Below are 72,089 nucleotides of genomic sequence, written 5' to 3' on the forward strand. Positions count from 1 at the left end.
CAATCCTGGTAACAAATGTTTCAGAAATTGTGAGGCTTGAAAAGATAACTAGAATACAGCTCAGATAAAGAGAGAAGAATAGTTTGCAACAATCACAGTCAACCATGAAAATGAAATTACACTATAAAACAATCTTGAATAAATAACTACTGATTGCTAAGGGACACAAATGAGGACCATTTGGCCCAGTGAACCTGTACCGGGTATCTGCGGGGGCAGTCGAGCTACTGTCACTCCCTGTCCTTTCCCTATAAGCCTACATTCCCCTCCCCCCATGTGCTTAATCACTGTGCCATTTGAAAACCTCCACTGAATTTGTCTCCATCACCTATTCAGCTGCACAATCAGGATTATAGTCACTTGCCGTAAGACCAGAGGAGGTAGAAGCAGAAGTAGGCCATTCTGCCCATCAAGTCTGCTCTGCCATTCAATGAAATCATGATTAAAGTTTATTTATTAGTCACAAGTAAGGCTTACATTAACACTGCAATGAACTTACTGTGAAATTCCCCTAGTTGCCACAGTCTGGTACCTGTTTGGGTCAATGCACCTAACCAGCACGTCTTTCAGAATGTGGGAGAAAACCGGAGCACCCGGAGGAAATCCACGGAGACACAGAGAGAATGTGCAAACTCCACAAACTGGGAATCGATCCCAGGATCCTGGCACTGTGAGGCAGCAGTGCTAATCACTGTGCCATTGTATTAATCTAATATGATAATCCTCCACTCCACTTTCCTGCCCATCCTATCCTCAGAATGCTTGGCAGGCTGATTAAAAATCTGTCTGTGTCAGCTTTGAACATACTGAATGACCCAACCTCTACAATTCCCTGTGGTAAAGAATTCCAAAGGTTCCCTTCTTCTGAGAGAGAAATAAAATCCTCCTCATCTCTATTTTGTGTAAAAGCCTTTCTCCCCGTTTCTTTATTGTCAATGACTTTGTCCCTATGTTGTCTTGGATCCAGGCCAATTGGGAACTTAATCTTTCCGTCTGCTCTTTCTCTGGCTCTCATTTCTTTTTTTGTTGAATATTATTTTCCAATCAACTGCATTTGCAGGTTTTGTACTGAGTTGGTGCAGGTTGGGAGAAGCAGATTAAATGCGTTATCAGGAAAAGCGGAGGATATTCCTGGGTTTTGCATTGCTTTCATTCAGCATGTGAACAGTAGACTGGTGCCCAGACCAAACACTTTACAATAACTCATATCCAGTGGGAACCAGTCTTTTACAACGTCAGGGTGCAGCTGAAATGCTTGATAAGACCCTGGGGAAAGTGCCAGCTCTCTACTGGGAGGTGTAACCAACAGCTAACGCTGAAATAAAAATAAAATCCACTGACTGGGGCCGAGGTGGTGAAATTACATAATATACAAACGCTAGATACTGACTCAGTGATCAGTGTAAATCGTTGCGTTTTTTTCCTTTGTCGCATTTAGTTTGTAAGAACTCCCCCCTGAAACTTTCCCAGCCTGGCATTAGTCACCGAGGTCAGTTAGATTCCCTGAGGCGGCTGTGGGGTTAGCGACAGTGGGCTGCGGTTGTGTCCACTGCCCGGTGTGCTGGTGAAGGGAGGCGGACTCGCTGCGGTACCTGTCCCCGGTGAGGGCACAGCAACTTGGCCCAGGAATATCCCACCAGCTTCAGGGGAGAGGCTGGCACTGGGAGGCAGAGGGCGGCTTCCCGGGAGCTGAAGTTTTGAACTAGTTTACTGGGACCATTAGCTCCAAACAGTTTAACCTTGGTCATGAACTCACTTCGACTTTAACCGGCTTTTAATCTCTCACCAGTTCCAGAGACTGCTCAAGAACTTCGGCAAGTTAGAAAGAAGTCGGATTTTACCCGGGATAAATCTCCAAACTGGAGGTAGATATATATTTTTGAACTGAAATCATAGTCTTTACTTTTTTGGTACAAAAATGAACGTGAAACCCAGCGTTGAAAAACAAATTATTTGATTTTATTCATTATTGTCGTAAGAATTGGTTTGTAGTGAAAGGTGTTGTTTCTTGCATGTTATACAGACAAAGCATATCGTTCATAGAGTATATATAGGGGCGAAGGAAAAGAGAGGGTGCATAATGTAGTGTTGCAGTCATAGCTAGGATACAGAGAAAGATCAACTCAACATAATGTAGGTTCATTTAAATGTCAGATGGCAGCAGGGAAGAAGCTGTTCTTGAGTTGATTGGTACGTGATCTCAGACTTCTGTGTCATTTTCCTGACAGAAGACTTGGAATTGGAAATGAATTGCACCCAGGCAGTTTACTGTGTGCTGGTGTGTGGGCTAAAGGGGGGATGTTTAGCTACAGTCCAGTAGTCAGTCCCTGCTGCAAATTGTCTTGAATTGGGAGGTTTGACTGACCAGAGTTCCCCATACCACTTCCTCATGTCCACTCTGCCCATTTGTGCCCCTTGGCGATGCACAGGCACCCTTCAGCCAAGAGGAGCTCTGCTGTGTGGCAGCGTATGGGATAGATTGACAGCAGGCTAATGCAGAGCTGGTCAGAGGACACACACATCTCAAGCAAACTCCCACCCTGAGGCACACCGTAGTGCCCACACTCAAATCACAAGGGCTGGGGATAGTGGGGCGGTGCAGAGAACACAAGACATCCAAATTCAAGTATACAATAATGAGGGTCCCTGTGACTCTACCTCATATTCCAAGGTAACTACATGAAGCATTACTGAAGACCCCGGGGGCTATTTTGCCATCAGTGAAGTTCACACTTGAACTTCAAATAGAAGCAAGTTACAGCGGATGCTAGAATCGGAAACAGGAACAGAAAATGCTGGAAAATCTCAGAGATCTCACAGCATCCGAGGAGAGAGAATAGAGCTAACGGCCACAATTTTGCCAAAAAAGGCTTGTCATAATGGTGAGAAAACTGCAGCGGCCTGCGCTGGTCCATCCAGCATATGCAGGGCCACAATGGTCCCACACTTAGTCATTTTCTGGGAGTGTGCTGAGTTGTGCACCAGTTCTGGGAGGGGCGGGGCCTAAATATTCCAGTGAGCCCAGCTGCAAAACGATCGGATGCCATTTTGAAATGGTACCCCTATCTCAGTGCACTGGGAGACCCCCTTCCCTACCTCCACGAACATCGGGACCCCCACCCCACCCACCCCTATCAGCAGCATGTTGCCTCACTCCCTCCCAAACACAGATTGCTGGCATTGGGGCCCTTCAAATGGGTCCCTATTCATGACCTCCAATATTCCCCTCTCATACGCTACCACTTCATGACCCCATTCATGCTCCACCCTTTCATCCCCCTTTCTTGCTCTGCCTCTGCGTGACACTCCCTGCACAACAGCCCCTGCACAAGCCCTCCTGCATATCACCCCCCCCCCATTGTCATAACCCCCACATCATAGTCCCCATCCAGTATCCACCCCCCCTCAGGCAGCGTCCTCCTAGCACACTGGCAGCGCTCAACTAGCATGGTCAGGTGGCCACTGCCAGTGTGCCAAGTGAGCACTGCCAGATAGGCACTGCCCAGCCACATTGCCAACCACCTGGACGCTTCAAAAGGCTCTGAGCACCCCTCCAAAATGTGCCCATCAAGCCTGGTTTCCGCTAGTGGAAACCAGTAGTGACTCCCGTCGGGCTCATAAGGACATAAGAACATAAGAACTAGGAGCAGGAGTAGGCCATCTGGCCCTTCGAGCCTGCTCTGCTATTCAATAAGATCATGGCTGACTCCTTTGTGGACTCAGTTCCACTTACCCGCCCGCTCACCATAACCCTCAATTCCTTTACTGTTCAAAAATTGATCTATCCTTGCCTTAGAAACGTCCTGAGATAGCCTCAACTGTTTCACTGGGCAGGAAATTTGACAGATTGACAACCCTTTGTGTGAATAAGTTCCTCCTCAACTCAGTCCTAAACCTGCTTCCCCTTATTTTGAGGTTATGCCCCCCAGTTCTAGTTTCACCCGCCAGTGGAAACAGCTACCCTGCTTCTATTTTATCTACTCCCTTCAAAATCTTATATGTTTCTACAAGATCTCCCCTAATTTTTCTGAATTCCAATGAGTATAGCCCCTGTCTACTCTGTCTCTCCACATAAGCCAACCCTCTCAACTCCAGAATCAACCTAGTGAATCTTCTCTGCACCCCCTCCAGTGCCAGTATATCCTTTCTCATGTAAGGAGACCAAAACTGTATACAGTACTCCAGGTGTGGCCTCACCAGCACCTTATACAGCTGCAACATCACCTTGCTGTTTTTAAACTCCATCCCTCTAACAATGAAGGACAAAATTTCATTTTCTTTCTTAATCACCGGCTGCACTTGCAAACCAACTCCTTGAGATTCCTGCACAAGGACACCCAGGTCCCTCTGCACAGCAGTGTGCTACAATTTTACCTGTTCAAATTGGCTGATGTTATAGTGATGTATTTAGGAAAAGTTGCACTGTTGGAGGGATTGTACTTTGGGTAAGATGAAAATGTTTCATCTGTCTTGTGGGATGGAAGTCAGGTGATATGGCATCAGGAAATTCTCCTTGTAAATGGGACACTGTTCTTCCCTCATTGTCAGTTGTGGCTCAGTGGGTAGTGCTCTCACCTCTGAGTCAGCATGTTCTAAAGTTTATTTATTAGTCACAAGTAGGCTTACATTAACACCGCAACAAAGTTACTGTGAAAATCCCCTAGTTGCCACACTCCGGTGCCTGTTCGGGTACACTGAGGGAGAATTTAGCGTGGCCAATTCACTTAACCTGCACCTCTTTGGAATGTGGGAGGAAACCGGAGCAGCCGGAGGAAACTCACACAGACACAGGGAGAACATGCAAACTCCACACTGACAGTGACCCAAGCCAGGAATTGGACCTGGGTCCCTGGCACTGTGAAGTAGCAGTGCTAACCACTGTGCCACCATGTGGGTTCAGTTCGCCCGCCAGGATTTGAGAGCAAGAATTAAAGCTGACATTGCAAGGCATGGTAGCTGCACTACTGATGGTGCTATCTTTTGAATGGCTCGTTGAAGTGAGTCCCTGTCTGCTGTTGCAGATGGAGAAAAGATTCCATGTGTACTATTTCGAAGAAGAACAGGGCAGTTTAATGCCAGTGATTTAACCAATACCTATCCTTAATCCACATCATAAAAATGGATTATTGGACACATCTCTGTCTGTGGTAGCTTGCTGTGCAATAATTGACTGCAGCATTTCTGATTTTATGACAGTGGCAACATTTCAAAAGCATTTAATTGGCTGTAAAATGCTTTGAGACGTTCGGAGATTTTGAAAGGTGCTATATAAATTCATGAATTTCTTCTTCCTCAGTGAACATCACTAAAGGCAGATTATATGGTCTGTTGAACAGGAAATCATATTTGGGTGTTTTTAAAATAATTTCGGAGTGACTGTAAATGGCTTTTACACAGTCTCCAAGGTATGTAGCATTAGAAATAATAGAACACAGTTTGTTGGCTCTGGATGCACTGTGTTTCTTGTAATTACACCTTGTCTGTTCCCTCAGCAGCAATCATGATAATGATGGAGGTGGGAGGATCTTGCATGCTCTTTTGTTGCAGCGTTATTAACATTATACACTGTGCTTCAAATATAATTAGAAAAGTGACAAACATCTACTCTTCACTTCAGGTGTTATCAAGGCATCTAATGTGAAGTTAGACTTCTATGTACATGTGGCTCAGATGAGCAACATGAAATTCTCAGTGCGGCAGTAAGCTCCATACATTACTAACGTACGTGTCAATCAGCCATCCTCCCTTTGTGATTACTATCTTGTCTGAAAAGGTTTGTAATTATGTTGTTTATTGCAGTTGCATTATTTTATTGCTTGCTTATTTAGTTTTAATTGTTCATTGTTATAAAACAAAATGAAGAATTGGAATAAAAGCAAATTCCTGCGAATGCTGGAATCTGAAACCAAAAGAGAAGACGCTGGAAAATCTCAGCAGGTCTGGCAGCATCTGTAAGGAGGGAAAAGTCCTGACATTTCGAGTCCAGACAACCCTTTGTCAAAGCTGACATCCACCACTGACACCTCCATCTGGCTGAACTAGTTCTGTCAAACAACAATTTCTCTTTTAACTTGTATCACTTGCTCCACGTAAAAGGTGTGGCTGTGGACTCTTAATTGTGCCTGTCTCTTTATGGATAATGTGGAGCATTCCCTGTTCCAGTCCCACTCTGGCTGCGTCCTTTATTGGTACATCGATGACTACTTCAGTGCCGCTTCATGCTCTCGTCTGGATCTGGAAAAATTTCTTAATTTTGCTTCCAATTTCCACCCCTCTATCACCTTCACACTGTCCATCTCTGACACTTGTCTTTCCTTTCTTCATCTCTCTGTCTCCATTTCTGGTGATAAACTGTCCATTAGTTTCCATTAAAAGCCCACCAACTCCCACAACTACAGCTCTTCATACTCCACAGCCTGTATGGACTCTATCCCATTCTTTCAGTTCCTTCGCCTCTGCTGCATCTGTTCCGATGATACTGCTTTCCAAAATAGCGCTGCTGATATGTCTTCTTTCTTCCTCAACTGTGGTTTTCCACCCACTGTGGTTTAAACAGGGCTCGCAGCCGCGTCCAGCCCAACCCCCAGGCCACTGCTCTCACTCCCTCCCCTCCCTCCCACAATCGGGATATGGATCCCCTTGTCCTCACTTTTCATCCCACTGGTCTGCACATTCAAAGGATCATCCTCCGCCATTTCCGCCAACTCCAGCATGGTGCCACTACCTAAAATATCTTCCCCTCACCACTCCTCTGTCAATATTCCACAAGGATCTCTCTCTCTGGGACACCCTGCTCCACTCCTGCATCACACCCAACACCTCACTCCCTGCCCATGGCACCTTCCCATGCAGTCACAGAATGTGCAACGCCTGCCCCTTTACCTCACCCCTACTCACCATCCCAGGTCCTAAACACCCCTTTCTGGTGAAGCAGTACTTCACCTGCACCTCCTTCAATCTGGTCTATTATATCCGCTGCTCCCAATGTGGTCTACTTTACATCAACAAGACCAAACGCGGACTGGGTGACCTCTTTGGTCTGTCTGCAAGCAGGACTCAGACTTTCCTGTCACTTGTCATTTCAACACACCGCCCTATTCTCCTGTCCACATTTCTGTCCTTGGCCTTTTGCAATATTCTAGCGAACTGCTGGAGGAACAGCACTTCATCTTCCGATTGGGCACTTTACGGCCTTCTGGACTGAACATTGAGTTCAACAGCTTCAGAGGATGAACTCTCCTCTCCAGCTTCACCCCATTTCCAATTATTTTATTGCATTTCGTTCCATGTCGTTCATTATTTGATCATCCTTCTTTCTCACTTCCATTTTTCCAATTTCCATGCCAGCTTTCCCACTGCCACCCCCCCTCCTTCCCTTCAGGGCAACAGCTACATTCCTCAGGCAGTCCCTTAACTATCTGTACCTCTATTCTGCCATTCACACATTCTGATCACTTAATGAACACTTACGGCAACTTCTCAGCCTTCTGTATCCTCATTTACATTCCCTTTGTCCTATTCCACCCCACCTCCCCGCCACCTTTAAGGTATAAATCTCTGCTGATTCTCTTTGCTCTTAGCTCTGATGAAGGATCATCTAGACTCAAAAGGTCAGCTCTATTCTCTCCCCGCAGATGCTGTCAGATCTGCTGAGATTTTCCAGCATTTTCTGTTTTTATTTCAGATTCCAGCATCCGCAGTATTTTGTTTTTACCTTTATGAGGATGTACATGGACGACAGCCATGTATATTTATGAGGGTGTACATTATCTACAGCCATATACATTTCTGAGGATGTATCTGGAATAGAGCCATGTATCTTTATGAGGGTGTACATTATCTACAGCCATATACATTTCTGAGGATGTATATGGAATAGAGCCATGTATCTTTATGAGGATGTACATAGACTACAGCCATGTGCCTTTATGAAGGTGTATATGGATTGGAGCCATTTATGAGGAAATCCAGTCCAATTCCTCTGCCAGATTTTGGGGAAGCATCTATAAGTCTTTTTCTTACCCTCACAACTGAAAGAAGACAATTGAAGTTGAGAGGTGGAAGAATAAAAAAATCCATTTAGCTGCTTTTTTTTGAAGAAATCAAGCTGATTCATTCACTGTAATCTTTAATTGATAGACAATGGCAACGACAGATCAGAAAAGGTTCCATATCTGCACACCACTTCACGAAAGTCTGCCACTCTCCAAGGTGGCAGGAACAAGAGTCTACATCAAGCTCGACAATGTGCAGCCAACCGGCTCCTATAAGATAAGAGGAATAGGGTACTTCTGTCAAAAGGTAAGCAGCAAGAAATATGCAAATTCATTTTGCCTTCATATTTAAAAGTATTTGGAATTTATATTCATGTTCTGGCATATGCAAAAATAAAAATCGCTACATCGCTTTTTCAGGCTGCAGAGAAAGACTGCAAACATTTTGTATGCTCTTCAGGTAAGTCATAACTTACTGGTGAGTACTTCACTCTGTGTAATTGCACAAAGGCCTGTTAACATGATCAAAGCTAAATGATGTATATTCTGATTTAAGAATGTATTTAACACTTGTGTAGATGCTGTTGATTTGCGGGATTCAAACTGAATACCAATAAGCACGTTTAATGTTTATTTAGGGTCTTGGCTCTGTAGGAGTTATAGCTTGGAATCAGCCTGCGATAATTGGAAGCATAAAGCAAAAACAGTTTACCGATTTTGCAGTACGTGATACGTATTACCTCACGGTGACGAGTATACAAAATAATAGCCTCAAAGCAGACATTAAGTAAAATCCTTATGTACCTAATTTTCCACTGTGGATAGGGAGAACATTGAATTGAATTGAATTAATCCAGAGTCACATTTACAGTGGAGGTCTGAAGTGCGATTTATCTGTGATCTACATTGATTATTGCTGGGAAAACCCTGATGGAGAAACATTCATGATGGAGTAATTTTGAGATCATATAAAACTCAGCGTACTGAATCCTAACTCATTCCAAGTCCTATTCATCCATTACTACTGTGCTCACTGACCCATATAGACTCCATGTTAAGTATAGCCTTGATTTTAAAATTCATATTCTTGATTTCAAATCTTGCCCCGTTCCACCTCTCTAATCTCCTGCACCCTCTGAGATAGCTATGATTTCTAATTCTGGCCCTTTGAGCATATCTGAGTTTAATCAATCCACCACTGGAATCATAGAATCATAGGAGCAGCACGTTGGCACAGTGGTTAGCACTGTGGCCTCACAGCACCAAGGACCCGGGTTCATTTCTGGCTTGGATCATTGTCTGTATGGAGTTTGCACGTTCTCCCTGAATCTGGGTGGGTTTCCTCTGGGTGCTCTGGTTTTCTCCCACAGTCTGAAAGACATGCTGGTTAGGTGCACTGATCTGAACAGGCGTGGAAGGTGGAGACTAGGGGAATTCCACAGTAACTTAGTTGAAGTGTTAATGTAATCCTTACTTGTGACAAATAAATAAACTTTAACTTTAACCCTACAGTGCAGAAGGAGGCCATTCGGTCCATCGAGCCTGTACTGACAACAGTTCCACTCAGGCCCTATCCCTGTAACCCCACGTATTTACCCTGCTGATCTTCCTGATTCTCCTAATGTTCAATTTAGTGTGGCCAGTCCGTCACAGTTGTATCTTCCAACTGTCTAAGTCCCAAGCTCGGAAATTCTCTCATTCAAGCTCTAACTCTCCTGGGGAGATGGTGGCATTGTATAATTTCACTGGACTAATAATCCAGAGACACAGGCCCGAGAGACATGGGTCCAAATCCCATCGTGGCTAGCTGGTGGAATTTAAATTAAATGAATAAGTTGGGAATTGAAAGTGATGATCATGTTCATAGAATCCCTACAGTACAGAAGGAGGCCATTTGGCCCATTGAGCCTACATTGATCACAATTCTACCCAGGCCCTATCTTCGTAGCCCCACGTATTAACACTGCTAGTCCCCCAACACTAAGGACAGGACTTTACAGCCTCAAATGTCAGTGGACATTTCTGTTGTCTGCCTCTTGTCTGGTGGGCAATTCCATGGTAGGCAGTAGAATTCCTGCATAAAGGTCAACTTAGCATGACCAATCCACTTAACCTGCACATCTTTGGAGTGTGGGAGGAAACCGGAGCACCCAAAGGAAACCCACGCATACACGTGGTGAAAGTGCAAACTCCACACAGACAGTGACTCAATTGAATTGAACCCAGGTCTCTGGCACTGTGAGGCAGCAGTGCTAGCTACTGTGTCACCGTGCGCCCTTATGTTGAATGTCAATTGTTTTCACCTGATTCACTAATGGCCCTCAGGGTCATCTTCACCTGGTCTGACCCACAGCCTATCGTTTGACTCTTAACTATCCTCTGAAATGGCCTAGCAAGCCACTCAATTCAAAGGCAATTATGGATATGCAATGAATGTTGCCCCATGAAAGTTTATTAACAAATCTTATCTTTCCTCCTTAAAAACTACTTTTTTTGCTCAAATGGCTCCTTATGAGGCACACTGTTAAATGTTGCTTTATAACGCTCCTGTGAAGCACCATGGGGTGTTTAATTAGGATAAAGGTGCTATATAAATACAAGTTGTCACCACAATAATGAATTAAAATTTTAATCTAGAATCAGTTCAGTGTGTAAATGAGGAAGTGAAAAATCCGATGAGTTGGATACTGCTCTGATGGCTGGTACAATGTGACCTGGTGTCTCTGTGCAGTAGATGCACTGGAGGATGAAATCTTCTTTCTTTGCATTTCAGTGGACTAATGAAAACAGCAAGATGCTTCAAGAAAATTGATCCCATTTGTTTGCTGAATTGCAAGTTTGTAAAGGAACTTCAAGTCACGGTGTTCTGGCCTTGAGATCCTGCATAAAGGAGGTTCTGTTAAGGCATTACGCCTGGACGGAAATGCAAAATTGACATCAGCAGAACAATACATCCAAAAAGCAGGATTGCTGTGAATTAAGAAATATTCTTTGACACTTTGTAATTCTGCATTTTAACACAACTATCGAAATACGCCGAGGTCTTGTAGCACAGTGTGTAGTGAGCCTGCCTCTGAGCTGGGTTTGAATCCTCGAATCCCACTCCAAAACTTGACGGTCAAAGAAAGTGCATTCGTAACGTGGTCAAACAGGTTGAGTGTCAACCTGCAGCTCCTTCCAAACATACCAATGGATGGCGGTAAGAGTGGGAGAGCCACGCTTGATGTGGAGTGGAGCTCCTCAAGCTATAAGCCCCTGGCAATAGACTAGCGATTTGTTCCAGGAATTACTAGCTATGGAAACAGTGCATTATACTAAGTCTGGGAAGAGACTTGGAAAAAATACATGTGTTTGCTCTGATAGCTTGCTTGCTAAGAGTTCAGTGCTGTATGATATTGAATCATATACTTGGCAGACTTAAGTGCTTGCTTGTTGAATAGTGGGGGAGCAGGAGGGGGTGGGTAACAGGTGGTTTCAGTCCTGTTTCCACTTAACAGCAGCGCACTTTCCAATTGGAATCACTTGACTGTGACTTGCAGTGAAAAGCCTGAGTGTTTTCTGTCTCCTCCTTAAGTGAGTGAGACAAATTACGTGCTGAGTGGCTGTTTTCCCTGGCTGGAGAGTCTCAAACTCGGGGTCATGGCCTCAGGATAAGGGATTGACCATTTAGAAATGAGGAGTGGGGACATTTTTTCACTTGGGGGCTTGTGAGTTTATGAAATTGTCTACCCCATCAGGATGTTCAGTCACTGAGTGTATTGAAGGCTGAGATCAATAAGAGTTTTGGGATGGAGTGGGAGAACGGAGTTGATGTAAAAGATCAGCCATGACCTTATTGAACAGCAAAGCAGACTCGAGAGTATGTGCTGCTAATCCTAGTTCTTCTAATGTGCAATATCCCATGCCTTTTGAACCATTATCACACAAGCTACAAGGATAAGTATGGTTGAAGGAGAACATCTGCTCACATTAAGATATAAAATAGGAGGAAAAATAGGCCATTTGACCCTTGAGATGGCTCCAAGATCTAATAAAATCCTGGCTGATCTTCAAACTTAACTTTCCTTTCGCTGTCTATATTCCCATAGCCCTTGATCTCCTTAGAGTTCAGAAATCAAAAGATTGATCTTGGGTGTGAATATACAATGCCTCAGCCTCCATAGCCCTCAAGGGTAGAGAATTTCAAAGATTCTCAAACCTGAGTAAAGAAATTTCTTCCTACCTCAGTCCTAACTGGCCAATCCCTTTTCCTGAGACAGAGAGCGGAATTTTCCCATCCTGCCCTCCATGGGAATCATAGCGAGCGGAACACGGACCATGCAAGGGCCCCTTGACCTTGGGTGGGAATTTCCGGCCTTGGGGTGGGCACGGCCAGAAAATCCCTCCCAAAATTTCCTTGTTTGAGACTCTTTGGTCACGTGAGACATTCTCTCAGAATTTTACATGTTTCAGTCAGAGCATCATATTCTTCAAAACAGAGAATGTAGGCCCGTTCTGTTTGACATCTCCACACCAGACAACATTCTCAACCCAGGAATCAATCAACTTAACCTTTGTCGTACCTCCTCTGGGGGAAGAATATTCTTCCTTTGGTACGGAGATGAAAATTTACTTCAGATGTGGTCCTCCTAAGGTCCTGCATGATTGCGGCAAGTCTTCCATACTCTTGGAGTCCAATCTCCTTGCAATAGAGGACAACATGCCTTCTCTATTTTGTTGCATGTTACATTTTCTGAGTTTTATGCATGAGGACATCTAAATCTCTTTGGGCACCAACATTTAACTCTTTTTTTATTTGTTTGTGGGACATGGGCATTGCAGACTGGCCAACATTTGTTGTCCATCCTTAGTTGTCCTTGAATGGCCATTTCAGAGGATGGTTGAGAGTCAACCACATTGTTGTGGCTCTGGAGTCACATGTAGGCCAGACCAGGTGAGAACGGTAGATTTCCTTCCCTAAAGGACATTAGTGAACTTGATGGGTTTTTCTGACAATTGTCATCAGTAGATTCGTAATTCCAGATTTTTTTTATTGGATTCAAATTCCACAGGTCCCTAGAACATTCGATAAGTTTCTGGATTAATAGTCCAGCGATAATACCACTAGGCCATCGCTTCTTCCTCACCATTTAAAAAAAAATCTGATTTTTGATTCTTCCGACTAGAGTGAATTATCTCACATTCGCAAACACTGGCTGGAATTCTCTGGCCATTCATCCTGCCTGTAAGCAAGGATGGGGAATTTGGCATTCAGCCAAATCTCTATTCACTGCAGCGGAACCAGAGAATCCCGCTGGTATGAACGGCCGGAGAAATCCAGTCACTACATTCCATCTGCCAGTTTTTGCCCATCTGTTAAGCCAGTCTATATCCTTTTGCAGACTCTTTGGGCGAGAATTTACAGCCTTGCTCGGCCCGCGACCAGAACTTCCTGTCCGAAGTCAACAGAACTTCCCGTTGTTCACCCCTTGCCCACTCCAATTCCGATGGCGGGTGGAGGCGGTAGAATTCCAGCAATTGTGACCACCTTATATCTTACTTCCCTACTTAACTCTTATGTTAAGAGCAGTGTCAGTTCCTCTCTGACTTTTTTCAGTGCCTGTTAACTGGAACTAGATTCTCTTCTATTTTCTTGTTATATATTTGGTTTTCAACCTCCACACCCGACTTACATCCCAGTGTTCCCAAAGCCAGTGTCTGGTCAATGCATGATTCACTTCTTTATTCATTCACAGGATGTGAGCGTTGCTGACTGGGCCAGCATTTATTGTCCATTCCAATTGTCCTTGAAGAGATAGTGGTGAGCAGTAGAATATCCTATCCTGGATGGATAATGGTGGAGAATGAGACCATTCAGCTCATTGAGTCTGCACTGACTGCAATCCCATAACCCCACATAGTTAGCCTACTAATCCCCTGACACTAAGGGGCAATTTAGCATGGCCAGTCAACTAACCTGCACATCTTTGGACTGTGGAAAGAAACTGGAGCACCCGAAGGAAACCCACGCAGATACAGGGAGAGTGTGCAAACTCCACACAGACAGTGACCCAAGGCTGGAATTGAATGCAGATCCCTGGCGCTGTGAGGCAGCAGAGCCAACCACAGTGCCACCATGCCATGATTTCACAGAATAGAATAACCTTTTTTATAGTTAATAGTTTTTAATAGTTTATTTAACAAAAATATGGGAAGGAGTGCAAAGTTCATACCAGTTGCAAGAAAACTGCTGATTCTTTTAAGAGATGGTGACAATTTTCTTTCCTCTCTTGAAGGTACTGACTCTTGCTGGACCACAGTGTATGTAATATGATAGAAGTGAACAATAGCCATTTTTCTGAAACTTGTTTATGAGTGCTGCTGCTGCTGCATCTTTAGTTTCCCTGAAAATGTTGTACGTTTAAGTTTGTTTATTAATGTCACAAGTAGGCTTACATTAACACTGCAATGAAGTTACTGTGAAAATCTCCTAGCTGTTGCACTCCAGCGCCTGCAGATTCACTGGGGGAGAATTTTGCAAGGCCAGTTCACCTAACCAGCACGTCTCAGACTGTGTGAGGAAACTGGAGCCTCCGGAGGAAACCCAGCCCACCCAGACACTGGGAGAACCAAGCCAGGAATTGAGCCCAGGTTCCTAGCACTGTGAGGCAGCAAGGCTAACCACTGTGCTGCTCTGAGCTGCTGTACTCCCCTGGGAATATTGCTCCCATGATGTTCTTGGATAAGAAATACCAGAGATGACAATGATAAAGAGGTGGAAACGACATAATTCCAAGTCAGGATATTGTGTGTTGCAGAAGGGAGCTTGAAGCTACTCCTATCATCTGGGGTCATTTTAGCCTCGTTCCAGCTAGCCAAACATATGGAAAAGGGCAAGAGGGTTGTGGTGGATTTCAGACTTGGTCTGTATGGTAACCATAAGGGAATCCAAATCACCTTTTTCCCATAATGGGCACATCCTACTGATTTGTTGAGCTTCAGTGAGGATAGTTTATAGTCAAAAGCCTGTTTGAACTCTACACATTAGAAGTGAAAATGTACTGTCATGAAGAAATCCCTCAGTTGCCCGTCTTGTTCTAATAGCTGGAGGTTTTTTTGATCTTACAGGAGGGAACGCAGGTCTGGCTGCTGCCTTTGCTGCTCAGAAGCTCCAGATTCCCGCCACCATTCTGGTTCCCAGCAGCACACCAGCATTTACTGTCCAGAAATTGAGAGATTACGGAGCCTGTGTGGAAGTGGTTGGGAAGGTATGTACACCATTGTCAGAACAATCCGTGACGCTCCATCCAATTGAGGGACCTTGCTGACGGCAGTTATGATGTGGGTGGGTATGGGTGGTGTGGGAGGTGGGGTGGTGGCGGGGGAGTGGGTGGTATGAGTGAGTGGTGTGGATGGTGGGTGGGTGTGTGTGTGTGGTGGTATGGGTGGGTTGGTGGAGGGGTGTGTGGGTGACTTGGTGGAGGAGTGTGTGGGTGGTGTGGGTGGGTTGGTGGAGGGGTGTGGGGATGGGTGTTGGGGGTACGGTGAGGCACCTTGGAGAAGCTGTTTTAGTTCCAATCGATTGGATTCACAACATTGGAATGGTGTGTAAACATTGTACATGGCGTAATGCTGCTGTGTTGGGCATGGCTCAGTTATGGGCACTCTTGCCATGGCATCTGAAGGCTATGGGTTCAATTTCAACTTCAGGACTTGAGCACAAACGTCAAGGCTGACACTTCAGTGCAGTGCTGAGGGAGTGCTACACTGTCAGAAATACTGACTGTCAGGTGAGATGCTAAACCCATTCTCTCAGGTGGACTGAAAAGATCCCAGAGCACATTTCAAAGAAACTCAGGAGAGTTATCCTCAGTGTCCTGGCTAACATTTATCTCTCAATCAGTATCTCACGGCTGTATGTGGGAGCTTGCACATTGCTTGCCATGTTTCCTACTTTATAATCAGGACAACACTGTAAAAATTATTCATTGGCTGGAAAGCATTTTAGAGTATTTGTCCTGAGCATGTGAAAGATGTTATGTAAGTGTAAGGTCAGGTCCTCTGGTCCCACCGCTGTCAGTGGGAATTCCCACTGAAGCCACCCACTGGGAAACCCATGGTTTTGGTGCGTCGCCAGCAGGAAAGAATCCCGCTGGTATGAATGGTTGGAGAATTCCGATGTGGATGTGCCGGCGTTGGACTGGGGTAAACACAGTAAAAAGTCTCCGAATCGGTTGGACTTAAACCTGGTGTTGTCAGACATTTTACGGAGAATTCTGGCCATAGTTCCCACAAGAAAGAAAAACAAGATTGAAAGTTGGAAGTTTATTAGCCGCAATAAGGCTTACATCAACATCACAATGAAGCTACTGTGAAAATCCCCTAGTTGCCACACTCCAGCGCCTGTTCAGGTACACTGAGGGAGAATTTAGCATGGCCAATGCACCTAACCAGCACATCTTCAGACTGTGGGAGAAAACCGGAGCACTTGGAGGAAACCCATGCAGACACAGGGAGAATGTGCAGACTCCTGACAATGACCCCAAGCCCGGGGATTGAACCCAGGTCCTTGGTGCTGTGAAGCAGCAGTGCTAACTTCCAAGTCAACAAGATACAGCATTGTGCCCAATCTTGGACTTGATCTGACTTAGTCAAAAGGCCAGGAAGCGATGTGTGTGCGGAGTTTCATACCAGAGCTGCAGTCGGTCATACTGTGTCAGATCTGGAGCAAACCTGGTGGGGAGGAATAGCTGTCCCACCCCTTGATGAGCTTGAAAAGTATTTGGCTGAGTGAAGTAGATTGTGTATTCATGAAAATATCTCCAAGTGTGACCCTCCACCCTTTGTTTTCCTAGTAATAAGAGCACTTCAGAATATTTGAATGTAAAAGTAACTAACTGAAAGATGAATGAAGTGAATGTGTAATGTTCTAATTCTCTGTGGATATTGGAACAAACGGTGTTGTATTTGTTTTGTTCCATACGTTGCTCTTGGTAGTTTAGCTTAACAGCTGTGCCAGCACTCTGAGACATTTCAAAAGCACTTGAAAGTTAGTGGCTTGAGACACCCAGCTTTGGATTCAATGAGTCTGCTGTTAAATCTGCTGAGACCTGCTGTTAGTCACAATTCCAATTCAGGCTCTGCTCAGCATTGGTTGACGGGGGCCCAGCCCACTGTAGTCATTGGCTTCCTCTGTCTTTGCCTATCCATTTGGTTAACTTTGAATTTTTCGGCTCATTGAACTGAATGAACCTTACATGTCACTCAAAGTTTTTGCCTGGTTGAGGCTGTTATTAACCATGTGCAGTTTCTATTCCCCAGATATCAGACACGAAGAATGCTGTGTGAATGAGAACTGTGACAGTAGAATGAAAATGAGTGACAAAAAAAAATGACACTTAGATAGGAATGGACACGGGGCAAGTGTCAACAAACAGAAAAAAGCCTTCTCAAAACAAACAAGAACATAGCGACTGTCACTCCTTCATTTGCTTCAATTTATTTTTAGTATTGCCCGCGAGGACACAGTACTGAGTTGTCACTGTCCATCTGTTTGCCATTGTGTTTGAAATGGTTTCAAATAGCTTGCCTATTTAGTAAGGAATTGGCTTAAGGCCTGCCTCGGTGGAGGAGGCAGAATCCCTGTCTGCCTTGATTTTGGCTGTTTTCTGTCATTGTTAGCACATTAGCTGCGAGAGCAGTGAGTAGAGGTTTTTGTGACACCCCAGTGCTGTCTGGGTTAATAAGCAGATCTGCAGGTCATCAGGATAGGCCAGATTGTATGGGAGGGGAGGGAGGGGGTGGGTGGGAGGTGGGGACAGTGCAAATGAGGGCAAGAATGGGACATCACCTCGAGCCAAGCTGTTTAATCCAGGGTTGGACTTTTGAAATATTTCCCTCCAAATTGGAAATGCATTCAATGACAGCAGATAGAAACCATCACTTACGTTTGGGATGGCATGGTGGCACAGTGATTAGCACTGCTGACTCACAGCCCCAGGTTCCTGGGTTCAATTCCTGCCTGGGTGACATTCTCCCCATGACTGCGTGGGTTTCCTCTGAGTGATCCAGTTTCCTCCCACAGTCCAAAGATGTGTGGGTTAGGTGGATTGGCCATGCTAAAATTGCTCCTTAGTGTCAGAGGGATTAACAAGGTGAATACGTGGGCTTATGGGGATGGGGCCTGTGTGGGATTGTTGTCGGTGCAGACTGGATGGACTGAATGGCCTCCTCCTGCACTGTAGAGATTCTGTTCTTTCTATTCTATTCTGAATATAATTGTTAGCATTAAGGGCCAAATGGGTGGCAAAATAAGAAAAAATTCAATAGTGTTTAATGATGGGTCCCTGTGTGGCAAATGCCCCAAATGTGCATTGCACAATCTTGGGCCAGTTGCTCACAGTTTGTTACTTCATGTATGCTATATGCGAAGATCGGCAACTCCACCCCAATATATCATCTCTAGTTTTATAAAGTTAAAACACCTTTAGGAAAACATCAACAGATCTACATTCACGCATCCAAAATACACAAATAAAAACAGAAAGTGCTGGAAAAACTCAGCAGCATCTTTGGAGAGAGAAACATTGAGAGTTAACATTCCACGTCCAGCATGACTCTTCTTCAGAACCTTTGCTGCCAAACCTGCTAAGCTTTTCCAGCACTTCTTGGATAGATGTTTTACAGCCCCGGCAGAATTTTTCATTTCCTCCGAAGTCAATGGAGTTTTGAACAGCTCGCCATATTTTATAGCCTGGCCGCTACCACAACAGGGCCATAAAATTCTTCCCTCTGTTTTCATGTCAGATCTCCAGCACCCGCATACTTGGCTTTTATCAAAATGCACAGATGTCAATCATGGTCAAATAATATTAGTTTGGAATTGCTTCTGTATTCCTGGTACTACATAATTCACAAATCACAACTTTGACCGTCATTCCTGGTTACCGGAATGATGGTCCGATGGATTGGGAAGGCCTGTACGGTGGGATTTTCTGTCTGTGCTCGCCCTAAGGCCTGAGATTCCCGCCTGAGGTCAACAGACCTTTCCATCCCTCGCCTCCCCTGTGGCAGGCGGGACGGGAAATTTCACCCATGGAGTACGAAATTTCACGAGTGGCCTGAATACATGTATCAAGGTGCCTTGCTGCTGCAGTTCTGCTGTCTTTCCAATTGCAAGCCTCTCAGCCAAGCTGCCCTTTTGACCTTCCTTCCTCTTTGACCTTGTGCTCAGTGCCACTGGAAGTGGTTACTCCACCTCATTTAATCTCCTGCGCTGCCACTGACTTTAGCAGCAGTGCCATGAAGCAGATACATTGGTGGCTTCTGCTGATTCGAGTTTCAGTTCACGGTCAAGATTTAACCCTTTCACTGTGTCTCCTTCCAGTTCCAAAAGCACAACCATCTGTGGCTTTTCTCCCTGCTGTGGTTTGTATCACCACTTTGCATGTTCAGACCAACACGACAGGCCACATATTTACATTTCAATGCACCTAATTTCCATGACAATGAACCTTATTTGCATAACGACCTTCTCATTTATTTGCAAACTGGCACATTTAGTTGCAAGTGAATTATATCCTAAGTAATGACAGCATTACAAGATGCAATAAATCATGGACTAAATGTAACTTGCGTTGCATGTAGGATGAGTATTTTTGGAGTGTTAGAAGCAATCATTTTGGCTACACGTTATTATTGACAATCATGGGTTTCGTCTGTAAAACTTCTACATGATAAAAATTTGGGGGAATGGAGAGCAGTGGGGAACAAAGCTCACCTGTTAGAGCTTTATTTATCTGTGCCATGACCATGTTTAAGAAGGGACGAAGAATCCACTTGTTCCTGAGCCATTCTGGGATTTTATGGCCTAACTCGAGTGAGACCGGAAATTCCTGCCCGAGACCAATGGATATTTCCATCGTCCGCCCCTCACCTGCTCCAATTCCATAGAATTCTGGCAACCATCTCCGAGGCAGGAAGCCATTTCCTTCATGATTCTAAGAGCTGAAGAGGCCATTGAACAATTGATTAATTGCCTTTGCATAGCTGGAATCTGCCCATGCATTCCATTATTCATAAGGCACTCCAGTCTCATAGAATCCCTACAGTGCAGAAGCAGGCTGTTCGGCCCACCAAGTCTGCACCAACTCTCTGACAGATCATCTTACCCAGATCCTTTCCCCGTAGCCCCACGTATTTATCCCACTAAACCTCCTAACCCACACTTCTTGGGACCCTAAGGGATATTTACTGTGTGGCCAATCCACCTAACCTGCACATCTTTGGAGTGTGGGAGGAAACCGGAGCACCTGGGGGAAACCCATGCAGACGTGGGGAGAACGTACATACTCTACACAACAGTGACCCAAGGCCGTAATTGAACTCGGGGCCCTGGCGCTGTGAGGCAGCAGTGCTAAGCACTGTGCCACCGTGCCGCCTCAATTTGGATGGACAGTCTAGGGAGAGGGCAATGTTTAGTTGGTTTGTTGAGTGAGAATAATTCGACTCACCAGGATTTGCAACCTAGACCTGCTTCAGAAAAAGCTGAATGGTTGGCAAAGGTGCCAGTTAAAGTGCATGCGCTGACATTCTTCCCCACCTTTCTTAAAGCTTGTTGCTTCTGCTGGGTTCCAGTTGCACGACAGTTAACAGCTTCTTGTTCTGCTGACCCAGCAGTTGTTTGGTTGTACATGAATCTGGCAAGTGTTCATCAGTATTTACCTTCCTTGCGGACATCAAAGTTGAACCTGACCTCATTCCCATTCGGCATCCTCCAATCCAAGCTTGAAAATCTGCAATGAGAAAAGCCCTTGCTGCCATGGCAGTTGGTGAATTCAGTAAAAATCTGACATTACGTAGTCTTAATGATGACCGTGAAACCATTGTCGATTGTTGTAACAACCCACCTGGTTCACTAATGTTCTTTAGGGAAGGAAAGTCTGCCAGACCATTGGTCCGGCCTAGATGTAACTCCAGACACACAGCAATGTGGTTGACTCTTAAATGCCCTCAGGGTTGGGCAATAAATGTTGGCCCAGCCAACGATCCCGTGAACGAATAAATTGAGGAAAAAAAATTTCCTTAGTGGTGCACTTGAGTGAGATTTGAATTCACAGCTTTCCAACTTCGGTGACTTAGTGTTCCCATCTTAATCTCCTCACGCAGCACAACTATTCAGCACATTTAATGTAGACAAACGCCTTGTTTCCAGGAAAAGAGTGGGGAATGTTTCTGCTCTCAGTTGCACTTGATGGCAAGTGTGGTCAGCACGGTGGTGCAGTGGGGTTAGCACTGCTGCGTCTCAGTACTCAGGAACCCAGGTTCGGTTCCGGGCTTGGTGACTGTGTGTGGAGTTTGCATGTTCTCCCCATATCTGTGTGGGTTTCCTCTGCATGCTCTGGTTTCCAGGTTAAGTTGATTGGCCATACTAAATTATCCCTTATTGTCATGGTAAATATGGGATTACTGGGATAGGGCCTGATGGGATTGTTGTCGATGCAGGCAGGCTCGATGGGCTAAATGGCCTTCTTTTGCACTGTAGGGATTCTATGATGGAATTTTGAGGGGAGGGGCAATTTATTTTGCTTTATTGAGTATTAATAACAATTTTTCCATATTGCCTCATGGGTGTTGACTGCTCCAACATAGATTGTATGGACACTCAATTTTCTTACTTAACATTAAGGAAGGGACCTTAGCTCTCAACAAACTGAAGCCTGCTAGGTTACCGAAAATAATTGGGCTCTGTCTCAAACACAATTAGACCAATAACATCATAAATCACAGCACTACGGTGCAGTAAAAGCTAAATATATGAATCTCAGTGTAATTTATTTTAATCAGATAGAGTTCATTATCACTTCTATCCCATTTGTTATTTCCAAAAACAGGCAGTCCCACCTGTCCAGTGACAGGAGTGGTTAACCAAGCCATTTACTGCATTCACACCAGGAAACATATTTCAAAACTAGCCTAGACAAAAATAATCTCCACGTGTCTCATATTCCAGGAAGTAGTTTTGAGGAAAGTTATTTTTAAAGCCACATTTTAACAGGTTATTTGCTTTATATAACTTGTTGAAGAGAAAAACCTAAATGAAATCAGCCCCAAATGTGATTCTCAGAAACCATTAACACAGCTTGAGGCCTTTCTGCCTCCAGTTTGTATACAACCATCCATTTACATTGAATATACAGCACAGACATAGGCCGTTCAACCCATCTGATCCATGCTGCAGGTTGTGCTCCATACAAACTGCTTCCCAAACTCCTTCCTCTAATCCTCACATTTCATTCTACTCCTTTTGCCCTCATGTTGATTACGAATTCCTTTTTAAATGCATCTATACCAATAACATCAATAGTGAGTTCTGTATTCTAATCACTCTCTGGGTAAAGATGTTTCTCCTGAATTTTCTATGGAATTTATTAATGACTATTTTATATTTATGAACCCTTTTTTGTCCTCCTAGAATCATAGAATCCCTACAGTGCAGAAGAAAGCAATTTGGCCCATCAAGCCTTCTCCAACCACAATCCCACCAAGCCCTATTCCCGTAACCCCACATATTTACCCTTCTAATCCCCCGACACAAAGGAGCAATTTAGCCTAGCCAACCAACTGAACCCGCACACCTCTGGAGTGTGGGAGGAAACCGGAGCACCTAGAGGAAACCCAGGCAGATATGGAGAGAATGTGCAAACTCCACACCGACAGTGACCTGAGGCCAGAATTGGACCCAGGTCCCTGGCGCAGTGAGGCAGCAGTGCTAACCACTGTGCCACCCTCTTCAGCAAGTGGAAACTAATGATCAGTGAAAACAATTGGTTCTAACACTATTCACTTCTGCCTTTCAACCCCTCTTGTTGGTTCACCTGGAGAACCTTCTATCCCAGTAAAAAAAACTATTGGGTGCAATCTTACTGCCCATGCACACCTCGCTCCCACTGCAGTGAAATTGGAGATTTTGGCAATCTCCGTTCACTGCAGTAGGATGGGAAATTCCCGCTGGCATGAATAGTCGTAAATTTCTGGCCATTGTTTTTCTTGAGATGCTGATGGGGCATTGATAAGTTAACTATCTGTGTAAAATGCTGATTGTGGTGTTCATGATAACAGAATGACAGTTGTCACTGTAGCTCAAAAGTAATTAATTGCAGGGAATGTTTTGAAGATTTTCAGTGCGATAATTAACCTTTCTGGAATGTGCTAACACTGGGTAAGAAAGTTCAACTTGCACTCTTAGTTGCTAGTCACTATTGAAGGAGAGAGCCTGCTCCTTGATTAACTTTGTGCTGTCACCGACAATACAAAGCTTTTTATAAATCTGTGGAAGCTTTAGGGAAATGAATGATTACATGTAAATAAGTGAAAAGTATTTGCATGGTTTGCAAACACTTTGCCATTCCTGTGAGGGCAATGACATTTTAATCCAAGGGCCTAGTGCCATTAATGGAAAAAGCATTACGCTAACAATAACCTATGTTATAACTCTATTGAGGGCAATTGGGACTACTTAGGGGTTTAAAAAAAGGGTGGCATGGACAAGTCAGGCCGAAGGGCCTGTTTCCATGGCTGTAAACCTCTAATACTCTATCACTCGAATTTGCTGTTTGAAGTTCAAGATTGGGTTAGGACCATAGCCTTGATTGTGTATTTCTGATACATTCTGCAAGGAATAGCTAGCTGGTGATGCAAAGCTAGCCAAAGGTGAATTGACCTCATTGTCCATAATTTTGTGGGATTAAATCATTTGAATGATGAATGGCTGTGAAGGATGTTATATAAATGCACATTCTTTCTAGGAGTAAATTACTTTCTTATTGAAGCACAACAAAAATGTTATAACATGAATGTTGTAAAGCAAGCAAATCATTCAGGAAAAGATATGTTTGGCAATGAATTACAGAAGGACAATTGAAACTGTAACAACATTGACTGATAAGGGAACTATATGGATGTAAACTTTCAAGGGCCTGAGATTTAATTCATGCCTTCAATGTGTCAGTAGCTGTTTATTTTTCTCTTAATGTGTACTGCCGTTTGTTTTTAGCCTGGACAGTATGTGTAGGCAGGTTGGTTGATTAGAGAATATGGCAACTGACTTGATTTGATTTGATTTATTACTATCACATGAAAAGTGAAAAGTATTGTTTCTTGCGTGCTTTACAGACAAAGCATACCATTCATAGAAAAGGAAAGGAGAGGGTGTGGAATGTAGGGTTACAGTCATAGCTGGGATATAGAGAAAGATCAGCTTAATAAAAGGTAGGACCTTTCAAAAGTCTGATTGCAGCAGGGAAGAAGCTGTTCTTGAGTTGGTTGGTATGTGACCTCAGAATTGATCCTGGTCTAACCAATGTCAAGTCTCATTGGATAATAATACATTAAACTATCAAAATATCTCAAAGTACCTCAACCCAAGCTCACTGAATCTTCTGAGCAAGAGGTCTAGCTGAGTCGCATCATTCCCACTCCTTAGCATGAGGACCATGAATGCAATTATGGGACTTGAACATCTTATTGATTTGCATTGTACAATTCCATACCATGTAAAATAGCTGAACCAGCAGGTAGTTCAACTGGTTTCCTTATCATTTCATTTATAAGTTCAATTCTTTACCCTTGAAGAGTGCTTGATAAAAAATAATTGCTTTGAAGCTCAACTGTTCAAACGTTTGAGTGTGACATCCAAATATTTGCCTCTCTTTTGAGACTGTTTTCTCCCAACTTCCTTTGACACCCTGGAGCTGTGCATTCTACCATGTAGAATGGTCCAGACAAGGAGCAAACATTGCTACTACTTTGACTAAAGCAGGATGTGACGATAGAGATTTCTTAAATAAAACTAATGAATCTTCTCAAAATGTTTTGCTAGGTTTGGGATGATGCTAATGAGCAAGCGTTAAAACTAGCTGAAAATGACAACTGGGTGTATGTTTCTCCCTTCAACCACCCATTGATCTGGTAAGATTCATCAAAATATCCGAGTCAATTCATTGATAAAAAATGATGATGGCAGATATCAAGATATTATTAGTTCATTTCTTTATATTGTCCTCTTAAATTACACGATACCAAAATAGTTCAACAGCTACTAAAGAAAATGTACCTGCAATTGTGGATCTGACAACATTTTTCTAATCCTGAAATTAAAGATACACACGTTAATTTTGTCAGTTTTAAATCCTTGTTACTGAGTATTTTGGAAAGTTTAGATATGATTGATAGTGTCAGAAATGTTATATCAAATGCAATGAGTGTTACATTGCAAGAAATCTTACATGGTGATAGAAACGTAGTAAAAAATTGTCTATGGAGAGAGTGACACAAATTGTTATGAATAATGTCTGGAGTTACAATGAGTGACACATAGTCATGAGGCATTTAAAAGGAATTAAGCACAGTCAGAATTCATTTACAGTCAAATTGCCTCTCAGTCTGTTCTTTTCTCGAGTATGCAGTTCACACCTTCTGAGCCCATTTGATTATTATCCTGGGAATTATTTTTGTGGCCCTCTTTGGCAAAATCTCGATCTCCCCATCAAGCGGAGAGACTAAAACTGGGCTCTGTATGTTAACCGAGACTTAAGCAAGCTGTTGATAACCAGAGTAACATATATGGTCAAGAGTTAGTTACAGGGAGTGACACTGTCAGAATGTTATAAAGGGAGAGACACTTAATTGAGAATTGGTTACAGGAAGTGGCAGGAATGGACCACAAGGAGTGACACACAATCATAATCTTAGATAGGAAATGATACTGTTTATTACTGCTCCGTGTCATAAATGTTCTATTTTATTTCCAGCCCATTTAAATTTTGTGTGTGATTAACAGATTACACGTCAACTCAGATGACACCATATCAAGTTGCGGCATAGCACTCATCCATGGGCAGGGTGTTTACCACTATATGGTAGACATATATGGATTAGCACAAAGAAAAGAGGCTAATTTGTCTATGCAATTCAAATTGTTTAAGGTCCTAAATTAAGACTGGTTTGTATGTAACTAATATGATTTTAATAAAGTTTACTTATTAGTCACAAGTAGGCTTACATTAACACCGCAATGAAGTTACTGTGAATGTGATATCCTGTATAGTGTATGTTTTGGAAGAGGAGCTATATGTCTGCAATAAGCACTATCTGGTTATTATAATGTGAAGGAGAATTATTTGCTAGAATCCCTACAGTTCAGAGGAGGTCATTTGGCCTATTGAGCTTACACCGACAACAATTCCAACAAGGCTGTATCCCCTTAACCCCACATATTTACCCTGATAGCTGTATTCCCGGCCTTCCCCCCCTGCCCCACTAAGGGTCAATTTAGTATGGCCAATCCACCTAACCTGCACATCTGTAGAAGGAAACCATAGCACCCGGAGGAAACAGACACAGGGGGAACGTGCAAACTACACAGAGACAGTGATCCGAGGCCGGAATTGAACTGGGGTTCCTGGCGCTGTGAGGCAGCAGTGCTAACCACTGTGTTGCACAGTGTGGAGCGCAATGTGACTTTGGTGGCCGGTTACAACATTGCTTCACCCCCTCCCCGCCTCTCGTTTAAGTGGTGCCAGGGAATCCAGAGTGAAAGTCCACTTTAAAGGTTGATAGTTTTATTTTTCCAAATAAGCTGCTGGGTGTAAATAGTGCTTTTTAAGCACCTCGAACATAACAACGCTAAAAATAAAATTGGTGGATTTATGATCTGTCATGTTGGTCACTACTAATCCTGCAGGTTAGTTAATTCCTGGACTTCTTACTTGAAAGTTAGATGCTTAAAGCAAGGGAACACTTTGAATCCCATTTGGTGTACTTGGCTGCAAAATGACACAGCTGTGATTTCAGCAAGGGATCTGTACATATTGGTTTCTCCTAATGTTTCTCACGATATTATTGTGCTGTGTAAGGTGCCCTGCTGCAACTCCTGCTGCTTGATGTAATCAATCATCCACTTGGCAGATCTTGGTCTCCAGTATTTGCTTACTCACCCAGTAAAGACAAACACCATTGATGATCGATGGCCATACATAAACTGACTGCAGTCCATTAACTTCTCTTTCCATTCAGGGTTTGATCAATTACTACCACAGTCTGCTCCGCCGTTGAATTGCAGCCATGTAGACTCCTAAGTAAACATGACAAATTCAACCTAATTGAGACCCCTCCTTTCTTAATTATTCTTACACCCAGCGTGACAGCCAGCTCACCTGATTTAATACTTGTTATTGCTGATCTTCCTTAGAAAACCTACTGGGTGGCACATCTGTGCGTTTGGCACCAAACACCTGTTCTGATTCACAAGTGTTCTTTCACCATTTCATTCTCTACTCATGAATGCAGAGAAGCTAGAATCATAGAATCCCTATAGTGCAGAAGAGGCCATTCGGCCCATTGAGTCTGCACCGACTGCCTGACAGACTATCTTGCCCAGGCTCTCTCCCCCATCCCATCCCTATAACATCACACCTTTCCCTACTGTATCTAACCTAAGGGGCAATTTAGCATGGCCAAGCCACCTAGCCTACACGTCTTTAGTCTTTGGGAGGTAACCAGAGTGCCTAGAGGAAACCCACGCAGACATGGGGAGGACGTGCAAACTCCACACGGAAGTTTTCCACAGCCAGAATTGAACCTTGGTCTCCGGTGCTATGAGGCAGCGATGCTAATCACCGTGCCACGCTACAGCTAAACTACAGCTAAAGACTTTTCAGTGTTAATTCCAAAAATTTGAGTTCAACCAAAAGTTTGCACACTGAAGTTGGTATGATAATTTTAAATTTAAAGATTAGAAGAACATTTGTTAATTGAATTGACAAGTTTTCAATTTTGAAATTCTGATATTCCTGGATTTTACAGTAAGAAGTCTCACAACACCAGGTTTAAGTCCAACCAGTTTATTTGATAGTAATCCCACAAGCTTTCAGAAACTGTGTTCCTTCGTCAGGTGGGTGGAAGGTTCTGATCAGAGAAAGGCACATAAAGACACACACAGTTTACAGAATACTGATTAGAATGCAAGTCTTTGCAGCTAACCTTTATATGCCTTTCTCTGATCAGAATCTTCCACACACCTGACGAAGGAACAGCGTTTCTGAAAGCTTGTGGGATTACTATCAAATAAACTGGTTGGACTTTAACCTGGTGTTGTGAGACTTCTTACTGTGTTTACCCCAGTTCAACGCCGGCATCTCCACATCATTCCTGGATTTTACCAGCTTGTGTTGTAATATAGGTGCTAATATCTTTATGTCATGTGTACCAAGGTGCGAGTCTTGTCTTCTTCATGCCAGGCTGGCACCAGAATGTTGTTTAGGTCAGAAATGCCCTGGAGGAGGTGGGTGGAGCAGCCAGTTATACAGTCCATTTAACTCTGGGTTGTGGTTTGGGTCCAGGCCAGTTGGATTGAACAGTCTCTGTTCAGCTACAACTGTCCTAAGTCATTTAAGTTAGGTAATCTCAACCCTGCTTCAGTGAGCAACAAAACCTCTGAAAGCCATTGAAAAGACTTACAGGATGTCTCAGTTGATTCACAAAGTTTAAGGGCAAGGGGATCGAAAAAGTCACAGACAAAACTGAACCATGGGAAAATCCCTGATGCAGATATGAATCTGCAGACAGGTGCTGGAGCTCTGTTTCAGGTGGTAATGAATGAGGTAATGACAGGGAGGGTCACACCTTATAACACCATCCCCATACCCACATTGTAGCCTATCTAGATGGATGGAAGATAGCTTTGTGGCCAGACTGTCATTGGCTGTGATGCATTTTAGATTGGACAACCGATATTAATAGTTACAGATTAAGAGTATCCCTCGTAAGTCATTCAAGAGGATAATGAACCAACTGTTGGCTCTCATGGGGGAGATGGTGGCTTCGTGGTATTGTTGCTAGACTTATAACCCAGAGACCCAGGCATTGCTTTGGGGACTGAAATCCCACCATGGTAGAATTTGAATTAATTTGTTAAAAAATCTGGAATTGAAAGTCTAATGAGCCCCATGGTTGGAATTTTACTGGCACACCCGCCCCAATTCAGGGGGCAGGCGAGGCTTGGAGAATGGCATTCTCTGTTAGCCTAGGGCGGGATTGTATGAACCTCGGGCAGATGTGCCGATGAAATTCCACCCCATGAATCCATTGTCGATTGTCACAAAAACGCAACTGGTTCGCTAAGGGAAGGAAATCTGCCATCCTAACCTGGCCTGGCCTACATGTGACTTCAGATCCACAGCAATGTGATTGACTCTTAAATACCCTCTGAACCAAGGGCAAAGGGAGATGAGCTATAAACACTGGCCTGGCCAGTGACATCCACCTCCCGTGAATGAATTTAACGAATGTCGCAAATGACTTTATGTACTCCATAGTTTTAGATTATGCAACAAAAAAAAATGCAGGAAGTAAGGATTCTGGCAACTGGAATTCTGGGGTGGAATTTCCTGGCCCCTCCCACCTGTGGGATTTTCCATTCCCATTGGTCAGTTGGGTTTTGAACAATGCATTTTATGGCCTCTTTGTGGCCTTATCCTGCCCAGCCTCGTATGCTAAGTTGGTGGATAGCATTGGAAAGTGCCAATAAAACTTTGTCCTATCTCAGGCAGGAAAGGCAGGATGGGGGAGTGGTGGGGGGCGGGGGACAGCGGGGTGACACTATGATGGGGCTGTCAAATTCTGCCCTTGGATTGTGAATAAATTCTGAATCTACAATCATAGAAACCAACTGATCTAAAACATATCAAGATAAATCACATCCCTCTCCAATTGTAAGTATGGTGATTAAAATGCTTACTGCTTAAAAAACATTGGGTAGCGTTTTGAGGATGGTGATGATTGGCACTCACCATCCTGAGAGTCAATGTGAAACGTGCAACTTCCAACTCTTGAACTCCTGCCATTAATGCTCACTTGAGCGTTGATTGGCAGTGGGTGCTACTTACCCCTGCCCTTAGGATGAAGTAAGAAGTCTTACAACACCAGGTTAAAGTCCAACAGGTTTATTTGGTAGCAAAAGCCGCTAGCTTTCGGAGCGCTGGCTGCCCCTTCATCAGACTGGGTGGGATAACACTCTTAAATGGCCACGTGAGGACTTTAGGGTGGGATTCCCGCCCCAGACCCTGCCTGTCCAAGTATGAAATTGTGACTGGATTTGGGTAGACAGGTTGAATCCCATCCATTCAATTTTACACTCTTCCTCCTCCTCCCTCCCCCACACCTCAGAACCTACATTGGGGTGGGGGGGAGGAAACCCTGCCCATTACAACTTTTATTCATGGTGCAGTGTGCCAAGTGTAATCAGTAGTGCTGAGTTCAACTCCAGCTTCCGCTAATTAATGTCCTTTGGATCTTGCATGCCTTGAACCTAGGAAGCCTGACACTGGCTCCTTTGTTTAAAACCATCCTTAATTGACAAAATTGAAATTGAATTCAAGTGAGTACACAGGGTGAGTGGTGTGGAAAATAGAAAACACCACATTTGGACACAATAATGACATGAGGGTATGCTGTTCTGATTTAATGAACCTTGGTAGTTTTGAGCAGTTTATGATCTTGCGTGAGCTATGCACCAGAGTACTTGCCATCAACATGCAAGGTACTGCTGTAAGGTGCTTATTTCAGCCTCGCTGCTCATAAATCTGACACATCAAATGAGCTGACAGCTTCAATAAAGAAGTTTAAAACATGATTTATAAAATGATCGGTGGAAGCAGAAACAATCCGAGGGTTCAAAATGTCTAGCTGGAATGACTTGTGCATTTAGATTTGTGGAAGTGATCGAAAAATCAATGGGGTTGACTCTGGGCTGATGAAATTCATGTTAAATTTACTAGTAGTTACTTGATGCGTTTCTCTACAGCCACCTTTTACAGGTGGTGGCATGGTGGCACAGTGTTTAGCACTGCTGCCTCATAGTGCTCAGGGACCTAGGTTCAATTCTCGGCTTGGGTTCCTGTCTGAGTGGAGTCTGTACGTTCTCCCGTGTCTGAGTGGGTTTCCACCAGGTACTCCGGTTTCCCCCAACAGTCTGAAAGACGTGCTGGTTAAGTGCATTGGCCATGCTAAATTCTCCCTCAGTGTACCCAAATAGGCACCAGAGTGTAGTGACTAGGGGATTTTCACAGTAACTTCATTGCAGTATTAATGTAAGCCTACTTGTTATACTAATGAATAAACTTTAAAAGAAAAGCAATGGATCTGAATACTCAAATCTTACCCAACTGAAGCTTTTGTATTTTATTGAATGGTCCTTTCTATTCTTTGTGGAGAAAGTTGATGGCTTTGCTTCTGAAACTGAGGAAGATATAGAAAGTACATGGTGCCAAGAGGTGTTATGAGAAATAACACTATTTAGACTCCCAAGACCATATATGCATGTCAGCAAGACTTACAGAATAGCTTCAGCTGTACCAAGCAACATGGGTATTAGTTTCTACCACTTCTATCAAATAGATATGGTTCAAATACAATCTCGAAATATTTCTTGACAGACCAATGTTAAGAATGTAGGTAATAGGTTTGGCTGCACGTTGAAGCAGTATTACACTTTGTAATGACTTGGTTAAACTCCTCTGAGCACTTGGTGAAAATAATGAACTGTAGATAAACCTTCCGGATGTGGAGATGCCGGCGTTGGCCTGGGATAAACACAGTAAGAAGTCTCATGACACCAGGTTAAAGTCCAACAGGTTTATTTGGTAGCAAAAGCCACTAGCTTTCGGAGCGCTGGCTGCCCCTTCGTCAGGTGAGTTGGAGCTCTAATCACAAACAGGGCCCTTTATATGCTCCAGAAGATAGTGGCTTGTGCTACCAAATAAACCTGTTGGACTTTAACCTGGTGTTGCGTGACTTCTTACTGGGTAAACCTTCCCCCAGAGTTAGCACTAATGGGAAAATTAATTTCACCTTGGCATTTTCTGCATACACCAAGAGCCCTGATTAGAAAGTTGCCCACCCGCAACATGTGATTTACCAGCTGCTAAATCCAAAGTGTAAGCCAAGGAAAATCCCTCCTTAATACTTTGTCGACAGCATTTTATCTTTCCCTTTAGATTTCAATCGGTGATTGTCCGAGGTTCAGGAAATAACAGATTCCTTAGCCTTGTAACTCTTTTGCAGTGCTACATTACAGCACAACATCATTTCATTCAGAACTCGGAAGTCTGTTGGATGGGAGAGCTAACGATATTTTTGTCTTTGAAAATTGAATCCTAAGGGAAGGGCATTCCAGTATCATGAAGGAACTGTGGGAGTCGCTGCCGGACAAACCCGGGGCTATTATTCTGTCGGTTGGAGGTGGCGGCCTGCTCTGCGGAGTGGTAGAAGGCATGAAGAAAATTGGTTGGTGTGACGTGCCTATAATTGCCATGGAGACGAAAGGTGCTGAAAGTCTGAATGCAGCAGTGAAGGCTGGGAAGTTAGTCACCCTTCCCGATATCACAAGGTATAGTGAAAATATTGATAAAACTTCATACATCCGTATTTTAGTTCTTTTGCCAAAAGGACAGAGATATAATGGTAATTTTGCCAATTGTGTGGAGGTTGGGGGTGGAATGCTCACTGAGAGGGATGCAGCTTGGAGAAAATTTGCAACATTATAATGTTGACCTTCTGTCCAGTACTCCTTTCGAGAGCAGCTCCCTGTTGACACTGAGGGAATGGTGGATTTTCCCTCCAAACATAACCAAGTGATCCTCCTGACACAGAAGCCTAGTGCAAAAGTCACCACCCGGTAACAGAGTCACATTGGTGGAATCTGGTCCTACTTTTCAGGATTATTCACCTGGGACTTCTTTATATAGCTCACTGCAATAGTCTATATTAAAGTCTGCTATATCATAGTCTAATCATGGTCCCCACGTGAGGGACAAACCAGATCCAAGCTGACAAGACGTTACATCCCGTCTTGGGCTCACTCAGACAAGATCTAAGCTGACAGCCTGAGGTATTGCGCTCCCTCCCAGGCTGGATCTAACACTTTATCTTAGCCAAAAGACCGAGCTTGCTTTGAAAAATTGTATCAGGCAAAATGTCGGTTTACCCTCATCGGCTACCCTAATCCTTTACTCAACCCTAGCTGGGGCAAACCACGATCGCAGGCGTCAGCACACCCCAAGTGCAATGGGCTAGCCTCGTTCCCTGCCTGATCATGGTTTCACCCCTGCCAGGTAAAACACTCCACTACATGGGAGCTCCTTAATTGCCTTATTTACAAGCCAATTACGAACGGCCCAACAATTTCTTCTGTTAAATAATGTTTCGGCAGAAGAACTCCACATTGACTGCCACAAAAATGGTAATTCCTAATCAATCTGTAGCTGATTTGCAGATAAATATTTCCCTGGACAGCCTCCTTACCTTTGGTCCACTAACTGTTGAAATTAGTTGTATTAGTTCCTGCAGACTTGCAACAGATTTATTATTATCAAAACCTTTTGATAAGAAGTAGCTGACATGTCCTCAGAAACACAAGCCCATACTACATTAGAACCACTCTCTTGGCCTGTCAGCATTGTGAACAAAAGGTAAATGGAATAAATTATCATTGTGAACTGCATTACCTATTTTAACAAAATGTTAGCAAAAATGCATCACTGCATTTGGTATTATTATTACAAAATTGTTATTACAGAATGTTAACAGAGATGCATTAGTTGCATTAGATGCATTAGATGTTATTACAAAATTGTTATTGTTACAGAATGTTAGCTGAGGTGCATTAGGTGCATTACATGCATTAGGTGGCAGCTTACAAGGTATGCAAGCACTATTACTTAAATGCAAGGAAATCTGTTTGCATGTCACTCCAAGTAGCTGGAGGCTCATTATCCCTATATGCTGCAAGTGTCACCTGACCTTGGAAGGTGTACTAATTGTATGGGATAGATTTCCAACATACTGTCTGGCATAAAGCCACTGCTACAAATCACTGCTGCCATAGAAATGATCCCATTTTCAGTTCTAATTGTTGTCTTGATTGGTTAAAAAAAAGTACTTTTCGCAGTTAGAAAAGTTCATGGTTTTGGATCCTTTGCCCTTAACCTGCATTTGCTGTGGACAGCTCTTCTGGTCCGGTGCTGGTAGCTGAAGCAGATGAGGTTCTGGATACCCTCTGAGTAAATGTCGTTAGCGATCCAAAGACTGTGAGAATTGAACTGACTGTGAGACCACACCAACTGTAATGATGACCTTTCTGACGAAGCTCAGTGCTTCACGATATTGCCACTTGTGACACTGAGCTTGGTTAAGAGGTCATCGGTGTCCATAACTGACACCATTGGATATCAGTAATTCCTGAAAATAAGTGGAAAAGCAAATGGAGATCATACGTAGGGATTTAACAACTTCAGGTTAATCAATACTGAAGGGACATATTATGACCAGTTTTCTAATGATATATGCCAGCAACCCTTGAGTTCTGAGTGTACTATTACTCAGCGATAATATAGGATTTGAAAGAGATGTTTATGCAAATTGCAGTTTCTGCAACCTTCTCATGATTTTAATGACCTTAAATTTCTATAACTTGAAGTCAAGGAAAATGAACACCATTCAGTTGGATAATGGCTAACTGAAAATAAGAATAGGAAATGCTGAACATGGAGTGGATTAACCTTTGGGTGGTTATCCTTTTTATGAACAGCCCCAGGTGTGGTTCCTCAGAAGACCCCTCGATTTGTCAGCATCCGGCTGGGATATCCAAATACAGTGATTATTACAAACCAGAGTGAGAAAGGGTGACTGGCTCCCTCTTTATTCAACCCACCCTCTGCTGCTAGCAACAAAGGTTCAATCTAACATAGTTCCCTTTCCCGTGATTACCTTTCCCAAACTCAATAGTCAAGTTTGAAAAAGAACCAATTTAACCCAGCTTTCTTGAGTTAATATAGAGTAACTTTATTAACTATTAAAAAGCTAAGGAGAAATGGTAAAACACCTGTATCTACATGCATACGGATTAAAATCAGAATTGAGTTCAATTGTAAATAAATATAAATAAGTTCTACAGAACAGTCCTGGAGTTACGAGGAGCAGGTAATGAACATTGTGGTTGACACAGGTTGATTCCAGTCATTGACTCCTGCTGCCGAATAGTTGATTCTTCACTTCAGATGTTCTTTGGTTTGGTAGGGTGGTTTCAGTTCTTTTCCTAGCTGCGACCCTTTGGCTGCCTTGTCGACTTATGTAGTCAGTGGTTTTAGCTGATTCTGCAAAAGCTGGCTATTCAGCAGGGGCCCTGCCTCAGTTACTGTATCACCTTCAGTATGGCAAACTTCCAGCTGCTTTTTCCACAGCATAAACACAGACCGACAGACCAATAGTTCCCTCAGCTAGCTTTGAAACCCAGTCTTTGCGAATTCAAACTGGAGTTCTCTAGTCGGTCTAGGCAATTATACTCAGGTTGATATAGTCATTATGTTCCTTTGCCATTACCAGAGATGGGAATCAATCTTTGGATTCCCTTAGAATTATCTTTGTCAAGGACAAGATTAGAAACTCCAAGGTGTTTTATGAAGTTAGCCTAGATGCTAACTTTTACAATTGATTTTGGCATTAGGGTGAGCATAAGGTGTTCCACTCCAGGTATGAGTCAAATGACCCACTAGGAAGCTTTTATCAAAACAAACTTTATTTATGAACACGGAGTATAACGAAAATATTAGCACAACTTTTACCAATTAAAATACTGAAACATGTCAAAGTATAATTCTTAACATCGAGCTATCCTTGTTATTCCAAATTAGCAGTATCCCCACATGGAAATAGATCCCTTCTTTAGAATCTGTTGGCGCAGAAACCAAAGATGCTTACATGGAGATAGAGTTCTAGCCTTTTGGCACTTTTGGAGAGTGATCTAGACAGATACCTGTCTTATAATTCTCATGCAACAACTTCCAACCCAAACAGTAGGTTCTCATAGAAAAAAGCTTCCTTCTTGAAAGATTCCACTCTTCACTTCAGAAAGAGCAAGAGATATGGAGAAAATGGCCCCTTTCTCTCAAGGTCCCTCAAAGCAGAAGGCCTTGAGTTCCCTGTGAAAGCCTAGCTGTACCCAGTCATACAAATTTACCTGTCAATCAACCTAATCAAGCCCCACTCTGAAATATCCCAAGGGAAAAGACAAAATAACAGATCCCTGCATTAGTTCAGGTTGAAATAAATATGGTAGCAATTAAGATCAGTTATGCTGCTGCAGTAGCAATACAGTGCTGCTGGATCCAGACACAATGGCTCTGATAATAAAAACAAACTGCTACAACAGATCCTGCAAAAAAAAAAGACAAATACATTTCTTAAAGGCATAATGCCATCTCACCATGTCTGGAACCGTAGAGAGGGGTTCCATTGTTCATTAGAGAAAGTCATTCTTGTCGGTGGCTAATGGTACATTCTCAGCTACCTTTGAAGTCTGTGTTTGGGTTGGTGTAGCCACAATGGACCAAATGGCCACCTTTTGTGCCATTACAATTCTGTGAAAACTCAGGTCTTTTTACAGTTCAACATTCCCATGTATGATTCCAGAGTTTTTTCCCATCATCGTAACAACCCTTCACTAAAATCCATGAGTTCTGAGAAACATGTGATTAGAATAGTATTTTAAGTTTGATGATTTAAATGTATTTTTAGCAATGTGATGCCTCAGTACCTTCAAATTGTGACTATTATGCAAATAGGGATCTGGCCATGAGAAAAAAATGATTAGAGTAAATGGCAGGGTACCCCTCAGAATAGCAATCTGGGTTTTATTTCCAATACTTCCTGTGTCCTCCTGGTGCTTTCAATTTTAATTTCAGTTTTTCAGTGTTTTTGTCTGATTTTGGCCACTTGAGTGACTTGTTAAATTGCCTTTTATTGGAGGGCCTGAGAAGAATTAAATAGAACCATAGACTCCTACAGTGCAGAAAGAGGCCATTCAGCCCAACAAAGCTGCACTGACCACAATCCCACCCTGGCTCTATCCCCATAACCCCAAGCATTTTCCCTAACTAGTCACGAAGGAGCAATTCAGCATGGGCAAACCACCTAGTCCACACATCTTTTGACTGTGGGAGGAAACCAGAGCACCCGGAGTAAACCCATGCAGACATGGGGAGAACATGCAAACTCCACATAGACAGTGACCCAATCTGGAAATCGAACCCGTGTCCCTGGCACTGTGAGGCAGCAGTGCTAACTGCTGTGCCACCCTAAAATCGATTGTTCCCATCTGATTCAATAATGCCCGTAAGGGCTGGTGTGACCCTCAGCAATATGGTTAATTCTTAGCTGTCCTCTGAAATGGCGAAGTTGGACTTTCTCTGCACAGCATGACTTGTGTTTTGTAGACATATATTTGGTGTGTGTGTGTGTGTGTGTGTGTATGTATATACCATGTGTAACCCCACTTCTTCTGTCCTACCATCAGCAAGTGTTCGTCCACAGTTCAGGGAATGTCATCCATCGACCTTAAATCTGATGACTTTTGCTCTTAATATCTGCTCTTTTTTGGTATAGTGTCTGTGTATGTCTTTATGCGTAGCAGTGTTTGCGTGTGTGTGTGTGGAATGAACTGTTTCTTCTAACCCGCTGTTCTCTTTATTACAGTGTAGCTAAAACCCTGGGAGCTAAAACAGTGTGTGAGATGGCACTCCGGAATGCACTGGAGCACAATGTTCTGTCTGAGGTAATCAGTGACCAGGAGGCTGTGCAAGCAGTGGAAAGATTCCTAGGTAAGATATTTAACTTTCACATAGACACATTGTTGAGAATCAGGCTTTGTTCCAATTGCAGATAAAGCTACTGAATATTATGTTTTTTAATTTGGAAAGTAAGAATTCTGCTCTGCGCTACGATCGATGACAGATTAAGATTTGAATTGTCTCCTTCCACATCCCACTTTGAAACAAAAGCCCACTGCAGCACATTCTGTTTAAATGAATGTAAAATTAAATCAGTTTCTCTTCCCAGAAGCTGGTGAATTGGTCCTGAGAGGTTTTTTTACCGCAAAGGCCAGAATTGCTTTTGTGGGAATTTGGTGCAATTTCCTTTAAACAAAATACTGCTTTTGCTATAAATGTCAGTTACATTAAAAAGATTTAGACTTTTTTTGGGGGGGTGGGATATTAAGCAGAACAAATACTTGACAGCCAATCTAAATTAGCGCTTATGCCAGGTTTTATACCTCACTTAAATGGCTAAATCATTTTCACAGTGCTTTATTGTAAAATCGGGTGGGCTTCTGTTGCTCCTCTGTGAATAAGATTTACTTTGCCATCCAGCTGTGCATTTATTCGCAATGTGAAAATGTAGCATCATAAAGGGCACAGTTATGGAGACACATGTCCCACAGTTAATTCTGACCATGCGAATCTAAAAGTTTTGAATGAGTTGCAGTATGATACCTATTCATTACTTGATCCATTGCAAGAATCAGGGTCTTTTTTGGTCACATGGTTATCACAAACGAAATGCAGGATCCCACAACTAAAGATTTCACAAAGCTTTTGTGAATTTTAAGGAAGGGCTTGCTATCCCTCTTTCACCCTGGAATGATAGTGTTGGTTTATTTTGTTCTTTAAGATGTCTTTCAATAATTTTATCATAAAGGCTGGTGGCCATCTTTTTGGTTTTGGCAAGGTTGTGTGAGTTTGTTGTTTGGGGGAACAGTAATGAATAATTTTTTTTTATTCATTCATTGGGACATTGGCGTCACTGGCTGGTCAGCTTTATTGTCCATCCCTAGTTGCCCAAAGGCAGTTGAGTCAATCATATTGCTTTTGATAGTATCCATTGTGGCTCTATTAAACCTTTGTAGCCTTTGAATCAGTTTCGCAGACACACAACAGCCAGGGTTCACTAATCTATCCTTACAGACATCTTGTTTCTGTGTTTTGCGATCATCACCACCCAAAGCAATGAGTGAAATCCGGGTCAGGAAAGAGAGTGAGAAAGAGGCATGAAAAAAAGCGTTGGTAGGAATGAGAGGGAGGCAAGTAGAGAGTGATAGTGGATGAGAGATCATAAAATCATAGAATCCCTACAGTGCAGAAGCAGGCCATCCAGCCCATCAAGCCAGCACTGACAATAATCCCACCCAGGCCCTTGCGCCGTAACTAAACGTAATTACCCTGCTCGCTGCCCTGACACTAAGAGGCAATTTAACACGGCTAATCCACTTACCCTGCGCATTTTTGGAAGGAAACTGGAGCACCCAGAGGAAAACGGTGCAGACATGTGGAGAATGTGCAAACTGCCCACAGCCAGTCATCTAAAGCTGAAATCAAACCCAGGTCCCTGGTGCTGTGAGGCAGTATTGCTAAATACTGTGCCACCATGGGGTGGCATGGTGTCATAGTGGTTAACACTGCCCTCACAGAGCCAGGGACCCGGCTTGGGTCACTGTCTGTGTGGAGTCACATTCTCCATATGTCTATGTGGGTTTCCTCCAGGTACTCTGACTTCCCCCCACAGTGCAAAGATATTTTGATTTGGTGCATTGGCCATGCTAAATTCTCCCTTAGTGTACCCGAACAGCTGCCAGAGTGTGGTGATGAAGGGTTTTTCACAGTAACTTCCTCGCAGAAGTAAGCCTAATTGTGACTAATAAATAAACTTTAGAGAAGGAAGATGAGGGTCAAAGGGAAGAAAGACAATTGGCTGGGGTTTTTTAGCCCTGATATGGCAGGACCTGCCACGGGGGTTGTGGGAGGCCACCAAAAGTTTGACATCCGGTGGGACTGGAAGATCTTGGTGGCCAGTGGGACTGGAAAATCCTGAGTGAAAGAATGAAAGATATTGAGGCAAGGAGTAATGGGGATAAACAGTTACGAGAGAGGGTAAATGAATGAGAGTGGAGATGAGCAGGGCTTTACTGGAAAGTAAGAATTAGAAAATAGATTTTAAAAGTAACAAAGCAGAGCCAAAGTTATGATGGTGGATCACATTTCATAATTTTATATATAGTATGCTTGATAATTGGAAATACCAGTGCGCAGTGCTCATGAATTCAAGATGACACTGGAGAGTGGCAACCTTTTGCGAGCTGTACCCAGGATACCCTCTAATTCTATATTTTACTCTCGTTCTATGCTTCTAAAACTCTATTCTAATTCTTTTAAACTCTATAACTACACCCTAGCTATGACTGTAATGATACATTCTGCACTCTCTCCTTTCCGTCTCTTTGAATGGTATGCTTTCTGGCAATACTTTTCACTGTACACTAATACGTGTTACAATAATAAATCAAATCAAAAGCATACCGGTACACTTCTGACTCTTTGGTCAGTGTACTGTCTCTCTATTTGCATACTGAACTTGAATACATTCGTCACCCCCATTGTAAGTACTGTGTGCTCTCTGGATTGCAGGCTGTTTGCTGCCTTCTGCCAAGTCTACAACCAGACAAGAGACATAATAGCGGCAGTGAACGGGAACACAGTTTGCATTTTAATGCCTGTTCACTGATGCTGCAAGTCCTTTGGCCGCTTGTGAAATTCGAGGAGCTGTGCTTCATGCTATGTGCCAGCACCAAGTGGATTTTTGGTTTAAAAATCACACAGTTTTGATATTGGTTTAAAGGTACATATGTTTTGCTTTTAGAAAATTCGGGACGTTACTCAATAGCCAGAAGGTCCACTTTGAATGTGATGCATAGAGCTAGGTCTTAGGCTAGGCCAGTGTGCTGAGATGATCATTAAAGCAGGCCTTGTGACCTGATTGTGAACAATTGGTTCTTTTTTTGCAGATGATGAAAGGTTCTTGGTTGAACCAGCCTGCGGTGCATCACTAGCTGCCATTTACAGCGAAGTAATCCAACGCCTGCAGAAGGAGGGACGGTTGGCACAGGACCTACGGTCAATAGTAGTCATTGTCTGTGGTGGAAGCAGCATCACAATGGCACAGCTTAATGAATATAAAATACAACTGGGGAAATGCTAAATAAGCAGTTTATCTGAATGTGACATTTTACTTATAAGCTATTTCTATCTGCTAGGCAGTAATCACGTGAAATCATATGACTGGAATTGTTGGCACCCTGGGTACTTGGTGAATTGACTGCATGACAAGTTTCCCACGTCCTAGTTTTCATCCCATGCTCTAATTTTCATCCACTCTCTTCTCACCTACGTTTCAACACTCTCTGTCACTTTTAACAATTTCCACTTTCCTAGCCCTGACTGTCTCCTTTTCACTCTGGATATTCAATCTCTCCAAACTTACAACAACTGTCCCCCCTCTCCCCCACCCACACTTCCAGGATTGTCTCCACTTTATCCTTGAACGGAGACCTAACCAGTCTTCATCCACCACCACCTTTATCCGCCTGGCTGGATTCGTTCTCACATTGAACAACATTTCCTTTGACTTCACTCACTTCCATCAAATAATAGATATCACTGTGGGAGCCTGTATGGGTTCTAACTATACCTGCGTATGTGGGCTATGTGGAATATTCCAGTCCTCCTCCTCCTCCTTCACCTCTTTTTCTGGTATATTGACTGTATCGGTGCTATTTCCAGCTCTTATCCCGAAATGGAAAGCTTTATTGACTTTGCTTCCAATTTTCATACTTCCCTCCCCTTCACATGGACCATTGCTGACTTTGCCCTTCCCTTCCCCAACTTCTCTGTTTTGTTTCTGAGGATAGATATTGACCAATATTCACTATAACCTACTGAATCTCACAACTTCCTTGACTACATTCTATCCCACTTGCTTCCTGCAGTAACACCATTCTATTCCCCTGGTTAATCCGTTGTGTCTGTTCTAACAGTGCCACCTACCATTTCAGTGCTTCCCTTTGCCTTTTTCCTCAACTGAAGATTTCCATCCACCATGGTTGACCATGTCTTTTCCATTTCCCACATTTCTGGTCTTGCCACTTCTCCCCTTCCAGAACCATGATGGAGTTACCCTTGTCCTCACTTCCATCCCATCAGCCTCCATGCTGAACACACCATCCTCTCCAATTTTGGCCAGCTCCAGTATAATGTCACCAGCAAATATATCTTCCTCTCCCATGTTTTTTAGGTAATTTAGTAGTGTCACAAGTAGGCTTACGTTAACACTGCAATTAAGTTACTGTGAAAATCCCCTAGTTGCCACACTCCGGCACCTGTTTGGGTACACTGAGGGAGAATTTTTTGGCATGGCCAATGCATCTAATCAGCACATCTTTTGGACTGTGAGAGAAAACCACAGCACGGAGAAAACCCACGCAGACAAGGGGAGAACATGCAGACTCCTCATAGACAGTGACCCAAGACAGGAATTGAACCTGGGCCCCTGTGAGGCAGTGGTGGTAAAACCTGTGCCACTGTGCCATTCAGCATTCCAATGGGACCATTCTGTTCTTGATATCCTGGTATACTGCTCAATCACTCTCAACATCCCCTCTGCATCCAAAGGCACACTCTTTTCAAGTGCAGGAGATGATACAGCTTTCCTTGTACCTCCTCTCTTCCTATTGCTTGAGCTCCAACCACTTCTTCCAGAAAAACAGGGATTTACTGAGCACTTTGTTTAATTTATATCCAGTATTTGCTGCTCACAATCTGGTCTCCTCTACGTTGTCGAGCCCAAATGCCAGTGGGTGAAAGCTTTGTGGAACACCCCCCATCAACCCGCAACCATTCACTCAAGCAGCGAATTAAAAAAGCTGCCTGCCTTTTTAATTCTCTGCTCCACTCTCACTTTAAATACGCTATCCTTGACCTCTTGTAGTGTTCCATTGGGTAGGATTTTCCAGCCTTTCCACTGGTGGGATCTTCCAGTCCTGCTGAATACAATTAACCGATGTCCACTGGAGGGCTGCCTTCACCACTGCAAGAAATGCGGCAGGGGAGGGGTTGTGGTGGGGGGGAGGGAGTGGTGGATGGGGGGGGGGAGTGAAGCTGGAAAACCCCACCCAATGATGTTTAGCGTAAGCACTATTCAGCCTGTTTCAGACAGCAGCTGTTGGTAATGATGCTGTTTGACACATTCAAACCTCGTTTAGACCCATCTTTTATTTCTTATTCCATTGAGGTGGCACAGTGGTTAGCACTGCTGACTCATAGTGCACTGGACCCGCATTCATTTCTTGGTTTGGGTCACTGTCTGTGTGGAGTCTGCGTGTTCTCCCTGTGTCTGTGGGGGTTTCCTCCCACAGTTCAAAAGATGTGCTGGTTAGGTGAATTGGTCATGCTAAATTCTCCCTCAGTGTAACTGATCAGGTGCCAGAGTGTGGTGACCAGGGGATTTTCACAGTAATTTTCTCAGCGTTAACATAAGCCTACTTGTGATTAATAAATAAACTTTACTTTTTCTATTCCCATCTCCTTTAGCCTTGCACCAATGTCCTGTGTCATTTAATCTCTCACCGTCTATCCTATCACTGACCTTTCCTTTTGTTCTTTTTCTTTCTTACCCTGTTTCCTGCATCTGTACTTGTCTAAAACTTGTTGCCTTCCTAAAGGTATTGTAACAAAACATGAACTATTCTTTTCTCTCCGCAGATGCTGCCTTGACATGTTGATGAGCATTTCTGGCATTTTTCTGCTTTTCTCCCATATCCCAGTTGGGGTTTTATTCCTCAGTGCTACCATGCAGCTTTTAAAGATTTCAAGTATTATCAAACCCATCCTTGGCAATGTGCCAGTGAAGTTCTTCCTCATCATTCTCGAGCCCCTTTCTCTCTTTTTCACTGTGAGTCATCTCATCCCCTATCCTCAACTATGATCCCATCCAGACTATCTGTTTTGGAGTAAACAGGGGGTGGGGGGGCGTTGGGAGATGGTGGCATAATGTCACTACACTGGTCATCCAGAGGCTCAGCTCAACACCCTGGGGATGTTGGTTTAAATCCCACCATAGTGGCTTGTGAATTTTAATCTAATTTTTTTTTAAACTGGAATTTAAAGTAGTTGTAGAACTGACACTTGTGTCATAAAAATCCATCTGGTTCATTTAGTGCCCTTTAAGGAAGGAATTCAGGCCTACACATGACTCTTTAACTGCCCTCTGAAAAGAATGCACTCTTTTCTCTTAAATATTAATCAGAATAGGAAGACACTTTTGTTTTGACTCTGCAGCCATTTTTGAATGAAATGAGTGTCAACGTACATAAATTGGAAAAGCTGTAGATAAAATGCCTTCTGTGGTATCCCAGCTGTTTGGTCAGAATTTTAGCAGTACACCTGCCCTGATTCTGGGGTGGGCGAGACTCAGAGAACAGCGTTCTCCATTGGGATCGTACGAACCTCGGAAGGAAGTGCCGGTAAAATTCCACCCTTTATCTCTGCTTCTGATCAATGCTTCATGAAGGTCTGGTCTCCCCTGTTTTATCAGCCAAGAAGTCATTGTTCTGTGGCAGGTGGAACTCTGATGGCACCACTGTCATAGTTTCCACTTGTGAGAAGGAGTGCAATATTAGCATTGTGGCAAGTTAGTGGTTTTAATGGAGCAATTGGATTGAATGAGGAGGGACAAGTGGGAGTGTAGGAACCAGTCATCGAGTCATTGCATGGTTAAAGGTGAGGGAAAGGGCAGAGGGTAGAAAGGAAAGGACAGGTGTAAAGGCATGGGAAAGTTCACATTAAAGCTTCAACTAGGGAGTTGTTTATCATTGAACATTTATGGAACCATTGTATTGGGAAAAACAATTAGCAGCATAAAAATCATTATAATCATCTTTTTCTTGGAGAAATTTGATTGCTTTGCTTCTGTCTGATGTTGCGGTTGTTGTGGGAGACCTAGCATTGCAGCTGAATCCATTTCAGCATTGAAAGCTGTTAATTACTCTGTAATCAAGATAGGTATCCAGGTGATGATATTAGTGACAATGAAAATACCTGGAAATGTTGAAAGGCTGCATGGTGGCACAGCAGTTAGTATTACAACCTCATAGTGCCAGAGACCTGGGTTCAGTTCCAGCCTCGGTCTGTATGTTCTCCCCTTGTCTATCTGGGTTTACTCTGGGTGCTCTGATTTCCTCCCACACTCCAATGAGTGCAGGTTAGGTGGATTAGCCATTGTAAATGCACAGGGTTACGGGGAGGGGTCCTGGGTGAGATACTCTTTTGAAGAAGCAGTGAAAACTCAATAGGTGGGATTTTATGGCATTGCCTGTCCCAAAACCGTAGAATCCTGCCTAGGGTCAACAGACCTTTCCATTGTCCACCCCTCACCTGCTCCGTTTCCCGTGGCAGACAGGCCGGTAAAATTACAGCCATCGGGTCGAATGGTCTCTTTCTGTACTGTTGGGATTCTATGGTTCTGCCTTGGTCTCTGCACTAAGTGATGTAATGCTTTCAATCTTTTTCATCTGGACCAGAGGTTGGGTTCTAATCTCATCCAATACAACACAGTAGATGAACGTCACTTCATCCTGATGGCCGCAAAGAGAAGTAAATATTGGCATTTCCTATCATAATGTTCTGGAAACAAAGTTGGTTGATAATGAACTTCTTTCTGTCTTTTGAAATCACTATCGGACAAAATGTTATCTAATTTCCTTCTAAAGAACAGCTCTACAAGAAAATGTTTGGCATTTTTTTGTTGAAGAAAGAACAGAAAAGGTGTAGCATATCCTTATTATGTACCACACCAGCAATCATGCATTATCTGTATTTATGACATCTGTTTCAAGCAGATGAAGGAAACATTTGCCAATGCTTTGTCATGAGGATTGTGTGGAAACTCCTGCACTGAATCTGGAGGAAATCTTTTAGCAGCAAATTTGATTTCGGACAAGGAGAGGAATTCACTAAGGGTGGAATTTTATAGTCCCGTTGTGGTGGCGGAGGGGCAGGAAAGTGTGGCAAGTCATTCAAGACTCCATTGACTTCGGCGGGAATGGAAAATCCCACTAGCGAGAGGGGGGCCGTGCAATTTCTTTATGTTTGGTTTAACGATGTTCTGAAGACATCTTGAGAAATTGGTGATAATGTAAGGTGTCTTGTGTTAATGTACAGATCACTGTTGGCACGTTAAAACTGTGAAGCACATTGGGTTAAAGGCTGTATTGACTGAGGTTATTGCTAATGCTTTATCTTGTCTGGTACTGTAACTCTGTGCAGCCAGTTCCTGTTAAAGGTGATCTGTACTTAATATCCCAGTTGATCTGAACTCATCTCTCAGGAGAATGTTGAAGGGTTGCTTTATATTGTCTTATACCATCTGCATTATATGGTCAGTGTTCTTAAAAATATAAAGCTGGTGACTGCATCCCAGACCAATGTCATCATGATTCCCCCAAGCTGCTATTAAGTTGCTACTTACCTTGTAACGACAAGAGTTTCTGATGAGCATCAAGTGAGCAGAGAGATGGGAAAACAGCGCATTGAGGTCGTGAGGACCAAGCTCCTGGAGCAACACACTTACTCCCAGAAGACTCAGTGCATGAATTCATACAGCCCAGTGATATAAAAGCAATATACTGCAGACTCTGGAATCCAAAACAAAAACAGAAAATGCTGGAAGATCTCAGCAGGTCCATCAGCATCTGTAGAGAGAGAATAGAGCCAACGTTTCAAGTCTGGATGACCCTTTGTCCAGACTCCAAACGTTGGCTCTATTCTTGCTCCACAGATGCTGTTAAGACCTGTTGGGATTTTCCAGCCCAGCGATATTGCTTTGTCACAGACCATCTTGAACTGGGGAAAGCAAAGTAACATGCATGCAAACTGAAATGCATGTGCAGATCTCTGTTCGCCAGTCAGTGACTGCTGGTGAACTCTCTAAAGTTACAAAAGAGATGATGGGACTGGCGACTGTTTTCTGTCACCTTGAAGTCTACATTCAGTAGAGCCAGCTAAATGGTAGAATCTTGCGATGTGCAGCATTTTGGTGATGGTGTGCTATTGAAGGACACTAATGCGAAACATGCAGCACAGTTCGGGAAAATGTTAAAGTCTGAAATATATCTTCACTGTTGACATGAATAGCTTTTTATGTATAAAAAATATTTTCAATTTCCTTTCTTTACATTGAGTTATAGTAACGTTTCCCGCTTGGCTGACTGGGGGAGGACATGGGAGGAAATTCAAAAAGATTACACAGAAATTGTAGGGGAGACAATCTGCGTGATGTGTCTCAGCAATTGCTTTTTAAATGGATCACACAGTAATTCTGTGAGTCTATTATTCCCCAGGGCTGTAATTGCTCAAATGTGTGACAGTGGAAATGGGTGGAGGATGAACAACAAATGGCTTTATTAATGAAACACTTCCCCAAATATAAGGGGACATAAAACAACAAGTAGGGCACTTGGAGATTTTAAAAATGTTACTAATTTGCTGATATTCTGTGTACGATGTTAAGAGTACTCCAGAATAGTATTGTAAAACTATTAATAATCAAATTAAAATCTGTTACATTAACATATTAATAGAGAAGTTACAATATCACTATTGCAACAATACAAAGTACATTCCTTGCAGCATTTTCTGAATTCTTAATTATAATTTACTTTGGACCCCTGTTTACCCTTTAAGTACTGCAACTTGTGGTCAGTTCCTGTATGGTGGAGAACTTCAGTTTTCATGGAATAGATGTCATTTAAATCTCGTTTTTTTTGTTAATTTTTTTTAATATTTGCTTCTGTATGGATACAATAGTGCAGAACCAAACTTACTATCTTGATAACCTAGCACAGCAGCGAATAACTGATTCTAACAGAACTGTATAAATTTCAAATAAATTAACAAGCAGGCTATTTGTACCTACTTTGTATTACGTTTTCATTGTATAAATTGTGAATCGAATGTGTATTTCATTTTACCTGTGCAAATGCTGATACCATATTTGTTTATAATATAACTGGTCAGGAAAGCTATAGAGCCCAAACTTGTACGGTTCCTGCTCAGCGGGTGGAAGAATGGTAAGAGTGGAGGTGTTGACCATACAACCATAGAATCCCTGCAGTGCAGAAGGAGGCTATTCAGCCCATTGAGTCTGCACCAATTCACAGACAGAGCATCTTAGCCAGGCCGCCCACCATTTTCCTGTAACCCCATGCAGTTACCCCACTAATCCCCCTAACCTACACATCTTCGGACACTAAAGGGCAATTTACAATGGTCAATCCATCTAACCTGCACACCTTTAGACTGTGGGAGGAAACTGGAGCACCCAGAGGAAAGCCACGCTGAGATAGAGAGTGTACAAACACCACAAAGGCAGTGACCCAAGGCTGGATTCAAACCCGGGTTGCTGGTGCTGTGAGGCAGCAGTGCTAACCACTGTGCCACCATGCCACCCTCTTGTCCATCTACATGTTAGGCCTTCCGCCAACCACCGCCACACAATGCAACCCACCCACTACCACCCAAATTATGATTATTTCAATATTCAGAGCTAAACACAAGTCGTTGAAAGGGCGCTGGTTTACTCTGGTCTATCCAGACCAAACACTAATATTCAGCCATCCTCCTGTCCAAAAGGGGTCATTTTGCTTGAGTCAAGGTATGATCATGAATCTTTGATGGGATTGTTCATTTTGGCTTGGTTAAGATTTGAGATCTTTGAAAAAAACATCCATTCCACTGAGGCCTTTCAAGGACATAAAGGGCAGCTTGAGAATTGCCTCTGCCAACTAACCTTGCCAGGGGAGGTGGGTGGAAAATCTGCCCACAATTTTTCCAAACAGAACTTGACTAGAACGAAAAAGGACAGGGTAGGAGTCCAAAAACAAACCTGTTCTGCTCCATTTTTCAGTTGTCTGTCCCGAGATTGGCTCCAGTCATCTTTTAACTTGAATGGAATGTCAGGCCTATAAAAAAAATGTGAAACTCAGAACTCTCCTCAGCTTGTTACCAAATTGCATTATCCCCAGAGTGCCTTATTATAAATCACGTGATCAAATATTCTGCAGCAAAGTTGCTCTAATGAAAGGTTACCCAAAGACTGCAATTGTGAATCACTCACTTCTCCCTCACTCTTGGTCAGCAATGAGAAGTTCAAAACCAAAATATAAAATTAGGAATACTCATCTGAATTGACTTGAACTAAATTAATTTATTATTGTCACATACAATGAAAAGTATTGTTTCTTGCAAGCTGTTGTTGCAGACAAAACATATCTGGACGCCATGGTGACACTGTGCTTAGCACTGCTGCCTTACAGTGCCTGGGACCTGGGTTCACTTCTGGCCTCGGATCACTGTCCGCATGGAGTTGGCGCATTCTCTCTGTATCTGCGTGCGTTGCCTTCAGGTGCTCTGGTTTCCTCCCACAGTCCAAAGATGTGCGGGTTAGGTTGATTGGCCATGCTAAATTGTCCCTTCATGTCAATGGGATTAGAAGGGTCAATGGGTGGGGTTACGGGGATGGAATCTGGGTGGGTTATGGGGCTGGGTCCTGGGTGGGATTGTTACTGCTGCTGCAGGCGCAATGGGCCAAATGGTCTCCTTCTGCACAATAGATTCTATGATTCTATCTGATTCTTAGAGCACACTGGGGAGAAGGAAAGCTTAGGGGCCAGATAGAGTGTTGCAATTACCGATAGGGTGAAAGAGAAAGATCAGCTTAACATGTGATAGAACCATTCAAAAGTCAGATGACAGGGAAGAAGCTGCCCTTGAGTTGGTTGGTATGTCTTTTCAGACTTTTGTATCATTTTCCTAACAGAAGAAAGTGGAAGAGAGTATGTCCAGGGTGCGCGGTGTCCTTATTTACGCTGGCTGCTTTTTTGAGGCAACAGGAAGTCTTGATAGTTTCAATGAACCAGAGGTTTCTTTGCATGATGGACTGAGCTACATTCACAACTCTTTGTAATTTCTTGCATTCTTAGAGGAGGAGCTATACCAAGTTTGGATACATCCAGAAAGGTGTATCTGTTGAAATTGAAATTTTTATAAAACATCAAGGGTTTGAATGTTGTTGTGTGTCTCATCAGTTTACTGGCTACAGAGTATTACATTAAATTAGTTGGAAGTTAGATTTACACTGTCTCAAGCTAGTTCTCATTACAAAGCGATCTATAGCACAAAACTGCCATGATTTTGACATTCTTACTCGAGGAAGCAACAAGATAGCTGCTGGAGGAAATAAAGGAATGCAGCACTTGTGCAGCAGAGGGTGTGTTTCTGAGTCAGAGTAGAGAGGAAGCTTTATTAACTATCCACAGCTGACCTGGAACATGGCAGCCTACAATAGAAGGTTTGCATTTCTCACCAGCAACCTTGACGAGTGCAATCAAACAAAGACAAACAAAAGTGTCAGAGTTAGAATATGTGATAAAGTTGTAAATCAAATTACTGTAAATATCCCTAGCCTTCCTCCACTATTTCATGAAATCATCTGAACCGTTTAACAGATTTCCTGGGCAATGATCTTGCCCTTCTTTATCCCCAGGTTAATAACATTCAGAGAAAGGGAAGGCCAATACTGCACCTATCAGGCTGTCATTAATTAATAACCCTTGAATTTGGAAAATAAATTGGAAAGAAAATGCAGATTTTCCGTTTTGGTGATCATTAATTCCACTGATTGTGCACTTTCATTGTTAATATTTATTAAGAGAAATAAGTGTACAAAAGATACTTCAAGAAATCAATGTTACTATCCCATTGAAAATTTTACCAATTCCTATTGAATCTATTACTTTAAACCTAGACTATTCCCATTTCTCAGTATTTGTGTCTTCCTGTGGATGAGTACCATTTCAAAGTACTGGCAGGTTTACATATACACGTACTCAGAGTATTTTTCATGTTCTATATTATCGCACAGGATTAATTTTAAACACAAAAAGCATATGACCTTTAGGGATTTTCAAGTTTTTGTGATGGAGGCTGTTTTCATTAATGAATTGTGATATGAGGTAGCAAAATCGCCTCTGAGTGACCAAGTGAATATAAAGCTAATGATTGACCAGTGGATTATTGCAAGTGGCAACACTGTGGCTGATGGAAATATTGGACTTTTCCTTATCATATTGTGACACTTAGAAAATTCCATTAAACAGAAACCACTATTGGAGCATTAGTTTTCCATATCTGCATTCTGCTTACAAAGGATACAATTTCCTCTTGTGAAAGGAATGACTATTTTTTTAAAAATTCTGATCTTCAGTGCATGGTCTCCTGTAAACCTTTCTAAGCTTTAACATGGTCGCGTACATCAATTTTAAATAAAGCCTCAGGCACACAATATAGAAGTCAAAAATGGCACCATTTAGTAAGGAATGACCCAGTCTAATTCTTAGCGCAGTTCCTCTGTCTACCATCTATCATATTATTTGTAACAGTGCTCCCTTTTCAAAATAAGGACAGATTGAATGAGTGAGGAGGGACGTTGAAGGGATTTTTTTTGTGGAATCTCAGACGTGGTGAAATCGTAGGCACTGAATGACTTGCCCATGCTGCACAATATGAATAGCTGGGCCACCATGGAAAAATCAGTACATATTTGAAATGTAGAGCCAAAGAGAAAAGACAAACTTATATTTGTTCCACTCTTTCTGAACTCCATGTTGACAGATTGCACACTGGGCCATTTGATTGTGAGTAAACTATTCTCTGTAAAACTGGAAGAAAATATGTCCATTGAAATGTAGAAAATAGGAGCAAGAGGAGGCCATTTGGCCTTTTGAGCCTGCTCCGCCATTTGTGATGATCATAGCTGATCATCCAACTCAATAACCTGCTTTCTCCCTGTATCCTTTGATCCCCTTTGTGTCAAATGCTATATCTAATTGCCTTTTGAAAACATTCAATGTTTTGGCCTCAACTACTTTCTCTGGTAGTAAATTCCACAGGCTAACCACTCTGGGTGAAGAAATTTCTCCACATCTCTGACCTAAATCATCTACCCTGCATCCTCAGACTGTGACCCCTGGTTCTGGACACCCCCAATGATTGAGAACATCCTTCTTGTATCAACCCTCTCTAGCCCTGTTAGAATTTCATATGTTTCTATGAGATACTCCTGCTTTCTTCTGAACTCCAGCGATTACAATCCAACCAACTCAATCTCTCCTCATAGGTCAGCCCTGCCATCCCATGAATCAGTTAAGAAATCAATGTTACTGCTCCAATGAAACAATCCTGGTGGCTGTGAAAGTAATGGCCACTGGGTCCTATCAGATTGCCAGTGGGGGTCTTTGTGACATTTCCCAATCATCTGTCCACAACTGTGTTAAGAGGTCACAGATGCCCTGTACGCCTGGGCTGGCCAGTATATTAAATTTGACCAGGACCAGCCCCTGCAGGAAGCCCGGGCTGCAGGACTCGTAGCCACTGTGAGGGTATTGTTCTCAAGGCCCTGATAAAGAATCCAGGAAGATTCATGAACAGAAAGGGTCTCTATTTGATAAATGTGCAATTGGTGTGTGACCATCAGCTGACTATCATGCACATCTGCACCAGATAACCTGACGGCATACATTACAGTTTTATATTGAGGCGTTCCGATATCTCAGAGGTCTTTGAGGAAGAGTCCAGGGTGTAGGCATGGCTCATGGGGTACCCGCTTCAGACTTGGCCGATGACGCTTGTGCGGAGGACTGAGACTGATGTGGAGACCCGATATAATGAGGTCCACATTGCCACCCGGTCTGTAGTAGAGCAGTGCATAGGGCTCCTCAAAATGTGGTTCAGGTGCCTGGACTGCTCTGGTGGTGCACTCCAACATAGCCCCTTGATATTGTCCTGCATTGTGCTGGCACAGGAGCGGGGAGACCTTTTGGAGGAGGAGGATGTGCAGGCCGACCAGGTGGGCATTGCTGGGGAAGAGGCCACGGAGGAGGAGGAGGAGGAGGCCACAGAGGAGGAGGAGGCCACGGAGGAGGAGGAGGATGACAACAAGCAACACCACCCAGGCGCTGGAGGGCTGGTGTCAGCAAGGGTCAGGCATGCGAGGGCAGCAAGGGAGGCTTTGATCACCACGCGCTTTGGTCACTAGGGGCCTGTGTTGCCACACATGGGTTCCATTCCACTCCCCTACCTAGCCCACCACCCCCCCCCCCCCCCCCACCCCCAGCCCCCTCCCCCCACCTCCCCACCTTGGAGTCTGACAATCTCCTGCAACATTGTAACTCCAGAATAATGTTCCTGGATACGCTGTATTAGTGAGTTTTTGCAGCAGGCAGAAAAGGTGATGATGACTCGCTGTGTGCCATTGTAATGCAAACGAGTGACTCCTGGTGACTCCACCTAGGCTCCGCATGTACATCGGCACCTGGGCCAAGTCAGGGTGGTGGGTAAGGGATCACTTAACCCCAATGCAGGGCCTTGGGGCAGGTGGGCTGAGGGGTGAGTTAATATCTGGGATGCCATGGCAGATGCTGTGGGTCACTGTCAATGCATGCCACTCGCTGTAGCCACAGAATTTTCTCAGTAGCAATGGCCTCCCCTTACTTGAGATTTCTCCAACAAATGGAGAATTGGCAAGTGCTCATTTCTATGCTCCAGCCCGACCATGCTGTCACTAATGGTCCACATGCTCCCCCCTCCCGCAAGCTCCAGTGCCCATTCCTCAAAAGGGGAATGCCAGGCTCACCACCCCTTGTCTTCACCCTCTCTTGGTGATTATGGGCCTTCTTCTCCTGTGGGGACAGAAGGGGTCATGTAAAATCTGATAACATGATTCCTGCAGGGCAAGGGTTACTCTTGGGGGGGGGAGAAGGGAAGGTGCATGGGGGTCAGGAGCTGGAGGCGCACAGGGTGCTGGCAGTGTGGGGGATCTGAGTGCCATTTAGGCAGAAGATGCTCGAGGAGGTAAAACACTCACCCTTGATGCCAGGATGAGGTCATTCAGTTTTTTGCGGCACTGCTTCTCAGTTCTCTTGGCCAGTGTCCTGGCACTAATGCAAGCTGCCACCACCTTCCAGGTTGTATTTCCTTCCCTTCCTCTGGGAAGAGGGTGTCCCGCCTTTCCTCCAACGCCCCTAGCAACCTGGCCAGATGAGCATTAGAAAAACGGGGAGCTTTCTTCCTGGAGGCCATTTCTTCCTGCACTGCCTATCTGCCTGTCCTTGGGTTTTTTATGGAGCTGTCCCTTCTCCAGGCAGATCAGCTGCAGGCAGTTTGGGCGAGTCACGGGCCCATAAGAGCATTCCGGTGAGTTTAATGCAACTTGTCTCGTTATCGTGGAGGGGAAACCAAGTTTAGCACTGCAGGCGCGCTGATGGGGCTGGGGGGGGTAGGGGGTTGAATTTGTGCCTCTGGTGATGATCAGGGGCATGGGCGGGGGGTCATATCACTCAGCCATCGGGGACAGGTGGGATGGTGAGGGGGCCATGTGCAAAGGGGTCTGGGGGAAGGAGGGGTAAGGGAGTCAGTAATGTTGGGAGGGTGGTCCCCGATGGCTGTGGGGAGGGGAGGGGAAGTCTGTATCTGGGTGTTCTGTCAGGGAGGCTGCTTTTTTTTTGCCATTTCTGCACATGTGCAGATGTGGCTCCAATCTGATTTGCTGGCTGTTTGGTGAATTAAGCCCCACCCACTGCCTTTGGAGGCTAGAAACAGTTTAGCCCACTTTTCCAAAGACTGACCGCACAAGATTGGGTGTAAAAACTCACCTAAAAAATGGAGCAGGAACTCTCCTGTTTTCACGCTAGTGGGACACTTCAAAAAAATCCTGTAAAACTCCGCTCATAGCATGGGGTCTTCCAGGGCAACTACCTTCGGCAGGTTGCCTGGCAGCGGGACTGAGAGTCACGCGAATGTCTAAGACATCGGTGGGTTCGGAAGATTCCAGCAGCCAATGGTGAGTCATCTCTGCCACCAGTGGGGGAGGAGGGTGGGTGCAAAATCCAACCCATAGTTTACAAATAAGAGGTGTCCTTTTTAAGACAGAGATGAAGTGAAATCTTTTCTCTCAAAGGGTCACTGGTGTGCGGAATTCTCTTCCCCAGAAAGTAGCAGAGACTGGGATTTGGAATTTACTCAAGGCAAAGTGAGGCAGATTTTAGTTCAGCAAGGCAGTCAAGAATGATGTGGGAAAGTGCAGTTGAGACCACAACCAGATCAGCCATGGTCTTATTGAATTGTGGAGTAGACTCGAAGGACCAAATGGTGCGCTCCTGTTCCTATTGTGATGTATTAGCACATTATCACATAATTAAAACCTATAATCATGTGGGTGAATACTTTATTGAACTAAGTATTCTAGTTGCATAATTTGATTTTCCCATCAACCTGGCCACAAAACTGCATCTTTGAATGTTCCAAAACACTTTTTTTAAATGATTAGAAGTGATTAATTTCTGGGAATTGATTCAGTAAGTATAACACTGAATGCCTTCAGTACTGTTACCAGCTTCATTTGGTACAGTGCTGCTCACACTTTGATTCGTGTTTGAGTAGCCATCTGCTGAAACAATGATGCCACCTACAGGTATGATATCTGAAAGATAGCTTTTGAAATTCATTTATGATCTATCCCACATTTTAACGTGATTTAATTTCAATGAAGATTATGACCATGATTAAACTTGATTCTGAAACTGTCTTTTAGAATATATTGGCCATCACGATGAATGAGCTTGATACTAAATTAAACCTGTTTCGTTATACATCGGTGACAAAGCCACAAAGTGTGTATGTGTCAGTATATGTGGATGTGTGTATGTGTATATATTTGTGTGCGTGTGTGTGTGTGTGTGTGTGTGTATGTGTATATATGTGTGTATATATATATATATGTGTGTGTGTATGCATGTATATGTGCGTGCATGAGTGTGAATGTGTTGTGTGCGTATGCGTGTGTGTACGCGCACGCGTGAATGTGTATGTGTGTGCATGTATGTGTGTGTGTGTTTGTATGTTTGTGCATGTATGCCTGTGTGTGTGTGTGTGTGTGTGTATGTGTGTGTTATGGGGAGAGTGAGTGTCATATTCCATTCTTATTACTTGAGCACAGCGTAGGCCACTCAGTCCCTCAAGCATGCTTGACCATTTATTGCAGCCATACATATTCTTATGTTGCCCTGGATTCATCCATTTGCTCCTTTCAAAGTGGAGCTGAAGCTTGTTGCTTCCACATTTCTCATCTTGTTATATTCAGCTGATTAAACAGATTGGGCTGGAAAATCTTAAAATGATGAGCACAACTGCAGCAACTTCAGCCTAGAACTCCGACTTTTCTGGCAACCCACAATTTGCAGAAGTGTGAAAACCGAGGTTTAACAATTAAATGTCCTTGTATTAACTAGATTATATAGAATCATGTGCCATATTACAGCACCCACTTCAGATTGACAGATAGTAACCAAAGATCAGAATTGAATTGTTTCATTTTAAAGACTGAAATAGCTAAAATATTAATCAAAATAATTAATTATCTGGTAAACACTCGAGCTGACATAATTGATATAAAAGTAGAAAAGATCCATAAAGGACAAATGGCCCTTGATAAACTAATATCTTCAGATGTAAAAAGAAAATCTCCATGGCCTTCGAAAAGAAAGCCCAGTTCACTCAAGAGACAAATCAATCAGTTTGGTAAACCAAACTGTATGAAACCTGCATCAAACAGTCTGGTGGCACAGTGGTCAGCACGGCTGCCTCACAATGCCAGGGACCCTGGTTCACTTCCAGCCTTGGGTGACTGTCTACGTGGAGTTTACATGTTCTCTATGCATCTGCGTGAGTTTTCTCCAGGTCCTCCAGTTTCCTTCCACAATCCAAAGATGTGCAGTTTAGGCGGATTGGCCGTACTAAATTGTCCCATGATGTGTAGGTTAGTGTTTAAGTTTATTTATTAGTGGCACAAGTAAGCTTGCGTTAACACCTTACTGAAGTTACTGCGGAAATCCCCCAGTTGCCACACTCCGGTGCCTGTTCGGGTACACTAAGGGAGAATTTAGTATGGCCAATGCACCTAACCAGCATATCATTTAGTCTGTGAGAGGAAACCAGAGCACCCAGAGGAAATGTGTGCAGACATGGGGAGAACGCGTAGACTCTGCACATACAGTGACCCAGGTCGGGAAGTGAACCCGGATCCCTGGTGCTGTGAAGCAGCAGTGTTAACCACTGTGCCGACTGAGTGGGCTAAATACATGCAGTTATGGGGATAGGCCTGGGTAAGATGATCTATTTGAGAGTCAGTGCAGACCCGATGAGCTGAATGGCCTCCTTCTACACTGCAGTGACTCTATGATACTACAGGAAATTTCAGACAAGCTTTGCATCTGATCTATCATCAAATGTTACAAGACATGCAATTTTTAAAAATATAATTATCCTGTTTTTACAATTTACTTAATTTGATGTCAGGTTATGAAACAAAATTAACAATGTTACATGCAAGTATATAATGGTTTTATACATGTCCAAAGTGTACATGATAGAGAGAGAAGCTGTGCAGACCGCAAACAATCCAAAAAATTGATAAAAGAACATTTGTGTTTGCTGAAAAGGTGCACTACCTGTTTGGATATCCTAAACCCAATTCACAAAACGGGACGTAATTGGGTGAAAATTCTGTTCAATTGATCATTAATATGACAATTTTAATGAAACTGTCATTGTTTGATTCTTCAGCTTAAAAAGAAATGAAAGACATTCAATATGATCCTCCCCTGTCCTCTTCCAGCCCTGTTTGCAACTGAATTGTGAACTGACGTTGATAGAGCCCTGGAAATATGTTACTTTTTTGTCCTCTTGAGGAATAATTCCAAATGTGCTCGCCCCAAGATCGGAAAATTCCACCCGAGATCAAGGGAACTTTGCAACTCCCAACTCTGCAAAAAAGAGACTGAGCGCTGGAAGCTTGTGATGCAGATCGTGCTGAAGAGACCGGATCGCTCCATTATTCTCCCCGTTATGGAAGAAGTTTTTGGGGAGAATTCCACCCAATATGTTCTGTAAATCAGTACTGAATTTTATTGGCAATAATGGCATCCAAGAGCACAAGATATAAGAAGTCCGTGTCCCACCTGCTAATGATTCCCGTGGGGGTGCGATGGGAAAATTCCACCCAGCGTGAAAGTATTTGGGAAGCAAAATTTAAAGGGGGCAGAGGGATAGATGATCAAATCTGATCATATAGAATATGTCAACAGAACTAAGAACAATGCCAGTCAGTATCTGAAACATAATTAATTTTAGAATTTCAGGGTAGTTGAACTCCCTTATTCTGAACTCATAGTGTCATAAAGTCATTTACAGCAGGGAAACAGGCCCTTTGGCCCAACTTGTCCATGCCGCCTTTTTTTTAAACCCCTAAGCTAATCCCAATTGCCTGCATTTGGCCCATATCCCTTAATACCCACCGTACCATGTAACTAAGAAATGCTTTTAAAGGATAAAATTGTACCTGCCTCTACTACTGCCTCTGGCAGCTTGTTCCAGATACTCACCACCCTCTGTGTGAAGAAATTGCCCCTCTGGACACTTTTGTATCTCTTCCCTCTCACCTTAAACCTATGCCCTCTAGTTTTAGACTCCCTTACGTTTGGGAACTGTTCTAGCTGTGCAGGGTAATATATCCAGACCCCCACAGCCCTTTGTCAATTTTATTTCTAAAGTGCAGTTTTTAAAGCAGGTTAGAAGAGCTGATCTCACTGGCCGGCCACCACTTCACGATGCAGCCATTGAATAAATAATAGTGAAAATAATTAGCTAGTGAGCCGTGATGGCATCTCCCTCTCATTAATACTTATATAAATCCTTGAGCAACTGGAATTAACTCCCGCGTTGTTTCGATTAAGATAGTTTAGCTGAACAATGCCTGTACTCAATTTCCAAACTGTATAAATCAGTAAAACATCATGCATAAATCTACAACTTTATGGATGTTAATTTTTCAAGTGTTTTAACAAACAAGGGTGGCCATCTTATTTATTTTTTAACAATACACCACGACTGCTTCCTCTCTACGTTAGCAGATGTTACATTTATTGAGAGAATTAGCATAAAATTCCTAATTAATTAATATTGATGTTCAGCATAGTAATGACTGGAGCAGCATGAGTCATATCACAGTTTTCAATTAGTAGCCTCCGTATTAAAAATAAATTTCCACCTGCCGTGAGGATAATATTGGGGTCTCGAAAGGTCACATGAACTAGCAATCACTTGTGCTCAATATGTATAAGTTTCATTTCTTCCTGTTGAACGGTATAATTTAGGCCACGAAGGAAAGACAATTAAGTTTAAGATGAAATTATCTTCTCACTTTTGCAGTCATGGGGAAAGGTTTTCCGTACATATCCTAGCGAAAATGGGTTCATGTTTGGTCACAATGATGTGATGACAGCCTCTCTCTGCTGGATGCAAGCACTCCGCAGTGAAATGTGTTTGGATATCCTAAGCCCAGTCCACAATACTGAGTGTAACTGGGTGAAAATTGACACTGAAACAGCAAACCTAAAGTGACCAGCGTGAGAAATGGCAAAATTCACACAAAGGATTATGTTTGGAGTTTGAAGATAAGCAGTTTCTTCTTTTGTTGGCAAAACCGAAGGAACATCATGATTTTCAGAATTCATTCATTCATGGGACATGGCCAAGATCAGCATTCATTGCTTATCTGTAATGGCCTTCACGAAGGCTAAATGGTATTATGCAATGGCCTAGTGGTATTATCGCTAGGCTATTAATCCAGAAACTCAGCTAATGTTCTGGGAATGTGAGTTCAAATCCTGCCATGGCAGATGGTGTAATCTGAATTTAATAAAAAATATCTGGAATTAGGAATCAAGCGATAACCATGAAAGCATTGTCGATTATCGGAAGAACCCATCTGGTTCATTAATGTCCTTTAGAGAAGGAAATCTACCATCCTTACCTGGTCTGGCCTACATGTGACTCCAGGGCCACAGCAATGTTGTTGACTCTCAAATGCCATTCGGCAATAGGGATGGACAATAAACGCTGATCAGCAGTGAGCTCCATATCTCATGAATTATGTCTGTGTAGAGTTTGCACAGTCTCCCAGTGTCTACATGGGTTTCCCAGGGGTGCTCCAATTTCCTCTCACACCCTAAAGATGTGCAGCTTAAGTTTTTTGGTTGTGCTCATTTGCCCCTTAGTATCTCAAGATATGTAGTTTAGTGAGGTAAATGTGTGGGGATTATGGCGATAGGGCCTGGGTGGGATGCTCTGTCGGAGAGTCAGTGCAGCTTCAAAATGGGCCAAATGTCCTCTTTCTGCACTCTAGGGTTCTATGATTCTTGATGGCTTGCTAGGCCATTTCAGAAGGCAGTTAAGAATCTACCACGTTAACGTAGGTTGGGCATCACATTCAGGCCTGAGTGAGTAAAGGTAGATTTCCTTCACTCAAGACATTAGACAAATAGGTGGGGTCTTTTTGCAACAAACTGGTAGTTTCATAATCGCATCAATGTTGCTGCTAAACTGTGTGGTTAGTTGGCTGCAAATTAGTTGCCCACTTAAGGGCCTCAATTAGCGTCTGGGTGCAAAGGTCGTTTTCCAGCTCTGGATTACTTGGGCAGAGCCAAGATTCATAGAATCATAGAATCTGTATTAGTGCAGAAGGAGGCCATTCAGCCCATCAAGCCTGCACTGACAACAATCCCACCTAGGCCTCCTTCCCATGTATTTATCCTGTTAATCCCACTGTCACTAAGGGGCAATTTGGCATGGCCAATCAAACTAACCTGCACATCTTTGGACAGCATTCCAAGAAGGTAGCAGTATTCCCAGTCCTTCCCGCCTACCTGATTAAATATCCCTGTTTCCAACCTCGTCACTGCGGTGATGTTCGCGCAGATGTTCAAAACAATTTTAAAAGTGACTGCACAAAAAAAGGCCACACCCAATTAAATTTCAATGCCAGCAGTGGTCACTTTAGCTTTTCATTCCAGATTTAAACTCCCATCAGCTGTGGGGGGGATTTGAATTAATGCCTCGATGTCATTGATCCCAGGATTAATTTAGTGACAACCACTGTAAGTGACTCTGTCCCTAAATGTGCTGATGCTTGATGCAGACATGGAGAATAAAAGCTCAGAAAGTATTCCTTTGATATCAGTCACCTTGAAGAAGAATTCAGCAATGTACTAACTGAGAAGTATCCAGTTGCTCATGCCAAATCTCTGATCACTGCAGCAGGACCGGAGATTCATAACTGTTGATGAGGTTGGAGAATCCGGCCCGTCATGTTGACATAACTCAGCACACTTGGAGATAAAGCATTCTTGCTCAATATACAAGAAGCCAAAAATTATCGGCGTGAACAGCTGAACATTTAGCACACTTTTGTAACATTACTTTCTCTGCTTTTTTAATGGTGGCATTAAATGTTGGCATTACGGATTCTTAAAATCGCAGACAAAAGGGTGCAATTTAATGTGTTGAGTGTTTATCTGTAATTAGTTCTGTCTTCTACATTTGATTCCAAATCTGCAATTTAGCATGGCCAATCCATTTAACCTGAACATGTCTGGACTGTGGGAGGAAACCAGAAGACCCGGAGGATACCCACATAGACACGGGGAGAACGTGCAAACTCCACACAAACAGTGACCCAAGCTGGGAAGCAAACCCAGATCCCTGGTGCTATGAAGTGGCAGTATTAACCACTTACAAGTCACATCTTACTCTGCTAAACTCCAGCAGATACAAGCCTGGCCTGTCCAATATTTCCTTACAAGGCAACCCACCCATTCCATTCCGCCTTCTTTGTAGTGCTTCTAATGCATTTACATGCTTCCTAAGGTGACCAATACTACACACAGTACTCTTGATGTGGTTTCAGTGGTGCCATGTACAACTGAAGCATAAGCTCTCCACTTTTTGTATTCAATTTCTCACATAATAGATGATAGCATTTTTAATTAGTTACTGTACTTGCATTCTAGCCTTTTGTGATTCATGCATTAAGACAGCCACATGCCTCTGCACTTCCGAAATCTGCACTCTCTCATCATTTAGACAATATGCTTTTTTTTCATTCTTCCTGCCAAAATGGACAATTTCACATCGTCCCACATTATACTCCATTTGCCAAATCTTCGCCCACTCACTTGACCAATTTCTATCATTTTATCATCTTCAAACTTACTTTCCTACCTGGACCGTTTAGCTGCATATTTTTCGACTTTGTGTAAAATGTTGAACAGTTTACAATTGATTTAAAACAAAAGACAGGGGAAAAAAAAGAGTAAATTACTGCGGATGCTGGAATCTGAAACCAGCAAAGAAAATGCTGGAAAATCTCAGCAAGTCTGGCAGCATCTGCAAGGAGAGAAAAGAGCGGACGTTTCAAGTCCAGGTGCTCCTTTGTTAAAGCTGGTGACAAAACCTTTGACAAAGGGTCATCTGGACTTGAAACGTCAGCTCTTTCCTCTCCTTGCAGATGCTGCAGACCTGCTGAGATTCTCGACAGGGAAAAATAGACTAGCTAAAAAGCCTTGTCAAACCTGCCATAAAAAGTCATGAAAATGTAAAACAATTCTATTTTATCTTTTAAATCCTGACTGGACTGCAGCAATTATTTCAGTTTACGAAAACCTCTAGCCGGGAGATGGCAGCATAAATCTGTCTTTAAGCTGCACTAAGTTCTTTGTCATCTACTGAAAGAGTATTTGTTCTCTTTGCTATCATTCGCAGAAAGGTATTGTAGTACACTCTTCCTACAAGAATGGAGAATCAGAAGACATTCCTCTATTCTGGAATACTCACATCCTTTTTGATCCTTCACACTATCAGCAGGCAAACTTAGGGGTGCTGTTTTAATTTTCATTACCATAGCTGGAACTTACTACCAAATGTTACATCGACCTCAGTAACACATTCCTGATGCTTATCACTTCACTGCATTTTGATGATGTCAGTAATTTTATGTTTTCTATGCTTGTTTTGCGATCTTTATTGGAATATTTGTACCGTGTACATTACTGTTTTATTGTTAATCACAGATAATAACAGATCACTGATGAGACAATACTTCCAATCATCAAGATAGTATTACAAACCACCCAGAACACAAGCAGATGTTCATTTCATTTGTAGTTGTTTACCTCTACCTGGTTCTACAGCTATTTAGAAATCATTAATAATATATTGTTCAATCTTTTGCAAATATAACAAAATTTCTATATATAATATAAATCATATTTTCATTTTTCACAAATTTGTCTCACATACAGCCAATAAACTCGATATAATATTGTCGAAAGGGTTCTGAGTTAACAAGCAGAGGCAGGCAGTTTCTTTGTTTTAGCAACATCTGGGAAGGAAAGAATTAAGATGACTGATGGGCTGAATGGCCTAATTCTGCTCCTATGTCGTTTGACTTTCACCTAATGAGATAATGTTAACAGTTTGCTCATATGTCAATGCTAAACACTATTAGAAATGAATGAGAAATGATTTTAATGTTAAGTATCTGCTTTCATATATTAAATAATAATGTATATATTAATATATTTTGTTTGATTAAATATATGTCGACCTCAGTCAAAATGTGAGCACTGCAGAGACAATGAAATTTGAGAGTTCAGCAGGCTAAAAGCCATTTAGTCAGCAGAAACACAATGTAGTTTCAAGTTCAGGACAGATTCTGAAACATTTAATGTCAAAATGTAAAAGTTCCTATTGTCCAGACATGGGATCCAGAACTGATGCTATCAATTATATTGGCAATATGCTGATGGGAAAGGTATTTCGATATAGCGTCCTTACAGAGGCATATCAAGAAAGAAGTGAACCATGCCGGGGGGCGGTGGGATATCCTGTTTTTGGATTGGCAAATGAAAGTTCGTTAAGTCAAGTAATACATCACAATTGGCTGAGGTCTCTGTCACAAAGAACAAAAACAGCCCGGGAAACAGGCCCTTCGGCCCAATGAGCCCGCACCGCCATCTCAACACCACCAGTCCCCCTCTCCACCCACGACCCTTGTCTAATGTTTTATGGCCATCCAGATTGAGGGAAACTCATTTAGGGACAATTTATTACTGCCAATCAGCCTAACAGCACATCTTTGGGGTGTGGGAGGAAACCGGAGCACCCGGAGAAAACCCACACAAGCACGGGGAGAATGCGCAAACTCCCACAGACACCGGCCCAAATCCATGTGTCTGCACAGCAATCAGTGATAGTCACAGAGCTGTCGTCTTGCCCAATATCTGGTCCAGTTTAGGCACACACCAACGACATGAAGCACTAGGCCAATCTTGAACAACCAAGAGCAGCCCAAATACGACCCATTGCGTGTATGTCCCTCGTTGGACACAAGGCATTTTGGACTGACATGTTAACGCAAAATGAAATCAAGTCTAAGCTATTTAGAAGGAGCACCTTAGATATCATAAAGGTATTATTGTAATGAATTTCGGCTCAGTGCCTTAGATCTTTTGAGGGGTCTTTAGCACTTACTTCAGCTATTCAACCATCCAAAGGCCTCCCGTGGCCAAGGTTAATATTTGTCTTGCTCTGTCTCTCTTGTAAATGATTTTTTATGTTTTTCAATAAATTTTAATAACGCCTTGTGCTAAGATCTTGCCTTTGCAAATTTAATTCTTAGCTTTCCAAAGTTTTTGGGAGAATCGGGTGACTGGCAGAAAAACTCTGGACTACAGTTGCTTTGACAACGGAGGACAGGATAGCATCACCGGACACTGGCAGCGGGATGTGCCTTCCATACAGGTGAGTATATTTAATTACCAGCCTAGTTAGCTACAAGGAGCCACATGCGAAACTACTGGATCCATCCGACCTGTCTGAACTCCTGTGGGGTCACAAAGGCAATATCGCTGGTTAGTAAGTTTGTGATTAATGTGGGGATAGGGGAGACATACCACTGGCCTACGGAGGTAACCCAGTGTAGTGCATGAAAAGACAGGCATAAAAATTTAGGGGCACATATAAAACTGGAGGTCAGGATTGGCTTGATACCGTCCGACAGCGGAGTCATTTGAAGACTCCATGTTCGAATGTGAGCTAACCATGGGATAGAGAGAGAGAGAGAGATGCTTAATGGTAGTGAGGACTGTGGAGAGGGGAAAGTTAAGTAGAAGGGAGTTGTACCTTTGACAGGAGCTGTGGGTTCGGGATTTTCAGAGTAAGGTCTGGGAATCAGATGGAAAATAACAAATCAACTGACCTAACTCAGGAAGTTAGAGAGAGGGGAGAAAGTAGGTTGTTAGATTACTAAGAGCACCATCTTAGCAATGGTGGAAGGGAATATTCTGGAATAGAGGAGGTTGAGGGGTCGGTACTCAAGTTATTGTTATTGGTGTCTCACAGCGCCAGGGACCTGGATTCAATTTCCAGCTTGGGCCACTGCCTGTGTCTGCGTGGGTTTTGTCCAGGGTGCACCGGATTCCTCCCACAGTCCAAAGATGTGCTGGTTAAGTGCATTGACCATGCTAAAAAATGCTCTCTCAGTGTATCCAAATAGGTGCCGGAGTGTGGCGACTAGGGGATTTTCACAGTGACTTCATTGCAGTGTGAATTTAAGCCTACTTGTAACTAATAAATAAGTAAATATTGTTAACAAAAATAGTAAATTAATTAAAAAGATGATTGAGTAAGGATACAATCCAGTTGCTTCTGAAACCAATCAAAAGATATGGTGGAATTGTTAAAATAAGCATTAATTGGAGTTATTTTAGAGACCAGCATGAGAAATCGATTAGTGAAAGACATAAAAGAGATGGAAGCAGATTATCGAAAAACAGATCAGGGAACTCCTAGGCAAGAAATTAAAAAAAACATAAAGAATCTAGAGAACCCATCAAAGAGACAGAAATAGAACCATCAGATTGGCAGACCTTGGAGGAATTCAGTGAGCAGAGTTTATAGCTGGAATTTTATTGGAAGAATCTCACAACACCAGGTTAAAGTACTTTACCAGGTTAAAGTTAATTTAACCTGGTGTTGTGAGACTTCTTACTGTGTTTACCCCAGTCCAATGCTGACATCTCCACATCATGGAATTTTACTGGCATGGAACCGGGGCGGGCGAGGTTCGCAGAACAGCATTCTCCATTGGCCTCTGGTGGGATCTTATGAGCCTTGGGAGGGCGAGGCGGTAAAATTCTGGTATATAAGTAGATTTTAAAAATTAACATAGAGGGAAAAGAACTCCATCTAGTGGTCATAGAACAAAATAACCACAAACTAAACCTACTGAACCCATCGCTCCTATTCATACACAGTGGGGGTTGAGAGAGAACCTCTGTTAAGGACTGAGGAAGTACCTTTATCACCTGCAGACAAACAGATGATAATTGATATGCCAAGTCCCCTTCACAAAAACATAAACATTGGGAGTGTATGAACAATGTGAGGGATATACATCATTTAACACTGGATGACATAAGAAAATTAAAAGGAAAATTAGCAGGACCAGCATGGGAAATATTACCCGAAGCATTAAAAGATAGAGAGTGGATATCACAGGGAGGAATGAATGATGATGGAGAACATGGCAAACTTTTAGTGGGCATTGAAATGGGCATTAGAGACAGGGGCTGGGTTAGGGTAACCCAGATAAGGCAAAGAGCGGATGAATCAGTGGAAGATTGCACCAAAAGAAAATATTGTGCTTACGTGAATGATGGGGGAATAGAGGAACCCAACGGGGATGATGAAATGTTTTTGGGAACACTTAGAGAGGGACTTAGCCCAGCCCTAACTCAGATTATTAACATGGGGATTCCAATAGGAATGCATATCAAGAGGTAATGAAGTGAGTGATGAAAACCAAAGACAGCCAGAAAGAACCCCAGCACAGGAAGGACAGTCAGTTCCCAAGCTCAAAACTTGTTATGTGTGTGGGAAAAAGGGGACATATTGCCAAAGACTGCCAAAATACAACAGGAAATAGTTATAAGAGACAATGCAATAACTATGGCAAATCTGGTCATGATGCAGCTCACTGTTGGACAAAACAGGGAGGCAGTGAGAGGCAAAGACCAAATAAGATGAATGCTGTCAGTAAGCCAAAGAAATCCACAGGAAGCCAGTTTGAAGAACCAGCACTCTTCAATTTAACTGCAAAGGAACTTTGTAAACTATTGAATTCTAAATGACAACTAGCGTCCCTAGAGTCTGATGATGATGAAGATCCCTGGATATATATAGAGGCAGTGCTGGGCGGACAGCAGTGTTAATCAACACCGTGGCAACCATGTCATTGACAGACTTGAATTTGCCGACTATTGATCAAACAATACAATTGCATGGAGTAACAGGGGGAGTTAAAACTGCATTACTAAATACACCTATAACTTTGGAAATAGAGGGAAAGGAGAAGCAGCTTCAAATTTGGATATGTCCAAACAGAAAAGGAAACATTCTGGGAATAGCTTTATTAGAATGGTTGGATGCAGTAATTTATACAAAAACAGGGAACATTAGATGGTACAAGGCATACAGGCAAAGTAGATGGGAACAGAGAAGGGGTTGCAACAACCCCCGAGTAGCAGCCCTTGATGTAAGCTGAGAAGAAGGAACAACCTGGGGAAAGTTAGCAAGTCTGGGCCACAAGCAAACATGACTGCGGAAGCTTAGATGTCCAACCAGTAAAAATTCCAGGGGGAGTCCATCCTCCTTGCAATGGAGGCAGTTAAGAACATTGCAACACAATTAGAAAGACAGAAGGTGATAACAAAGACATCATCCCCAACCAATTCCCCTGTGTGGCCAATAAGGAAGATAGATGGGAGTTACAGATTGACCATTGATTATACATCTGTGAATAAATATGCCACTCGAGAACATCCAATTGTAGCAAATCCAGCTAACATTTGAAATACAATTGGAACTGATCAGGTGATCTTTACAGTGTTGGATATTGCTAATAGATTCTGGTTGTTGCAAAGGTCTTTCTCTCAAGACTATGTATTTCTCAAACTTAAGCTACACAAAGGTTTATGAAATGTAGTGTACTGATTTTTAGATGTGACTTTAATTAAAAAAATGATGAAATGGAAGAATGATATGAAGAAGCCCAGCCATCCTGATAGGAGTTGCAGGCTGCCCGATTTCACTCTGCTAATCAAACCCCTTGCAAGGACAATTATACGGTTACAAAATCATCTCTCCCCCTTTCTCGTGGACATAATCCAATAAACATTAACACAATCCAGTCAATAATCATCCTGTCATTAACTCTAGCCAATACTGATGCACATCATGGCCTAATGGGATTTCATATGCTATTAATTACAAATGCTACCCTTCTCCTATTGCCTTGCAACATGAGACACTGGTCATTGGAACCGGAGGATGATTCGCACCGAATTAAACCCATGTGACCCTCGTCTGACCCTGAGACATCCCTTATGTCTGCTTTCCACCTGCATTATCAGCTTAGAGTTGTATAGCTCGATTCATCAAATTAGCATTGCTAGCCATCTTGTTCATGGCCACTGCTGCTGATAATGTAACTACTTCCAGTGGAACCGTTTTTCTGAATACCTCTCCCATCAAGCCCTGCTGTATTTTGTCATTGACTTGAGTTTCACAATATGCTAAATCAGACTTCATTCATTTCATAACTTCACAATATATGTTTTTTAAATGAAAACTTTTTGTTAATCATGCAGAGCTGTCTTCTCTAGCAGCAGACCTTGTCAGCGTTCCCATAGTCCAAGATCATTCATTCTTAAATCAGTATTGTGTTAGTGTTCTGTGGTTACATGTTTTATCGGCCTATTCTAACTCCCTACATCACTGGTCTATTCCCATAGCAAAGAAACGCCAGTTTAAATTTGCCATCACAGTGGGGAACCAACGTATGCTTGGACTCACCTACCACAAACCCAGCCCAGCCATTTTTCACAAACACATAGCACAGAAAGTCAAACCCTTTGAGTGTGCAGGGACAACTATCTTACAATATGTGGATGACATCTTGATTGCTATAAATAGTTCCATGACACATTACTTAACAATACACATAATAGCCCAGGCAATACAAGAGGCAGATCTTAAACTTAACCCCAGGAAAGCTCAGCTGGGTCAGGAACAAGTGACATATTTGAGACACATCATTCCACAAGGAAAGAAGGAAATCCCCAGGGATAGGAAAAGGCTATGTTGAATATGCCAAGACCAGTCGCTATGAAGGGGGTGAGACAGGTGTTGGGATTATTCAACTACTACAAGGAAATTCGTGGAAGATTATGCAATACTTGTAAAGTCATTGCAGGATTCTATCATGGGGTAGAGCAAGTAGGGAAAAAGTGGAGTGGGGAGAACGGGAAAAACAGGCATTTACTGATTTAAAATTTAGCCATGGTCAGTTCCCTGGTTTTGGGCCTACCCGACTTCAACAAAACATTCCACATTTTTTGTCAGGAAAATGATGGAATGCAAGCTGCAGTAGTAACACAGGGACATGGTGACAAACTGAGGCCAGGAGGGTATTATTCAGCTCAGTTATATTCAGTTGCTAGAGGTACGCACTGGTGTATGAGGGCTTCGGCTTGTGCCTCATGGGCAATAAGTGTCTCTGAACCCCTTAGTTGGATGGGAAAAATAATTCTCCACAGCACGGTGCAACTTCTAGAGACAGGGAGATTGAAAGGAGTGGAAGGTGTTCAAAATGGGAGGCAAATCTTCTACCGGGGACAAATGTGTACAGATTAGTAGGGATATGGGGGAAAATCCAGCAGGAGGATTAACAGTATCAGGAACTGAGCATAAGTGTGTTGCAGAAGACAATGAAGAAGCAAGTGAAGGCATATTAGAAGAACCACTCAGAGGCGAGGGACTAATCAATCTCTATGTGAAAAGGGCTAAGAAATTCATAGATGGTACACCCCACATAGCATGGGCAATGGTAAATGATAAAGTAACAGTAATTGCAGGAGAACAGATGCCAGGAAATAAGTCAGCAAAAGTAGCAGAGTTAATAGCCTTAACTAGAGCACTGACGTGGAGTGCAGGGAAAAGGATCAACATTTACATGGATAGCAGATACACATTTGGGGTGATTCATGATTACATCAGTGCATGGAAGAAGCGAGATTTTGTTACCTTGAGTAAGGGACACATACCTCATGAAAACCTGATTAAAGATTTGTTTCAAGTGGCCCACATTCTTGCAGAAGCAATAGTGATTAAAATACAGGCCCACAAAAGAATTTCCACAAAAGCCCAAGAGGGGAATAGTAGAGGAAACAAGGCAGTTGAAAAACTACAAGAACAGAATTTGTCAGAAATACAAACAGCTAACACGGCAGCCATACAAACAAAAGAAATGTCTGACATGGACATTAGGCAAATGCAAGCATAGGCCCCAGAAGAACAGAAACAGCAGTGGAAAAGATTAGGAGGTCAAAAAGGGTGGGATGGAGTATGGAGAAGAGAGAAGAAAATAATAGCTCCAGAGGCAATATAGCAAACTCTGGAACATGTACTTTAATTGGACCAAAGTGCTGCACTTACACAGCAGACACCTCGGAGAACATAACCAACCTGGCGCTACACATTCGGAGGGAGGTCGAGAAATTGAAACAACCAGGACAATTGTCTCTGGGAAAATGGACAATTGGCTGAATCGGATCGATTGGAATGAGCATACTGCAAGGAATCACATCTTTTCATCTTTATTTTGATGATCACTGTAACTATTCAAGTATTGTTGTTCCACAGCAACTAAAAAAGTGGCAAAGGGGGCGAAGGTAGCATCAATCGATGAGAAGAAGGAGACAATGGTTATGATATTTGTACAACCAGTTGCTCCAGCCTATGAGAATATATACTTAAAGATTTCTTTTTAATGCTATGCACACTATAGTATTACTTTTTGATCTTTGGCATTAGTAAGAATCAACTCAGATGCAATTTACACATAAATTCATAAAGAAAGACAAGCTAGGTGGAGAGGGGAGAAATTAGACTAGTCATTTTTATTTTTTTCAAACTTATTTTAGTGGCCTTATATTATCTCAGCCAATAGGCCAGGAGAGGGGATTGTGGAAGGGAGTTCTGAGTTAATGGGCAGAGCCACAGGCATATTCTTAGTTTTATCCACAGCTGGGAAGGAAAGAGTTGAGATGACTTTCACCTAACGAGACAGTGTTAACAGTTTGCTCATATGTGAATGCTAAACACTATTAAAAATGAATGAGAAATGATTTAATATTAAGTATCTGTATTCATATATTAAATAATAATAATATATATATTAATATATTTAGTTTAATTGAAATATTTGTCGACCTCAGTCAAAATGCAGAGACTATAGAGTTTAAGAGTTCAGCAAGCTAAAAGCCATTTAGTCAGCAGTAGCACAATGTGGTTTCAAGTTTGGGACAGATTCTAAAACATCTAATATCAAAATGTAAAAGGCCCTATTTTCCAGACGTGGAAAGTATCAGTTATAGAGCTGAGAACTGATGCTTTCAATTGTTTTGGCAATGTGCCAATGGGAAGGGTAATCAGATGGTAGCATCCTTAGAGGGGCATAGCAACAAGGAAGTGAACCAAGACAGGTGGAGGAAATCCATTTTTTGGATTGACAAATGAAAGATCATTATGTCAAGTATTTCATTGCAATTGGCTGAGATATCAGTAATGTTTTGGACTGACATGACAATGTGAAATTAAATCAAGTTTAAGCTAATTAGAAGAGCATCTTAGATATCGGAAAGGTATTATTGCAATTGATTTTGGCTCAGTGCCTTCGATCTTTATCACTAACTTGAGCTATTTGACTATCTGATGGCCTCTCATGGCCGAGGTTAATATTTGTCTTGTTTTGTCTGTCTTGTAAATATTTTTTCATGTTTTTCAATAAATTTTAATAACATCTTATGCTAAGATCTTGCTTTTGCGAATTTAATGCTTAGTTTCCTTAAGTTTTTAAGTGAATCAGGCCACCGACAGAGAAAACCCCCCACTACAAATATCAAGACTTAATCTAAGATTGATATAAGTGTCACTCATCTTAATCAGACAGTATAAAATAAAGGGAAAAATTCTTAAGGAGTTACAGGAACAAAGAGACCTTGGTGTATATGTACATAAGTCATTGAAAGTGGCACGGCATATTGAGTGATCAACTAATAAAGCATACAATATCTTAGGCTTTATTTATATGGGCATTGAGTGCAAGAGTAAGGAGATCAGTTTGAACTTGCATGAGGTGGTAGTTAAACCTCACCTGGGACTCTGCATCCAGGTCTGGGGACCACAGTTGAGGAAGAATGTGAAAGCATTAGAGAGTGTACAGAGGAGATTCACAAGAATGATTCCAGGGATGAATAACTGCAGATCCGAG

The 72,089-nt window shown here is 42.8% G+C and overlaps 1 protein-coding gene across 7 annotated transcripts; it reads left to right on the forward strand.

Moving 5' to 3' along the window:
* The first annotated feature begins 883 nt into the window (after window positions 1-883).
* sdsl (serine dehydratase-like) lies at window positions 884-42,047 on the forward strand. 7 transcript variants are annotated; one of them, XM_080208399.1, is made up of 9 exons: window positions 884-902; window positions 1,790-1,865; window positions 8,140-8,301; window positions 8,415-8,454; window positions 15,102-15,241; window positions 24,853-24,941; window positions 32,191-32,418; window positions 37,560-37,684; window positions 40,702-42,047. In XM_080208399.1, exons 3-9 carry the CDS (start codon window positions 8,143-8,145, stop codon window positions 40,893-40,895), a joined length of 975 nt encoding a protein of 324 aa, XP_080064525.1. In that variant the 5' UTR covers window positions 884-902; window positions 1,790-1,865; window positions 8,140-8,142; the 3' UTR covers window positions 40,896-42,047. The 7 variants fall into 7 exon arrangements, with proteins under 7 accessions (XP_080064525.1, XP_080064526.1, XP_080064522.1 ...); XM_080208400.1 differs by lacking the exon at window positions 884-902 and adding an exon at window positions 1,064-1,082; XM_080208396.1 differs by lacking the exon at window positions 884-902 and adding an exon at window positions 1,228-1,351.
* The last annotated feature ends 30,042 nt before the right edge of the window (window positions 42,048-72,089 follow it).

Source organism: Carcharhinus amblyrhynchos, chromosome 20 (assembly GCF_965287045.1).
Source record: "Carcharhinus amblyrhynchos chromosome 20, sCarAmb.v2.hapA, whole genome shotgun sequence".
In the NCBI taxonomy this organism is placed as follows: domain Eukaryota; kingdom Metazoa; phylum Chordata; class Chondrichthyes; order Carcharhiniformes; family Carcharhinidae; genus Carcharhinus; species Carcharhinus amblyrhynchos.

Coding starts and splice junctions, on each gene's coding strand:
- sdsl (XM_080208399.1), top strand. CDS start 8,143: ATGGCAACGACAGATCAGAAAAGGTTCCATATCTGCACACCACTTCAC. Junction 8,455..15,101: donor ACATTTTGTATGCTCTTCAG/GTAAGTCATAAC, acceptor TTGATCTTACAG/GAGGGAACGCAGGTCTGGCT. Junction 24,942..32,190: donor TTCAACCACCCATTGATCTG/GTAAGATTCATC, acceptor TTGAATCCTAAG/GGAAGGGCATTCCAGTATCA.